The 72089-nt window shown below is 43.7% G+C and overlaps 1 pseudogene; it reads left to right on the top strand.

Moving 5' to 3' along the window:
* Positions 1-26787: 26787 nt before the first annotated feature.
* Positions 26788-58848, top strand: LOC148055431 (uncharacterized; annotated as a pseudogene).
* The last annotated feature ends 13241 nt before the right edge of the window (positions 58849-72089 follow it).

Below are 72089 nucleotides of genomic sequence, written 5' to 3'. Positions count from 1 at the left end.
GGGACAACCGGGTATACTGGACTGTGTGGATTCGATGGCCTGGCACATCAGACCCACAGGAGTATAAGGCTCTAGTGGACACCGGTGCACAGTGCACCCTAATTCCATCAAACTATAAAGGGGCAGAACCCATCTGTATTTCTGGAGCGACAGGGGGATCCCAACAGCTGACTGTATTGGAGGCTGAAGTGAGCTTAACAGGGAACGAGTGGCAGAAGCACCCCATTGTGACTGGCCCAGAGGCTACATGCATCCTTGGCATAGACTACCTCAGGAGAGGGTATTTCAAGGACCCAAAAGGGTACCGGTGGGCTTTTGGTATAGCTGCCTTGGAGACGGAGGAAATTAAACAGCTGTCCACCTTGCCTGGTCTCTCAAAGGACCCTTCTATTGTGGGGTTGCTGAGGGTCAAAGAACAACAGGTGCCAATCGCTACCACAGCAGTGCACTGGCGGCAATATTGCACCAACAGAGACTCCCTGATTCCCATCCATAAGCTGATTCGTCGACTGGAGAGCCAAGGAGTGATCAGCAAGACTCGCTCACCTTTTAGCATTCCCCTATGGCCAGTGCAAAAGTCTAATGGAGAGTGGAGACTAACAGTAGACTATCAGGGCCTGAATGAAGTCATGCCACCACTGAGCGCTGCCGTGCCAGACATGCTAGAACTTCAATACGTATTGGAGTCAAAGGCAGCCACGTGGTATGCCACAACTGATATCGCTAATGCATTTTTCTCAATCCCTTTGGCGGCAGAGTGCAGGCTGCAGTTTGCTTTCACTTGGAGGGGGGTCCAGTACACCCGAAATCGACTGCCCCAGGGGTGGAAACACAGCCCCACCATTTGCCATGGACTGATCCAGACTGCACTGGAACAGGGTGGGGCTCTGGAACACCTGCAATACATTGATGACATCATTGTGTGGGGCAACACAGCAGCAGAAGTTTTTGAGAAAGGGAAGAAAATAGTCCAAATCCTTCTGGAAGCTGGCTTTGCCATAAAGCAAAGTAAGGTCAAGGGACCTACACAGGAGATCCAGTTCTTAGGAACAAAATGGCAAGATGGACATTGTCAGATCCCAATGGATGTGATCAACAAAATAACAGCCATGTCTCCACCAGCCAGCAAAAAGGAAGCACAAGCTTTCTTGGGCGTTGTGGGTTTTTGGAGAATGCATATTCCAAATTACAGTCTGATTGTAAGCCCTCTCTATCAAGTGACCCAGAAGAAGAACGATTTCAAATGGGGCCCTGAGCAACAACAAGCTTTAGAACAAATTAAACAGGCCAGGGAGGTGGCGACTGCTGCTCAGGAACTGGCTGGGCATCAGTCAGCGGATGGTGAGAAATTGTATTGTGCATCACTTGTTTTGTATATTCTTTTATCATTATTATTATTATTTTCCCTTCCTTTTCTGTCTTGTTAAACTGCCTTTATCTCAACCTGCGAGTTTTACTTTTTTTTCCTGATTCTCTCCCCCATCCCACTGGGGGAGGTGGAGTGAGCGAACGGCTGTGTGGTGTTTAGGTGCCTGCCGGGTTAAACCACAACAGCCACTCTCCATCATATTTGAAAAGTCGTGGCAGACTGGTGAAGTTCCTAGTGACTGGAAAAGGGGAAACATAACCCCCATTTTTAAAAAGGGAAAAATGAAAGACCTGGGGAACTACAAGTCTCACTTCTGTGCCCGGCAAGATCATGGAGCAGATTCTCCTGGAAACTATGCTAAGGCTCATGGAGAACAGAGAGGTGATTGGTGACAGCCAACATGGCTTCACTAAGGGCAAATTGCGCCTGACAAATTTGGTGGCCTTCTACAATGGGGTTACAGCATTGGTGGACAAGGGAAAAGTGACTGACGTCATCTACCTGGACTTGTGCAAAGTGTTTGATACTGTCCCGCACAACATCCTTGTCTTTAAAATGGAGAGACATGGATTTGACGGGTGGACCACTCGGTGGATAAGGAATTGGCTGGATGGTTGCACTCAAAGAGTTGTGGTCAACAGCTCGATGTCCAGGTGGAGACCAGTGACGAGTGGTGTCCCTCAGGGGTCTGTATTGGGACCAGTATTATTTAACATCTTTGTCGGGGACATGGACAGTGGGATTGAGTGCACCTTCAGCAAGTTTGCAGATGACACCAAGCTGAGTGGTGTAGTTGATACCCTAGAGGGAAGGGATGCCATCCAGAGGGACCTTGACAGGCTAGAGAGGTGGGCCTGTGTGAACCCCATGAAGTTCAAAAAGGCCAAGTGCAAGGTCCTGCACCTGGGTTGGGGCAATCCCAAACATGGATAAAGGCTGGGCGATGAGTGAATTGAGAGCAGCCCTGCAGAGAAGGACTTGGGGGTATTGGTGGATGAAAAATTGGACATGAGCCAGCAATGTGCACTTGCAGCCCAGAAAGCCAATCACATCCTGGGCCGCATCAAAAGAAGCATGACCAGCAGGTCGAGGGAGGTGATTCTGCCCCTCTACTCTGCTCTCCTGAGACCCCACCTGCAGTACTGCGTTCAGCTCTGGGGCCCCCAACATAAGAAAGGCATGGACCTTCTCGAGCAGGTCCAGAGGAGGGCCACAAAGATGATCAGGGGGCTGGAACACCTCTCCTATGAGGACAGGCTGAGAGAATTGGGGTTGTTCAGCCTGGAGAAGAGAAGGCTCTGGGGAGACCTTAAAGCAGCCTTCCAATACTTAAAGGGGGCATACAGGAAAGATGGGGAGGAACTCTTTATCAGGGAGTGTAGTGATAGGATGAGGGGTAATGGTTTTAAACTGAAAGAGGGTCGATTTAGATTAGATATTAGGAAGAAATTCTTTACTGTGAGGCACTGGAACAGGTTGCCCAGAGAAGTTGTGGATGCCCCCTCCCTGGAAGTGTTCAAGGCCAGGCTGGATGGGGCTTTGAGCCACCTGGTCCAGTGGAAGATGTCCCTGCCCATGGCAGGGGCGTTGGAACTAGATTACCTTTAAGGTCCCTTCCAATCCAAACCATTCCATGATTCTATATGATTCTATATCTGACATTTCAATAGAGCAGATATATGTTTTTGAAAACCATGGGTTTGATCACTGTTGAATGAAGCTGGCATTGAACTTAGCCTGCACAAGTGCCTTGACCATTGTACTGCTACATAAAGGTTATTTAGATTATTCCTTTTGCAGTACTAATCGATTTCAACTCTGTGATGTAGGTGCACTCGGCTCTCTGATAATAGCTTATCTATAAGCAGCTGTCCCCTAAACATATATGGTCAACCTGTGTCACTTTAGCCAAGTGTCCCAGTGAAGTTGTACCAGAGAAAGAGCTGTTAGGTAGTCCAAATCTCCAGCTATCAAATGAAGTAAAAGTAGCAAAACTGCTCAGGCCAACATTTTTACGTGACTTACGTGCAATGCAGTGATAGAGCTGTTATCATGTCCTGCTACTCCTGGAGCTCTCCACCTCCTTCGCTCTCTTTTTCCATGTTAAAAGTCATGATGCTCTCAGCCAGAAGAAAAAGATTCTGGTATGTGGCTCTGAAGGTCAGTCAGGAAAACTGGCCATCCCCTCTTTTTAAAAAAGTTATTTCAACCCAACCGAAAGCTGGGTCATTAACTTCCTACATCATAATGCTTCTAATGTTTGTTTTAAAAAACAGTATACACTCACTCTTTGAAGTTTGCTTAGATAATGATTCTAACATTTAAACTAATTAGAATCAGGAGATTTCAGACTCATTCAGTATGACAATGACAGGCCTCCTGTTTCCTTTCTACCCACATCCTCCCATATTGCTCCTGGTCAGTCAAATTTGCATGGTGAGTGGCTAAAGGTTATCTCATTATTACACTTAAACACTAGTCACCTGTTAGGACATGAAATCTTCTAAATTCAGCTCAGATGCTGCTTGTGCTTATGTCTGAAGGCTTCTGATGCTGACTGATGAGGGTGCATGTATTTTCTCCTTTCTAGTTAACCACTATAATTTTTTTATTGTTTTTACCTTGGAACAGTAGGTACCCTGACAGCAAGGTAAACTTGCCAAGGTCAGCACTATAAGCCTAGCAGGCTTTCAACCCATTGAGCTTCTTAAAATGCCAATTTCCCAGTGTTCATAGTGTTTTTATCTCTAGTTAGATCATACTCATGACTTTCCCTTAGGCCAAAAGTGCATTTTTTTTTAGCAGAAAAGCAAGGCTTTGAGTGGGTAACAAGTGATGTGTATAGGACAGCTTATGAGTAACTGCCATACAAAGGCTAAGTAGGCAAGAGCTCTTCATAGCAAAAAAGATGACTGAGTTGTCATGGTGTAGCTGTCAAACTGCAAATGTCGCTGACTGTGAAAAGCAATTTCCCACTATGAAATTATGAGGTAGTGGATTTAAAACAAAAGGAGATTTTGGAAGAATTTTCAAGTAGCGCGTAATTAAATTGTGGAATTCATTGCCATGAGATGTCACTGATGATTAAGGAGCAGACAAATTCTAGATTAGAGGAATATGTGAATTGACTTCAGGAGTTAATGAGTATATAAACATAGCAAAACAGATGCAACCTCCCGGAAGTTTTAAAATACTGATTGCTGGAGCCTGAGAGAATCACAAGAGGAAGAATAATTTACAACTTGTCCAGTTTCTTAAAGTTTTCCCTAACCATCTGCTACTGACCACTTCAAGAGCGAGGATACTAGGCTAAGTAGACCACCATTCTGTTCTGGTATTGCACTATCAGTTAAAAAAAAATTACTGATTAGTTTCCCTATATTTCACATATGCATAATAATACCAACTAGTCATAAAAGGAAAAGGTACCTATTCACAAAACTGTGTTCATTCCTACATCCAGTGAAACTATAGCCATCAGAAATATTTGATTACTTGTGTGTTGCATTGAGCAAAACCAACAACTTAATATTGGCTACCTACAGTCCATTTTACAAGAGCTCTGGCAGTTGTCTCTGAGGGCAAAGAGCAGGTGTGAATTTTTGCAGGAGGATGCTGAACTTTGCTATGCTCAAAACATTATAAGGGTCTGATACTGGCCCCAGATGTTTTTCAGACATCAGTTATCAGAGTCCTGCAGAGGCAAACCAAATCCTGTCACAGGGCACAAGATCCAGAGACTCTCATATGCATCAGTGGTGGTGGTGGAAGAAAGGTGACCATGCTAGAGAATAGCTCCGTACAACACAGCAGAAAGAGAAGGGACTGCAGTCTCTCATGTTCGCAGATGCTTGCTAAGCAGGGTCCGCTGCTAGCAGACCACCCTTCAACGTGACTAGGGTGCCCATGGTACAGCTTTCTGCTTCCTGCATAAACTCTGTATAAACAAACCTCATTATTTGCAGCTTGAATTTGTTGAAGACCTCTTGTTAAAACCTGGGTAGGATGGGTACCCAGGCTGTTGCACCATGACTTCCCCAACTCCCTTGCCACATATTCCCAACCATATCTGTGAAACATGGTCCCCAAGGACAGCATCTCTCTTTCCTGAAATCTGTGCTTAATGAGGCCCAGGGGTCAAAGTGACTAAATTCCCCCTACAAGCCTGCATCTCGTGTTTCTTATTTGTTAGTGCTGCTGAAGATAGAAATTAAGTTCTCTCACTTGGGGGACCTCACACTTCACAGCTGGCACAGCTGGCTGGAGCTGCTGAGGATGTTAGCTGAACTTCAGCATTGCCCCACTGTCTCAGTGCTAGCTTCACATGTTAAATCAGAAACAGTGCTACTAATTACCTTTGGGCAACTTATGTGCCAGACACCTTATCATGGACTGTCAAATCTCTCATCTTCACATAAAGAGAGTGAGAAGGAGGAAAGGACCACAAATCATGGGCTAGAAGACTTCCAACTACTGATTAAAAAATTAAGTTTAAACTTGTATCTTTTTTTCCTGTAGCTAGAGTCCTGCAAATTGCACTTCTGTCAGAGGAGTTAACAAGATGGAGTCATGGCTCAGACCAGGATCAATAGGTTTAAAGCATCACACAAATGTCTAAGCTTTGGCATAGAGCTTATAGGGAAGCACTAGACAGAATTCCCATTGACTTCATTTGAAACAGGGCTAGCTTTAGGCATGGGCAGAGTAGGTGATTGCCTATAAGAGCACACTAAAGTTGGCTGTAGGAACAGTCCTGGAATCAGCAGCTAACCTCTGCTGCCTGTGTATCCAACACTGCTTTGTGTTTGCATCCACCTTATGCACTCATCCTTTTTATCCAACTTTGGAAAGCTTAGCTCTGTCTCAGCTCTATCTGCTATCTGTGGAACCATGGTGAAACTTGTCATCCAGAGGGGAGGGACAGCTTGTAATCCAGACCTGGAACTGGAAAGCAGTTGTGCTTAATTCTAGTAGGGAAATAAGGTTCTGCTTGTAGTGTTGGGGAAGTCAAATTGCCCACAAAGAGAATTTCCCTTCATGTTAGGTGCAGCAAATTAAATTCCAAAGAGCCACAAGCCAGCTGGCCCGTGTGTGAATACACCAGGGAAGAACAAATTCAATTTAGCCAAGTTGTCTTTGCAGAGCTTATAATTAGTGTTCTGGTTTTGTTATTGCTTGCTTTTTCTTTTTTCGTTATTTTAAAATGAGCACATTTGATAAAGAGCTTTGTCTTCCTTGGAGTCACACACTTTTTTGTGGAATTACTCTTTGTCACTGAAATGAACTATTAACATAGATGAATAAAACAGGGCTGAGGGAAAACTTTGTAATGCATTTTTTAAGTGTATGCAAGTCTACAGTCCTGTTCCAAAGAACTAAGTGTTAGCCTATAATGTAATAAAAGGACTATGGTGCATAATACAGAATAATACTTACAAACAGCGATGGATAATTTCAGATGGAGTGCTGTGGTGGTGCATTCCCCCCCTCCCCTTTTCTTCTTGTGCACCTGGCAGAGCATGGGAAGCGAAGCTGCTTTACAGTCTCAGTAACTCCCATCAAAACTTGGCCTTTGTGTAACGAGTTTGATGGTTAAGCATCCCTTGACCGTATCAGAAACTCTTACATGGCTAAGGTGGGAGCAGCACTGTCTGTGCCAGGGAGGCAGCCCTGACAACCTTGGAACATATTTTTCGTCTGTATCAATCGCCTCCTGATAGCCTTGGGGCCTATCTTATATCTGGGCTGTAACTCGGGAGGATCTGTACCAGCATCACTGGAATTTCTGAGAACTTTAGTAATTTCCAACACAGGCTGTGAAAGTAGAAGGGAAATTTACTGATGCCTAAAGTCAGTCATCTCATGACCCTATAAACAGCTGTACCAAGGGAGACCCTTTGACCTCTCCTGGACCGCAGCAGGCTGCACCAGAATCTCCCTCTGAGTGGGATGCCTCTCAGAGCTGCAAACTTTAAGTTTGCATACAGAGGTCTGACAACAGGACCTGGGCTGATCTCCGGTGCTTTTAACTCCTTGAGCCTCGACCTTCGCCCGTTGAGACAATCATTTGACGTGAGTATTTCACTGAACTCAAGGGGAATTTTTACTAGGTACCTTTATATATGCATATTGTGAGTATTTCACTAAAGTCGTGACAAATTACTAGGCCTATTGTGTGTGTGTGTGAATCGATACAAATATTGTAGTAAACCTCATTTAATCACTTTGTAGATGCTAGATTAATTAATGATTAGTTATTGCTAAATTCTTGTGATTTTCTCCTTGCTGCAAACAAACCTTAAACTGCTGCTAGCTATTTTCTTTTTTTTTTCTTTTTCTTTTCTCCTTTATATATATATATATTCCATTAATTTAATAAGTAATAGAGTGAACCTTGCCATTGAACTCTGTTGAATCACACTTTTATAGATTTCTATTAAAATCACTATTTGCAAATATCTTTGGCAGTGATTCTTTGAGCAGCCTAACCACTCATCCGTGACAAGTGCTCCATCCAGTTTTGGGCACCATCTATTAAACAAGCCAAAGAGAATGCAAAGATCAGCAACAACTAAGAGGCTTGAAATACAGGACATGAAAAGAGGGATTCAGGTTTCCCTAGTTTAGAAAAGACTGAGGTGGAACATAACAATAGAGTTCAAACATGAAGGAAAGTGAAATAATGAAGAAGAGTTCAATTTTCCCCCATGCCAACTAAAGATCAGGCAAGGAGCAACCACTTTAATTTCAAATAAGAGAGATCTGGATAATACATTAGGAAAAATATTCATCCAGAAATATAGTTAAGTACTGGGACTGGTCAATGAGTAATACAGTAGTATCTTCACTGACTGCTTTCAGGGCTTTATAAGACAAACAATCACTGGAGACAGTCTAGGTATACTTAATCTTATCTGGAGCCAAAACACGCTTCAGTCTGGAGTGAACAGGGATGACCTCAAGAACATATATGCCAGATCTTTATATTTCAAGGCCAGACAGGACCATTACAGTCATCTCCTGAATGCCTGCATAAGGAAGGCTGGGAAATTCCAGATGATAACTGCATTAAACAATCAAATCTAGTAGAATCAGGAGGCAAAAAAAGGGACAAAAATAATTCTTATATTTTAGCAAGAAAAAAAGAATTTTAGATTCAGTGATCTGTAACTGAGTTCCCAGGAAAAAATACAGGAAAAGATCATGCAACAAAGTATTTATATTATTTTCTAGGTCCTTACAAAATGGCAGTAACAGCTAAGCAACTCATGTTAACCCACTCTAATATTTTTTTTTGTAGTGTGGAAATAGATCTTGTGATAGATCTTGTGACTTTAGCCAGGACTGTGTAGGAGCACAGTATAAATGAAATTAATGTAAGCTTTTGGTAAACCTAGCTAAAAAGTGTCCTCAGAGATGAGCTACAAATAATTTGTTGTGAAAGTTTATGTTCTGTTGTGGGATTTCTTGGACCTTGATAAATATTTTCATCAAAGACACTGATGATGACTCAGAGAATATCTTTATTAAACTGTCAGATGATAACAAGCAGGGAAAGATTTCAAATGGTTTGGAGACTAGAATTTTAAGAATTTTAAAAGATCCTGACAAACTGTAGAAATAGGCAGGAAAAAAAGGATGCAATTTGGTACGTCAAATGCCAGATACGGCAATTCAGCAGAAGTAACCATCACTAACAGAAGACTGAAAGTGAATGAAGAGACAGCAGTTCTGGGGAAAAAAAGGTTGGAATAGATCAAAGCTAAACGTGAATTAGTGTTGTCATCCTTTTGCAAAAAAAAGCATACTGAATGTATAAACAGGAGTGTTATATGCAGGATGGATAAAGTAACCCTTCCAACAGTGATAAGGCATGAGTTTAGTGTCCAGCTCTAGGCCACATATTTCAAGAAAGATACAGAGAAAATTCTGATGTTGTCAAGAAAACAAGACATATAAGAAAATACTAGAAGAATTGTTTTCAGTGTAGGGATAAGGCGTTTGAAAGAAGACATTGCAAAAATGCAGATGTGTTGGTCTCCAAGTTTACTAAGGACAGGTTTCAAAGACGACTGAGTCAGGTATTACACAAACTTTCTAATATAAACATGAAATATAATGCCAAGAAAAGGTGTGGAATTTCCATCACTGGAAGGTTTCGGAAACATCTTCTAAAAGCCTTGAAGAACTGGGATAGGAATGCTTAAGAACACCAGAGCATTCTGGGCTTTTCCAAATCTTTTCATATACATCTGAATGAATGTTGGTTTTCAGGACATTTTACATTTTACTCATACATATTTGCCCACATTTCTTATAGTCTTGCCAACCTTCTGATAAATAGAGAGGTCAATTCCAATATAGTTCTGCTAGGAATGATTACTAAAAATCATACCAAAGGTCAGCAGGATACCTTTAAAAAATTATATGGTTCTACTCCAAATGGACTGAAAAAATGTTGAGAAACCGTTTCCTTAAAAAAAGAAAATGAAGAGGTTTGTTAAGTCATCTACCAGACAACGAGGGCATTTTTTTAATTACAGAGTTTAATTGAAAACACAATGGTAGATTGAATATAGCATAATATAATCTGGGGAACTACAGGCCTGTCAGCCTGACCTCAGTGCTGGGGAAGGTCATGGAACAGATCATCTTGAGTGCCATCACGTGGCACGTGCGGGACAATCGGGGGATCAGGCTCAGCCAGCATGGGTTTATGAAAGGGAGGACCTGCTTCACTAACATGATCTAGTGAATAGTGTGGCCAGCAGGACCAGGGAGGTGATAGTGCCCCTGTACTCGGCACTGGTGAGGCTGCACCTCGAGTACTGTGTTCAGTTTTGGGCCCCTCACTACAAGAAGGACATTGAGGTACTAGAGCGTGTCCAAAGAAGGGCAACGAAGCTGGTGAAGGGTCTAGAGCACAAGTCTTATGAGGAGTGGCTGAGGGAGCTGGGGTTGTTTAGCCTGGAGAAGAGGAGGCTGAGGGGAGACCTTATTGCTCTCTACAACTACCTGGAAGGAGGTTGTAGGGAGGTGGGGGTTGATCTCTTCTCCCAAGTAACAAGCGATAGGATGAGAGGAAATGGCCTCAAGGTGCGCCAGGGGATGTTTAGGTTGGATATTAGGAAAAACTTCTTCACCGAAAGGGTAGTCAGGCATTGGAACAGGCTGCCCAGGGAAGTGGTTGAGTCCCCATCCCTGGAGGTATTTAAAAGACGGGTAGATGTGGTGCTTAGGGACATGGTTTAGTGGTGGACTTGGCAGTGCTAGGTTAACGGTTGGACTCGATGATCTTAAGGGTCTTTTCCAACCTTAATGATTCTATGATTCTATGATTTTAATTGTCTCCATGAGGTGGTACCCGAAGTACAGTAATGGCATCACTACAGAACCCAAATACCAGATAACGCTCAAGGACAGTGTTTTTTGCACTCAAGGCAAAACATCACTAATCACTGCAGAGCACAGCAAACTGCAAAAACCAACACCAATCTTTAACAAACCAAGGAGCTCTCATTAGTCAAGTCAAATCACCAATATTTTGGTTTATATTAAACCTAGCTGTTTAGAAACACACTTTCTGGAGATGTTTTTGATATAAGTCAGGGCTCCTCTGAGCTGCAACTGACTATACTGGCTCTCAAGAAACAGTAGCAGCTACTATGATTTCCTGAACATATGTAGTTTCTGATGACTTATCTTTGCCACCACTACTCCATTCTTTTTTGGGATGCAAAGGGCATAGCTAGGAAGCTGGTTATGTTGGTTTTCCAGGTATAACAGTCCCATAAAGAGCCACAGAACACAGCTGAGAGTTGATATGTATGGACACATCTGAATTTTGAAGTACCTAATTCACTATAATATGTTATAAAGATTGTTCTTTCTCAAAACTTTTAAATTATTTTTGCCTTAACTTTATGATAGCAAAGCCGAGGCTTTATACAAAATCCACAATTCTTGAAGTCTTACCAGCATTTCCATGTGTGGCCAGCATCCATCTACCAGCATGTGTGTTTAGCTCCTTGTATGTCCTGCACAGGCTTCTTCAGTGCATGGCTTTCATCTTTGCAACTAACAGTCAGCTCTTGAGCTTGTAAATGGAAACATGATGGCTGCTTTGTCAGGGATATGCAGCAATATACATTATAGCAGATAACTGCATTGCCACCTCAAAAAATCATAAGCAACCAAGGATTATCCTATCATAAATCAAGTGCCCTCCCACTTAGACTAGATACAGATACCTAAATGCAAGCAAAAAATCATAGAAAGGGCAGAACTGGAGGGAATGTCAAACTGATCACTTAACCCACCTTCCTTCAAGAAGGAAGGAACAAGCATGCTGAAATCTCTCTCTAACATATTTGTCCATCTGAATGCTCACAAGCAACAGGAAGAACAGAACAAATACCTTCACATCTTACACATGACAGTCCTGTTAATATATCCCTCCTGACAAAAAAAACCCCACCTTTTTTTATATTTGCCCTCATTCTTCCACATGCAGGGAAAATTCAGTAGAGAAAGTACACGTCTACCCTTCCCTCCATAACACCATTGCAATGCAGAATAAGCGGAGTAGAGGAAAGCACCTGAACTTGATATCATCATCTCCCTTGTTTCTTGGCAGCAAAGAGAAGTTTCTTGCTATTCCATCTGCCTGGACAGGAAAAAAACCCCAACATAATAAATTAACAGTCAGATGAAGTTTATAGTAGGAGAAGTAGTGCTGCCTTTTTCAGTGTCACATAAGGATGGCCAGATGGAATCTGTAGGATTTACTTTAAGACAACTGACCAGAGCAGAAAAGACAAGTATTATCATTCCTTGTCAACTATTTTATGTAATACCCTAGGCCTGAAATCTCCCAGCATTGCAAGTTATCCTTTCACAAGAACATGAAAAGATAAAGCCATACGCCATCTGTACTCAATGTATTCTTTCATATACTTATCAAATTCTGCAATGTTCCCTATAGCTGTTGCCCTCAAGCAAGATGCAGCAGAATCTGAAACTTGTAATCCTGATATAACATTCCTGGAATTTCAAAAGGGGATGGGAACAGCTGAGCTCTTGGTTCACTCCCTCACCTCTGCTGTGAGGCCATGCCAAGCTCTTCCACCTTCCCTGTGGCCTCTGAATCTCTCTCTCAGCTTATCTGGGTCCACCTTTGACAGGCTCTGAGCTGTACTCAAAGTGGCAGTGATTTTTGTATCCATAAAACACTGAGAATGCCAAGCCCTTTCAGTTCATGGTGCAAATGGTTCTGCTGCCTGGACAAGGCTGTGCAAAAAAGTTAGGGAAAACAGTCACAGAGATGGCATGGAAGGTCTGGGAGGAGATGTCTCTCTGCCTCAGTTGAAAAAAAATCCCACATCCCTTCCAGTTCTTCTCATCCTTCATAGATCACACATCACCCACAGCTTCTTAAGAAATATCTGTACTGTAAGAAATAATACTGACAGCACCTAGTTCTGCCATGACAATGTTATTAGTAACTGTACACATTGTTTGTCACAGTTCCTACTAGTCAGATAAAAAAAAATCCTGACAAGCTGATGACTGCAGGCATCTCTGGATAAAAATCTCACCAGACATTAGCATCTATCATCACTCTGAAAGGAATGCAGACCTTCCTCTTGCTCCCTCCCACAGGCTTCTTCATAAATTTCCAGTACCAAAGTATCCTGAGAAATTGCAGCATTTCAATTTAATCACATCAAAGACATACTGGAGCCCTCCATACTATATTTGTCATCTGTCATTGTGACAATTTTAAATTGCAATATGAAACCTTAAACTAATTTCTGACATCTGATTTCTAAACATGTATGCATTTTTTTACTTAAGAATTCCCATTTCATTACTTAGAAGGTTCAGACTATTTATGTTCTTTTCTCCATTTCAAACTAAGATTAAAACATTATTGTTCTTCTTCACTCTAAACTGAAAAAAACCTGCAACTAAATAAATAGCAACCCAATTATAAAGTGTAGATGTGCTGGTTTTGGCTGGGATAGAGTTAATTTTCTTCATAGTAGCTAGTATGGGGCTATGTTTTGGATTTGTGCTGAAAACAGTGTTGATAACAAGGATGTTTCAGTTATTGCTGAGCAGCGCTTACACAGAGTCAAGGCCTTTTCTGCTTCTCACACTACCCCACCAGCGAGTAGGCTGGGAGTACACAAGACATCGGGAGGGGACACAGCCGAGACAGCTGACCCCAACTGACCAAAGGGATATTCCATACCATATGACATCATGCTCAGCATATAAAGCTGGGTGAAGAAGAAGGAAGGGGGGACGTTTGGAGTTATGGCAGAAAATTCTACTTGGACTGACAAGGCAAAAGACTAAACAGTTCATTTGCAGCACTTCTATTTTATCTGCTGATTTAACTGGTTTTTTCCATTTTATTATAGGAAGAAAGATAATACTTTACAATAAAAGGAGTATGCATGCTGCATAAATTACAGAGTAGCAGCCAAGCATTTCCATTGTACTTTTTTCCTCATACAGGCAGTACCTTCTGAGAATACAAACTTCCTAACAAAAGAGCTTTTTTGAGTAGGAATATTTCCCTCATTACAAGCCTAAATAGACACATTTATGTCAGTATAAACACATTTTTGCAGTTAACACTTTCCTATAAGGACTAATCGCAAGTCATCCTCAAAGGAAAACAGTGAAGAGATAGCAGGCAAATGGAGTTCTCTGCAGGTAAACCTGGTCCAGCAGTATTTCAGTCATCTCTTCATCTGAGAGAGATGAGAGTGGAATTAGGTAATCAATCAGAGCCATTCCTCAGGACATACCCCACAGTTCAGAAAATGGACGCAGCCATCTACCAGAGTATCTCGCTCCCAGAGAGGACTTTCTAGCTGTCACAGTTGTGCTGAGAGTAGCATTAAACCTCATAGCTCTGTACCATGATACCCAGTCCCAGGGCTGGGTTAAGAAGTACCTTCAACTTAAGGGAACTGAAATTAAATCCTCACAGATCTTTGTCCTTAGGTCTAACGTAGGCTCCTATTTTCTACTTCACTGCATATAAGCTTTTACCAAGATTCACAGCTGATGTAGACCCAGTCACTTTAAGTGATGGGACCCCACCCAGGCTTGCTGCAGTTGCTGTAGACAACAAATGCCAGAAGAGGGGCATGGCTCTCTTGTCAGCCTTCACCTGCAAAGCACAGGTCTTCCTTGGACTACCACTTCTACTCCATCACTACTCCATTGTATATAATTCCTGCCATCCTTTCCCAAGCGAAGAAAGAGAAATCCCAAAGAGCAACGCACTGTGTGCCTCCTACCCCAGTTGTACAAGAGTCTGAACTTCCCTATGTCCTCAGCATCCAGCAGCCCTGCAGCAAGGGGAGTTCCACTTGTGGACATGTGGGTGTTTTTTGGGTTTTTTTACAAGCTTGAGCTGAATGTTGCTCATGAGCAGAAAAGCACATACTGCTCCTGAGCCTAAGGCTTTGGTGCATCTGTCAGAGCAGAGCTAAAATAAGGTTCAATATTTTTGCTTCACTATACCGTACAAGATTTTTTGGCATTGCATTTTCTGAGTTTGTAAGGGCAGGCCTTCAATGTTCCTTAGTTATTATTTGGACTTAAGAGGTCACTTTAAGGTCTTCTGAGTTTAATTTTGGAACATTGTTTTGCTACCCATCCACATCCTTCCAGATAAAATGAAAGAAGCACAACAAATATTCACTGAGAATCACGGTTCTATTTGTTCATGCCATAGGGAGATGAAAATCTCCTTTCAGCTTGAGTATTCATCATGGAGATGCCTGTAAGTTTAAGATACATTTTCCAGGCATTTAAAACTTGCAAATTATAAAACTTTTCTCCGAATCTTCCATACAACTATGACACTATTAAAACTGCTTCAAAAACAGGCTTTTTGAACTACAGAGGTAGGAATTCCCACATATCATGTACCTTTATTTGAAACATCCGAGATGCCTGAAGTGCTGCCTTCTTGGACAGATTGTGTAGTGAGTGACCACCTGAGGAACCTGAACGTACATAAGTCTATGGGATCTGATGAGATGCATCCCAGAGCCCTGAAGGAGCTGGCTGCTGTAGTTGCCAAGCCACTCACCATGATATTTGAAAAGTCATGGCAATCAGGTGAAGTCCCTGGGGACTGGAAAAAGGGAAATGTTGCAGCCATTTTTAAAAAGGGTAGAAATGAGGACCCTGGGAACTACCGACCTGTCAGCCTCACCTCTGTGCCTGGGAAGATCATGGAACAGATCCTCCTAGAAGCTATGCTAAGGCACATGGAGGACAGGGAGGTGATTCGAGACAACCAGCACGGTTTCACCAAGGGCAAGTCCTGCCTGACCAACCTAGTGGCCTTCTATGTTGGAGTGACTGCATCAGTGGACAAGGGAAGAGCTACGGATGTCATCTATCTGGACTTCTGTAAGGCCTTTGACACAGTCCCCCACAACATCCTTCTCTCTAAATTGGAGAGATATGGATTTGATGGGTGGACTGTTCAGTGGATAAGGAATTGGCTGGATAGTCACATCCAGAGGGTAGTGGTCAATGGCTCAATGTCTGGATGGAGAACAGCGATGAGTGGTGTCCCTCAGGGGTCTGTACTGGGGCCAGTGCTGTTTCATATCTTCATCAATGACATAGCGGGATCGAGTGCACCCTCAGCAAGTTTGCAGATGACACCAAGCTGAGTGGTGCAGTTGACACACCTGAGGGACGGGATGCCATCCAGAGGGACGGGATGCCATCCAGAGGGACCTGGACAAGCTTGAGAAGTGGGACCATGTGAACCTCATGAGGTTCAACAAGGCCAAGTGCAAGGTCCTGCACCTGGGTTGGGGCAATCCCTGGTATCAATACAGGCTGGGGGATGAAGGCATTGAGAGCAGCCCTGAGGAGAAGGACTTGGGGGTACTGGTGGATGAAAAACTGGATGTGAGCCAGCAATGTGTGCTCACAGCCCAGAAAGCCAACTGTATCCTGGGCTGCATAAAAAGAAGCGTGGCCAGCAGGTCGAGGGAGGTGATTCTGCCCCTCTACTCTGCTCTCCTGAGACCCCACCTGGAGTACTGCATCCAGCTCTGGGGTCCTCAGTACAAGAAAGACATGGACCTGTTGGAGCAGGTCCAGAGGAGGGCCACAAAAATGGTCAGAGGGATGGAACACCTCTTCTATGAGGACAGGCTGAGAGAGCTGGGGTTGTTCAGCCTGGAGAAGGCTGCGGGGAGGCCTTATTGCAGCCTTTCAATACTTAAAGGGGGCTTAGAAGAAAGATGGGGACAGACTTTTTAGTAGGGCCTGTAGTGATAGGACAAGGGGTAATGGTTTTAAACTAAAAGAGGGTAGATTCAGACTCGATATAAGGAAGAAATTTTTCACGATGAGGGTGGTGAAACACTGGAACAGGTTGCCCAGAGAGGTGGTAGATGCCCCATCCCTGGAAACATTCAAGGTCAGGTTGGACGGGGCTCTGAGTAACCTGATCTAGTGGAAGATGTCCCTGCTCATTGCAGGGGGGTTGGACTAGATGACCTTTAAAGGTCCCTTCCAACCCAAACTATTCTATGATTCTATGATTATTTACACATACATAATAAAATAATAATTTAATTTGCTGTTTTAAAACCAGCCATGTTGGTGTTGTAGTGCAGATCCTGATCTCCTTCAGAGGGCAAATAAATGCCTACAAGGGTAGGTATTGACTTTAAAGGTGGCAGAACATGACCTCACGTCTCATTCAGGTGTTATCAAACTGTACGGTGAGCCACTAAGCAATTTACTTTTTTGTTCACCAGGATAAAAGCACTAATGACAGAAATATCCTACTGAAATTCTTTTCTGTTAAGAAGCTGCTGGAAGTGAGTATGTTTATGAGCCTACTGAGCTCTTCACTTTAAATAACGTTTTGGCTTTTTATTCCACACCAATTTCCACCATTTCAAGAAGATTATATGGCAAAAATTAAGATTTCTTGTTCACAGCGGGGGAGGAACTTACACCTTTTTTTCAGGCACATTTGGGACAGATCTGGTTACTGGTTTCAAGGAAAAAAAGTCTTGAACACATCACATTAAGTAAATAAAACAGCAGAACACCTATAGAACATTATTTGTTAAATTTGCTGAATATTTCTTTATTCCATTTTAGTCTGGTTTACACAGCATTACATCTTTTAACTATCTATGTAGATGTCAAAATATAAATGAGGATATAATTGTTGTTATGTGATCACTGAGTTCTACAGTATTTTGAGTAACTCTACAGGAATTTTGAATATAAGACATACAAAAACCACATGAGCCTATTATGCCAAATTTCAAAGGCAGATTTGTGAGGCTGTTGACTTTTACAGTATCTTGGCACAAACCTAGGAATTATTCTAACTACAATCCCATTGCAAAACATTTCCGGGGGAACATCAATGCCATTTTGGATGAGAAATGACTTTTCTTAAAATGCCTCTCATAGAACCAATGACATATTAAATCTTAACTCTAAGAATCTGTTTCTGCCCAGATGTCCTGTACCTTTTTTAACACTGCTGTTTTGCCTACAGGAATGGGACTATCGTTGAAATGAACTGGCATATTAGTTAGCTGAATCTCCATCTTACTGAAACAACAGTGCCTTAAAAGGTCCTAAGGAACTTTCTGACACTGGAAAAAGCACTGGCATTTGGCAGGTAGCACTCTCCTCTGGTTACCTGCTCTCTGTGCTCCAGATTATGTGAAGAGATGCTATTTTTAATCCATTTTCATGCCTTAATCCAAAAAGGAGCATTTACTTTTTTAAGTATGGATTAGTTACAATAGTTTTTAGCAAAGAGATTAAGCTACATAGAAAGCAATTTATTGCCAAGTAAACTCAGTGTTTGGCACCAGATATCCTAACTGAAAAATTTCATGTTGATCTGTTAAATAATCTCTTGTCCTACTTCTCCATATGTGAGCCTAGAAATACCTATCTGAGATATCCTTTTCAGGTGTAACCTTCAATGACCCAAAATAATGACAGAGAAACATCGTCTTTCTGATTCCTGAGGCCTTTATTCTTCCCTGTCTAAAAATAACATCTTGAGTTCACATGTAACTGCTTTCCAGCTGCCTATATAATCAAAATAATCATGGGATCTTCCTAAGCTAGGGAAAAAAAGGCTTCACACTGTAGAAGTAGCACAAAAATTCAACACTGCACTGTCATTTAAATTCTCTGTGCTATTCTTAGTCTTGAAGTGATATTCTGAACAGCTCTACAGCCTCCAAATGAAATGCTTCATTATTTCTTTAATGGTCGCCAACTGTCTACTACTGTCTTTACTGCCCTTGAGGTAACTACAGGAAAAAAAGAAAAAAAAAAAGAGAGAGACACAACATGACAGCCTCGATCATAGCAGAATGAACACTTTGTGTGTCTTCCAACTCTACAATGAACAGAGTACTCAGAAGCACTGAAAATATGTAATTACCTTTATGCTCTTCCTAAAAGCATCTCTCCTCTAATATACACATTATACAGGGTTTTAGCAGTATGCTAAAATACAGCTAGAAATAAATGCAGTAATAGTCATATACTGAATGCATTTATTTCTTAGTTCTATTAAGTTTCAATTCCTATGCAAACCATAACACAGCACATCTGACAGTCCTTATATTTTTCTATCCTACCCTAGTCTATAGGAGTTCTTATACTGAGTTCATAACCACGGTTGCTCAGTGCTTCACTACATACTGTTATCATGCACATGCTTTGTGCTGGTTCACCAAATAGAATTTCATCCCTAGAGTATGATCCTCCTCTATTTGAACTATACAGAACAAATTCTGTTGACTTAGAGTATGATGGTCCTCAATGACCTGAACTAAGACTTCCCACACCAAGATAATGGAAGTCTCTTCCTTAATGGCAGTGGACCCTAAATCAGATCTTCAGTTTCTAACTGAAAATAAACCACATGATAGTGAGTGTTTTAAGTGAAAGGTAAGGAAATATTGCAAATTGCTCTGAATGGGAACTGGGAAGCTGCAAGAATTCAGCCTCCCATCAGCACCCCATCACAACTAGCATACAATTCTGCAATTTCTTACTGCAGCTGCAGCCAGCCCTGAAAAAAATATTCTCACATTTAACAAGTTTGCAAAATGATGATTCTCAAACAATTGCTCTGTTTGACTGCTCAAATAGGCCATCTGGTTTTGCAGATGAAGTCAAAATCAAATGGTTAAAGCTGATAAGGTTTTCAAAGTATATTTCCAGCAATCATAAAAAATACTTAATATCATAAACTTCATAGTCTCTTTCTGGAATTCATTTCTGAAATGAACTCTTCCCTTGTTACTGAATATATTTTCAGCAGCAAGAAACATTTACTAATCTGTGGTAGAGTTGTCAAAACCTATGAGATCATGTAATTTTGGAATTGAAAATAGAAAAATTGCTTGTGTCCACATAGTTAATTGGGGAAGAAAACACTGAGTAGGGTCCCACTTTTCGCTGTGCTTCCTGTTCAAACATCAAATGCAGATTTAATTTCAATTTAAAGCTCTTCCAATTAATATTATTTTGCATAGTTTTAATCACTGATATCTTCCAAAAGGTTTCCCCTATTTATCTCAAGATGCCTTCTTTTATTCTTAGAAAAGATAAGCTACCATGCAAACAGAAACACTGGTTTCTATTTAGCTTTCAGAGGTCTGTAATACTGTAAGTTAATAGGAAAATCTTCAGCAAAGATTCACAAATCATGATAAACAAATCAGAGTCTTCCTATACCAAAAGCAGGTCACAGCCTGTGCACAAGTACTTCCCTGAGCCATAGTGTGAGATTCTCCATAAGACAGTAATAGTTCAGCAGCAATTGTCTGCATTTAATGGTTATTGTCAACTGACACTTCCTGCTAATGGGCTGACTGAAAATAACTTGCAACTGTGTGCAGCATCCCACCTATCCTATGGCATTTAGGCACCTGGTCCTGGTCAGTGGAAAGAGTCAAGTGCTTCCAAGGAGAATTTGTGCCCTTGAATGTGATCTTCTTCATAGCTCTGACTAGATTCCTTCTGTAGGTATCACACTGCATGCTTAAAGTTAACTAGAACTAATGCAGGTCTTTGTCTTTAAGAAAAGTTAGACTGATCTCAAACCGTGCCTTTTCATGGGTACTTCAATCACATGGATGGTTTGCAACAGACCTGGAAACTATATAAAGCACATCATAGACAACAAAAGCCTCACAGCTATAATCTTCAAAGACTCATAAAACTAGAGCAAATTATTCATAGTTCCTATTGCTGCGTCCTAATCAAGCAAAACTCACAGTTCTACATGGTTTGGGTGCAAAGTGAAACTTCGAAGTTATGAAAAAGTTATGCTTAAAGAATTTGAATGTATTCAAGCCCCAAACTTATATCTTAGAGATTATAGTTTTGCAATGCAAACCCACACTCCCTCACAAACATAATGGAAGAATTTGCATGAGAGCCCCAAAGAAAAATTGATCTGTTTACTGTTTGATATACACTGTGCAGCTTGTGCTTTCTGTTCTGCACAGCAAAAAGTAGGAGGCAGAAATAGAAACCATGGAGGCTAACATTTGGCTCTGAACATCACAGAGTTCATTGCTTGCCAGACCATGTTAGCTGGGGAATCAGAATACCTGAGACTTCTCTGGCAACTTGCCAACCAATGTCCTTTTATTAGACAAGGGGGAAAAAAACCACTTTAGTTCTGTTGAAAAAGGAAACAAAAAGAGATAATCTTACCCTCATTTTCCCTTTCTTCCTTTCACTCTTTTAGTGGAGATGAAGTATATTAGCCCATCTGAAATTAAGAAGCTACTTGGCATGAAGCCAAATATTTAATAGCCTGAAATGAAGTCAAATGGTTTCCTTCTCTCTTTGCATCTCTCTTCTATCTGCTTTTATATCATCTTGGTTGGATCAAAGCCAAGAGACTAATATTAAAATATTTCCAGCCAGTCAGGATGTCTATTGGAAAACACCTTCCATGACTGATAGAACAACCTGCAATGTGGGAATCCTGTCCTGAACTTCTTGGAGGAAAAATAAAAGCATCTTTTTAAATCAACAAATTATTTTTTATCTAAGAGTCCTACCGAAGAGTCTTATTTTCAAAGACTAGGAGATGATCATAAACTATGGATAAACATAATCAAAAATCATAATTTTGTTTATCTCTCTGTTCCTTTGGCTGTGAACTATTAGTCAGACCATCTGTCTTCCCCAGGATTGCTGAATGAATGGAGTAACATCAGCCCTGGCCAAACATAAATTAATATATGGCATTATTCAAAATAACACTGATACAATATCCAAGGAAAACTGCCAGCTACTGATTTTCTGTAGATATTAATATTTATAGTCAAAGGCAAACTGAACTCTCCTTGCATACAAACCCAGGGAGTATTTATTCCATCAGTGTCAAAACCACTTTCTTCTGAAATTACCTTAGTAATGTCAAAGTAAACTCAGACCCATCATAGCGTCACTTCTGTTTCAGACCAGAAGAAAGGATTACATGACTGAAAGATGACTTTGACTTCTTCTTCCCCCCAACTCTATCATTTTCATGTGATAAAAGATACTACGTATCCCCACAAACATTATCCAGGCCATAGATATAACCTCTAATGAAGAATGTACAGGTGTGTTAGAAAAGCTGCTAAATGAGGACCAGTCAGAAACACGTTTTTCAAGGCATAATGTCACCGTCAGAAGTTCCAGTGCTTTCAACCACCCAGAATTACAGCATGATGCTGCATATTCATCTCAGCTTCTAAATGGTGGTTTCCTGCCTTTGATTTGAAAAATAAAACAAAGAAAAGAAATTATGTCATTGACTAAAATTGTTTTGAAATAGGTTTGGCAGCTTGCTTATAAGCTACAACTTATAAGTTACAACTCTCACTGTCAGAAATAATCTACTTCCTTTAAAATACTGCCTGTAACTGAGTGATAAAATGCCTGCGGAATTTATTTAGGTCAAGATTATTTGATGATATGACTAAATAGGCATACTAGTGTCATATAGCTGTCATTCTAAGAACAGCTTCTTTTTGAAGTTGACTGGAAGCACATATTCAGCTCCCTGATAAGGTATAACTCCCAGTAAATTAAGTATTTTCTCGTCATTTAAACATTGTCAGCACCAATGACTTCTCAATCATTTTGTATACTGAAATCTTTAAGCAATACATTTCTCAATTAAATACTAACCCTAGATGTAGGACCAGAAAGTAAATTTTAATACAGTATATCACAGTCATTTCATCTTAATAAAGAGCTCTCCTAACTCCAACTCATAAATGTTCTTTCTTAAAATAAATTAGCAGAGGTGGGTCACGGCATGTTCTCATCTCAGAGTTAATAGAAAACCTACAGGCATCCATGCCTCCTTCCCATGTTGCTGTGGGTATAGTACTTTTGTTCATAGGAAAGTCTCAAAATTGCCAATATCACTGCATAAAACTTGTAGTGTCTGCCAAAATTTATCTATTCAAGCTTCTTATATCATTCAGTCACAGAAGCTAACCAATCTTCTACCTTACTAAGTCAACCTACTTATACTCTTCTAGTATATCCTCACAGATATCATTCGTCTCCATTTACCTTTGCACATCCAACTATTTATCTGCATGACTTTCCTATATTACTTGAAATCTACATATCACTAAATATTGATATTCATGGAATCTCTGAAGTCACTGAAGGAGAAAATAACAACAATCATTTCATCCTGTAGCACTTTTGAGTCAGTGGATCTGAGCACCCTTTACAAATGAGATGTATTACCTCTATTGGAATGGGGAATGTGGGGAATATGGGGAATTTGTGACAGTAAGCTGAGCAACAGACATACAGCTGGTCCATGGCAAGGCTGACAGCAACAGGCAAATCTACTGAATCGCAGGTAATTCTGATACTTTCCAATGAAAACTACAAATAACATTGCTTGGAGATCACTGGGCTACCACAATAAATTTAGGAATGTGGGAGAAATGTATACATGCAGGTTAATGATGTGAGAGGTGCCTGGTTGCAACTCAGGAGGATGGTATGAAAGTCAGTTCATGGTGGGAGTTTAAATGGAAAAATACTGTGTATGAGTATTATTGTGTGGAAGACAATGTAGTACCATTTTGTAGCAGCAAAGGAGCTGATCTAACATTTATATTAGATCAATAGAAATCTCTTTTATTGAAAGGATTCAAAGAGTTTGCAAGCAGCAGCTAATCTTGAAAAAGCAATGCATTCACACCCAATGTTTTCTCATGGTTACCTTTGAGAATATGAGGATGGATGACCACATATGGTGATCAGCAGCAGCTAAAGGAAGAAAACAGCAACACAAAGATTCCTCACCACTACATATGCCTTATTAGAGCAAGGTAGACCTATGTGTATTGCAGGCACTAACACCAGCCAACGGGCTATTTAAAGTCCCATTTCTGAGGACAATTGGTTTGGAATGGAACACAGTGTTCTTCAGGTCTTGGAGTAAACTTAGAATAATTTGATTTGTCCAAAATAATCCCCATTTTATCTTTTCTTTGCTCAAATGCTATTCCAGAGCAGGAAGAGATATAACAGAAAATAGTCTCATTTCCCCGGAGCAATAAGGCACTCTTCACAGCTCTCACATATTCATCACAAACTTCAAGAAATGAAATCTATTACTTCCCTAGGCCCTGGTGTATTACAGTTCTACAGAAGATACAATTCTTTGTAATCGTTTGTGAGGGGCATGTGGCATATATGAATGACAAGTCATATCCAAGCAACTGCACGACATGCCCTTTATCCAAAGAAAATAATCAGCCCTGAGAGAATGCAGCTGGTGTAGCTTCATTTAGAGTATTTCACAGTGGCTGAGACAATCTAATCGCTTTTTGTATCAAAATTGTTATAGAACATAGGAGCAAATCATGGACACATAATAATTTCAAATTTTTCTTCCCAAAGTGCTTCAAACCACAGACCTTAAATTGTATCAAATGAGGCACTTATACATTTTCTTTTCAAAACCGCCCACCTACCCTCATCCTACTCCTATCAGAGAGAATTAAAATCTGAAAGATTGCACATGATTCATAGCCCAGTAATAGGAAATCAAACATCATTTTCAACACTGACATTCTGAGGATGCTGCTGTTCTTTCCTTTGTAGATGATCGTACCTCTGTGGTGGGTTGATGCTGGCTGGATGCCAAGTGCCCACCAAAGCTGCTCTGTCATTCCCCCTCCTCAGCTGGACAGGGCAGAGAAAATATAACAAAAGGCTTGTGGGTCAAGATAAGGACAGGGAGAGATCACTCACCAATTACCGTCATGGGCAAAACAGACTCATCTTGGGGACATTAGTTTAATTTATTATCAATCAAAATCAGAGTAGGATAATGAGAAAATAAAAACTAAATCTTAAAACACCTTCCCCACACCCTTCCTTCCAGGCTTAACTTTAATCCCAAATTCTCTATCTCCTCCCCCCCAGCAGTGCAGGGGGATGGGGAATGGGGGTTGCAGTCAGTTCATCACACATTGTCGCTGCTGCTCCTTCCTCCTCAGGGGGAGGACTCCTCACACTCTTCCTCTGCTCCAGTGTGTGGTCCCTCCCACGGGAGACAGTTCTCCACGAACTGCTCCAGCATGGGTCCTTCCATGGGGTGCAGTCCTTCAGGAACAGACTGCTCCAGCGTGGGTCCCCCACGGGGTCACAAGTCCTGCCAGCAAACCTGCTCCAGCATGGGCTCCTCTCTCTCCACAGGTCCACAGGTCCTGCCAGGAGCCTGCTCCAGCGCCGGCTTCCCACGGGGTCACAGCCTCCTTTGGGTGCATCCACCTGCTTAGGTGTGGGGTCCTCCATGGGCTCCAAGTGGATATCTGCTCCACTGTTTTTTTCCCCCCTTCTTAAATATGTTATCACAGAGGTGCTACCACCGTCAATGATTGGCTCGGCCTTGGCCAGCAGCAGGTCCGTCTTGGAGCCGGCTCGCATTGGCTCTATATAGGGGAAGCTTCTAGCAGCTTCTCAGAGAAGCCACCCCTGTAGCCCCCTGCTACCAAAACCTTGGCACGCAAACCCAATACAACCTCAGTACACAAGTTTCATGGATTCCTGAATGTGACTGTAAAGAAATTTGTGCAAAACTAACTGCAGCGTAAAGACCATTTAAAAAAAAAGAAAAAAAAAAAGAAAGTAGAAGCTAATGGAGAAAATTACTCTGAAATACATTAAACTTTTGGCAGTGACTGCAGACAGCTAGGGAACATATTTATATTCACACTGAAGTATGTAAAATTTGCTATATAATTCAGAGAAAAAAATCTCAGGCCGGGACAGAAGTATAATACACGCTCAGATATTTACAGGAACTCACTCAGTTGCAGCCACTCAGGCAACAATATCTCTTATGAGAGCTGGTTTCCTTTTACAGTCATGGAGTCCTCTTATGCAATGTACCAAGAGATACATTAAACATACATGTAGAACTTATAAAACAGAATTATGTAACTGTATACTGACTAAACTCTCAGGTTTTGATCATTTCAAACCTGTGTATGAGAAACGCTATTGAAGTCAATGGCCAATTTTTCTGAATAAGAATATTAGGGTTTGACTCTGTCATACTGTCCTGGTTTCAGCTGGGATAGAGTTAATTTTCTTCTTGGTAGCCGATATGGGGCTGTGTTTTGGGTTTAGGGTGAGAACAATGTCGACGATACACTGATGTTTTGTTCTTGCTAAGTAGTTGGTAAGTGGCGCTCACAGTGGTCAAGGACTTTTCAGCTGCCCATGCTCTGCCGGGTGCACAAGAAGCTGGGAGGGGGCACAGCCAGGACAGCTGACCCAGGCTGGCCAAGGGGCTATTCCATACCATGTGACGTCATGCTCAGTATATAAACTGGGGGAGTTAGCCGGGGGAGGGGCAACGATCACTGCTTGGGGGACGGGCTGGGCATCGGTCGGCGGGTGGTGAGCCATTGTAAAGTATATCGCTTGCTTTGTATTACTATTGTACTATTATTACTTGTTGTTATTATTATTATTATTATTATTATTATTATTATTACTACTACTGTTCTATTTTTATTTTACTTTAGTTATTAAACTGTTCTTATCTCAACCCACGAGCTTTCCCCTTTTGCTCTTCCGATTCTCTCCCCCGTCCCACCGGTGGGGGAGTGAGCGAGCGGCTGCGTGGTGCTTAGTTGCTGGCTGGGGTTAAACCACGACAGTCCTTTTTGGCGCCCAACGTGGGGCTCAAAGGGTTCGAGGTAATTAACAGATTAACTAGAGTGTATTAAGGAATTTCATTCTGTTGACAGTTATCGGTTGTAATATTGATTCGTCCGTTCTCGGTACTAGTCTACCTGATCTGCACCATGCTCTTGTTTTTGCTGTGCTTTGCCATAATGAGTGATGTGTTGCCTGGAAGATTGGTTATTAAAACACTGGCCTTGAGCGCTATCTGGTATTTGGGTTCTGTAGTGAAGCCATTACTGTACTTCGGGTACCACTTCATGGAGACAATTAGCAATTATACCTCTTCCTCTGAGAGTTTTTTTATGGAGGAAATACAGGGTGGCACCTTTGTTACTTTCTTCTATGACGTTTTCTCCTTCATTGCAACAACTTTTCATTATCTTGAGCATCCTTGGGTAGTTAAGATATATCCATTGGTAGTTCTTGGGAATTTTGTTTCAGTTTTATCTAAGGTTAATAAGCAGCTTAAGAATATCATCCAGAGATCTGCCCCAAGGCTGGATAGTTATGAGTGGCAGGGCGTGTGGGAGAGTATGGGCAAGTACCTAGGACAATGGGCACCTCCAATGTTTTGGAACTTCACCCCCGAACAAGTGCAGAATCCTGAAAAACTAGTAAAGTATTTGGAAAAAGTATGTTGTCACCCTGGCAACTCCAGAGAGACACAAATCACTGCAACGTGCTGGGGCCTGGCCCATGCCTACCGAGCCCTATTCAACACTATTCAGAACCCTCAAGGGAAAGAGAAGGTCTCTTGGATCGGACGACAAAATGACGGCCCCCGTGGCTGCGCCGGCCCCTGCCACAGGCACTGTGGCTGCGTCAGCCCCTGCACTGGCCCCCATGGCTGCGCCAGCCCCCCCAATAGGCGCTGCGGCTGGACCAGAGAACCAATCCGTGCCAGTATCACTTGCCCCTATACAGAAGAAAAAAATACACAAGGAAATCAGCTCGTTTAGTAAGGGATGAAGATGAACCAGGGCCATCACGAGAACAGGAGAAGGAAGAGGCGGAACCCATAAATGAGATGGTAACCACCTGATCCCTCTCGCTAAGTGAGCTGCGAGGTATGCGAAAAGATTTCGGTCGTTGTCCAGGTGAGCACATCATCACCTGGCTGCTCCGATGCTGGGATAATGGGGCCAGTAGACTGGAATTAGAGGGTAGGGAAGCCAAGCAGCTGGGATCCCTTTCTAGGGAAGGGGGCATTGACAAAGCGATTGGAAAAGAGGCACAAGCCCTCAGCATCTGGAGGCGACTCCTGTCAGGTGTGAAGGAAAGGTATCCTTTCAAGGAAGATGTGATATGTCACCCAGGCAAGTGGACCACCATGGAGAGAGGTATCCAGTACCTGAGGGAATTAGCCATGCTGGAGGTGATTTATAACGACCTGAACAATGAGCAGTTATCCGAAGATCCAGACGAAGTCCAATGCCCACGACCCATGTGGCGGAAGTTTGTACGGAGCGCACCATCATCACATGCAAACTCATTGGCAATAATGACCTGGAAAGATGAAGAGGGACCAACAGTGGACGAAATGGCTGGCCAGCTCCAACAATACGAAGAAAGTCTCTCTTTCTCCCTACAGGCCTGCGTATCGGCTGTGGAGAAACTGTCCCAGAAGGTCCAGCAACTCGAAGAGGACATGTCCTACTCCTCACCTGTATAGACCAGTATCTCAGCCATTAGGAGTAAGCGCCCCTCTGTTCAAGAGAGAAGATATAGTGGATACACACCACGGGGCACCCTGTGGTTTTATCTGCGTGACCATGGAGAGGACATGAGGAAGTGGGATGGAAAATCTACCTCGACCCTAGAGGCACGGGTATGTGAGCTGCAAGGAAAAACAACTACAAAAGGTGGCTCTCCCAGGAGAGTTGCGGCTCCAGTTTCCAGTGAGCAGTTCCCCAGACAGGGTAGAAGGGCTGATTTTGTTTCCGATCCTAATAAAGGGATTTTTGACTCGCATTTACAAGAACTGAGTAACAAGTGCTATGACCGGGACTAGAGGGGCCCTGCCTCCAGCCAGGTGGAGGAAAGGGACAGCCGGGTTTACTGGACTGTGTGGATTCGATGGCCTGGCACATCAGACCCACAGGAGTATAAGGCTCTAGTGGACACCGGTGCACAGTGTACCCTAATGCCATCAAGCTGTAAAGGGGCAGAACCCATCTGTATTTCTGGAGCGACAGGGGGATCCCAACAGCTGACTGTATTGGAGGCCGAAGTGAGCCTAACCGGGAATGAGTGGCAGAAGCACCCCATTGTGACTGGCCCAGAGGCCCCGTGCATCCTTGGCATAGATTACCTCAGGAGAGTGTATTTCAACGACCCAAAAGGGTACTGGTGGGCTTTTGGTATAGCCGCATTGGAGACGGAGGAAATTAAACAGCTGTCTACCCTGCCTGGTCTCTCAAAGGACCCTTCTATTGTGGGGTTGCTGAGGGTCAAAGAACAACAGGTGCCAATCGCTACCACAGCAGTGCACTGGCGGCAATATTGCACCAACTGAGACTCCCTGATTCCCATCCATAAGCTGATTCGTCGACTGGAGAGCCAAGGAGTGATCAGCAAGACTCGCTCACCTTTTAGCATTCCCCTATGGCCAGTGCAAAAGTCTAATGGAGAGTGGAGACTAACAGTAGACTATCAGGGCCTGAATGAAGTCATGCCACCACTGAGCGCTGCCGTGCCAGACATGCTAGAACTTCAATACGTATTGGAGTCAAAGGCAGCCACGTGGTATGCCACAACTGATATCGCTAATGCATTTTTCTCAATCCCTTTGGCGGCAGAGTGCAGGCTGCAGTTTGCTTTCACTTGGAGGGGGGTCCAGTACACCCGAAATCGACTGCCCCAGGGGTGGAAACACAGCCCCACCATTTGCCATGGACTGATTCAGACTGCACTGGAACAGGGTGGGGCTCTGGAACACCTGCAATACATTGATGACATCATTGTGTGGGGCAACACAGCAGCAGAAGTTTTTGAGAAAGGGAAGAAAATAGTCCAAATCCTTCTGGAAGCTGGCTTTGCCATAAAGCAAAGTAAGGTCAAGGGACCTACACAGGAGATCCAGTTCTTAGGAACAAAATGGCAAGATGGACATTGTCAGATCCCAATGGATGTGATCAACAAAATAACAGCCATGTCTCCACCAGCCAGCAAAAAGGAAGCACAAGCTTTCTTGGGCGTTGTGGGTTTTTGGAGAATGCATATTCCAAATTACAGTCTGATTGTAAGCCCTCTCTATCAAGTGACCCAGAAGAAGAACGATTTCAAATGGGGCCCTGAGCAACAACAAGCTTTAGAACAAATTAAACAGGCCAGGGAGGTGGCGACTGCTGCTCAGGAACTGGCTGGGCATCAGTCAGCGGATGGTGAGAAATTGTATTGTGCATCACTTGTTTTGTATATTCTTTTATCATTATTATTATTATTTTCCCTTCCTTTTCTGTCTTGTTAAACTGCCTTTATCTCAACCTGCGAGTTTTACTTTTTTTTCCTGATTCTCTCCCCCATCCCACTGGGGGAGGTGGAGTGAGCGAACGGCTGTGTGGTGTTTAGGTGCCTGCCGGGTTAAACCACAACAGCCACTCTCCATCATATTTGAAAAGTCGTGGCAGACTGGTGAAGTTCCTAGTGACTGGAAAAGGGGAAACATAACCCCCATTTTTAAAAAGGGAAAAATGAAAGACCTGGGGAACTACAAGTCTCACTTCTGTGCCCGGCAAGATCATGGAGCAGATTCTCCTGGAAACTATGCTAAGGCTCATGGAGAACAGAGAGGTGATTGGTGACAGCCAACATGGCTTCACTAAGGGCAAATTGCGCCTGACAAATTTGGTGGCCTTCTACAATGGGGTTACAGCATTGGTGGACAAGGGAAGAGTGACTGACGTCATCTACCTGGACTTGTGCAAAGCATTTGATACTGTCCCGCACAACATCCTTGTCTTTAAAATGGAGAGACGTGGATTTGACGGGTGGACCACTCGGTGGATAAGGAATTGGCTGGATGGTTGCACTCAAAGAGTTGTGGTCAACAGCTCGATGTCCAGGTGGAGACCAGTGACGAGTGGTGTCCCTCAGGGGTCTGTATTGGGACCAGTATTATTTAACATCTTTGTCGGGGACATGGACAGTGGGATTGAGTGCACCTTCAGCAAGTTTGCAGATGACACCAAGCTGAGTGGTGTAGTTGATACCCTAGAGGGAAGGGATGCCATCCAGAGGGACCTTGACAGGCTAGAGAGGTGGGCCTGTGTGAACCCCATGAAGTTCAAAAAGGCCAAGTGCAAGGTCCTGCACCTGGGTTGGGGCAATCCCAAACATGGATAAAGGCTGGGCGATGAGTGAATTGAGAGCAGCCCTGCAGAGAAGGACTTGGGGGTATTGGTGGATGAAAAATTGGACATGAGCCAGCAATGTGCACTTGCAGCCCAGAAAGCCAATCACATCCTGGGCCGCATCAAAAGAAGCATGACCAGCAGGTCGAGGGAGGTGATTCTGCCCCTCTACTCTGCTCTCCTGAGACCCCACCTGCAGTACTGCGTTCAGCTCTGGGGCCCCCAACATAAGAAAGGCATGGACCTTCTCGAGCAGGTCCAGAGGAGGGCCACAAAGATGATCAGGGGGCTGGAACACCTCTCCTATGAGGACAGGCTGAGAGAATTGGGGTTGTTCAGCCTGGAGAAGAGAAGGCTCTGGGGAGACCTTAAAGCAGCCTTCCAATACTTAAAGGGGGCATACAGGAAAGATGGGGAGGAACTCTTTATCAGGGAGTGTAGTGATAGGATGAGGGGTAATGGTTTTAAACTGAAAGAGGGTCGATTTAGATTAGATATTAGGAAGAAATTCTTTACTGTGAGGCACTGGAACAGGTTGCCCAGAGAATGCATATTCCAAATTACAGTCTGATTGTAAGCCCTCTCTACCAAGTGACCCAGAAGAAGAACAATTTCAAATGGGACCCTCAGGAACGACAAGCCTTTGAACGAATTAAACAGGAGATAGTTCATGCAGTAGCCTTTGGGCCAGTCTGGGCAGGACAAGATGTAAAAAATGTGCACCACAGCCCTCCCTGGAGCCTCTGGCAGAAAGCACCAGGAGAGACTTGAGGTCGACCCTTGGGATTTTGGAGTCAGGGATACAGAGGGTCTGAGGCTGCTATACTCCAACTGAAAAAGAGATACTGGCAGCATATGAAGGGGTTCGAGCCGTTTACGGAAGTGGTTGGTACTGAAGCACAGCTCCTCAAAGAATCATAGAATCGTAGAATTGTCAAGGTTGGAAAAGACCCTTAAGATCACCAAGTCCAACCATTAACCTAGCACTGCCAAGTCCACCACTAAACCATGTCCCTAAGCACCACGTCTACCCTTCTTTTAAATACCTCCAGGGATAGTGACTTAACCACTTCCCTGGGCAGCCTCTTCCAATGCCTGACTACCCTTTCGGTGAAGAAGTTTTTCCTAATATCCAACCTAAACTTCCCCTGGCACAGCTTGAGGCCGTTTCCTCTCATCCTATCGCTTGTTACTTGGGAGAAGAGACTGACCCCCACCTCACAACAACCTCCTTTCAGGTAGTTGTAGAGAGCAATAAGGTCTCCCCTCAGCCTCCTCTTCTCCAGACTAAACAACCCCAGCTCCCTCAGCCACTCCTCATAAGACTTGGTCTCTAGACCCTTCACCAGCTTCGTTGCCCTTCTTTGGACACGCTCTAGTACCTCAATGTCCTTCTTGTAGTGAGGGGCCCAAAACTGAACACAGTACTGGAGGTGAGGCCTCACCAGGGCCGAGTACAGGGGCACTATCACCTCCCTGGTCCTGCTGGCCACACTATTCCTGATACAAGCCAGGATGCCATTGGCCCTCTTGGCCACCTGAGCACACTGCTGGCTCGTGTTCAGGCGGCTGTCAACCAACACCCCCAGGTCCTTTTCCGCCAGGCAGCTCTCCAGCCACTCCTCCCCAAGCCTGTAGCATTGCATGGGGTTGTTGTGACCCAAGTGCAGGACTCGGCACTTAGCCTTGTTGAATCTCATGCAGTTGGCCCCGGCCCATCGGTCCAGCCTGTCCAGGTCCCTCTGTAGGGCCTTCCTACCCTCCAGCAGATCAACACTCCCTGCTAACTTGGTGTCATCTGCAAACTTCCTGAGGGTGCACTCAATCCCCTCATCCAGATCATTGATAAAGATATTGAACAGGATCAGCCCCAGTACTGAGCCCTGGGGAACACCACTTGTGACCGGCCGCCAACTGCATTTGACTCCATTCACCACCACTCTCTGGGCTCGGCCGTCCAGCCAGTTTTTAACCCAGCGCAGAGTGTACCCATCCAAGCCGTGAGCAGCCAGCTTCTCCAGGAGAATGCTGTGGGAGACAGTGTCAAAGGCCTTACTAAAGTCCAAGTAGACAACATCCACAGCCTTCCCCTCATCCACCAAGTGGGTCACCTTGTCATAGAAGGAGACCAGGTTAGTGAAACAGGTCCTCCCTTTCATGAACCCATGCTTGCTGAGCCTGATCCCTCGGTTGTCCCGCACGTGCTGCATAATGGCACTCAAGATGATCTGCTCCATGACCTTCCCCAGCACCGAGGTGTAGGCTGACAGGCCTGTAGTTCCCCGGATCCTCCTTCTGACCCTTCTTGTAGAGGGGCGTCACGTTTGCTAGCTTTCAGTCATCTGGGACCTCCCCGGTTGACCAGGACTGCTGATAAATGATGGAGAGTGACTTGGCCAGCTCCTCTGCCAGCTCCCTCAGTATCCTCAGGTGCATCCCATCTGGCCCCATGGACTTGTGGGCATTCAAGTGCAGGAGCAGGTCGGTGACTTCCACCTCTTCGATAACTGGGGCTTCATTCTGCTTCCTATCTCCATCTCCCAGCTCAGGGGTGAAAACCCCGAGGATGACCAGTCTAAATAATTGCATCTTGTTCTGAACAGCAGAGGACCCTTCATTGCTTAGATTCTCAAGTGCTAACCACCAAAAGTACTTAGACTGTCTTCCCTAACTGTGCTAAACTTTTGGTATATATCAAGGTCTGCTGATATTTCTCCTTGGTGATTACGTTTAGAGGATGACTGTAAGATAAATACGTGACCTGGCTAATGACTCACAACTGACTCACAGTAAAATGATTGCTAAGGCTGTATTTCTGAAAAGAAAAATAAGTTCATGTAGTTACAGATTTTCTTGTTTTTCTTTCTACACATCCTTTAAGTGCTGATTTACTGACTTCTGGCATGGCTTCCTTTTAGCATCATAGAAGCATGCAGACTGGAAGGGACCTCCAGAAGCCACCATTCCAACCTCCTACTCAAAGCAGGGCCAGTTAGGTCAGGTTGCTCAGCACTGTGTCCAACCAAGGTTTGAATACCTCCAAGGATGTAGATTCCAGTGCTCCTGTGGGCCCCTGTTCCAGTGTTTGACTGTCCTCATGGTAAAAACGGGGTTTTTTTGTATCAAGTCAGAATTTCCCAAGTTCCATCTTGTGCCTTTTGCCTCTCAGCCTTTTACTGTGCTCCTCAAAAAAAAGTCTGGCTCTGTCTTCTCTAAGCCCTCCCATTAGGTAGCTGAAGACAATAATCCGATCTTGTCTGAGCCTTCCCTTCTGAACAAGTCCTCATCCTCAGCCTCTCCTCACAGGGCAAGTGCTCTAGTCACTGAATGTCTTGGTGGTCGTCCACTAAATTCACTTTATTTTTCAAATTTCCTTCTTTTACTGGGGAGTCCAAAACTGGACACAGTACTCCAGATTCAGTCTCACAAGTGCCGAACAAAGGGGGAAGAATCACTTCTCTCAGCCTGCTGGCTTCCCTCCTGTTCGTATAGCCTAGGGTGCTGGAGGCCTTCTACTGATGGCTAGGGCACACTGTGGCTCATGCTGAATTTATTGTCGACCAAGACCCTCAGGTTATTTTCTGCAAAGCTGCTCTCCAGCTAGTCAACACCCCACCTGTACAGATGAGTGGGGTTATTCTGTCCCAGGTCTTTGTATTTGTCTTTGTTCAGCTTCAGGAAGTTCCTGACAGCCCATATCTCCAACCCCTCTAGATTGCAATAGCCTCAGTACAGTCATAACCATAAAATTGTATGGACAACAAAATGGCCTATACTATATATCACATATGATACCAAAGCCACTTGGGAACCTAGTATTGGGCTAGCTAAAGGTGAAGACAAAGGAAGAGGGAGTCAGTGTATGCTGAAAATTTTTAGGAATTCTACTTCATTGTTACATTTTCAAGCTGCATCAAAAACATTATAAGAACTTACCAGTACTGTGGTTGGAGAGCATCTCACCGATACCTCTCACATTAGCCAACTAACACTTAGGCTACAACTGTACTAGTAAAACAACTGGCACAGAACAGCATACCTCCATACTATGAACCTGTCTTTGCTCCCAAACCAGGGGGGCCTGTACACACAGCTTGTTGGGAATGTCCCCTGCCCATGCTCAACAACCATCTGGGAGGGTCCAGCTGGCCCAGATTATGGGCTTGTCCAGCAGGTTAGTAATTCATATATTTGAGCTCCAGCAATAAAAACAAGCCCTGGCACTGGTTAATTTTCTGTTATAGATATTACTTTGGTTTCTCTTCACACCCCTATCTTTTATCTTTCATTGTCCAAACTTCTCTTTAAGCCACATTTCTAGCAGTTCTTTCAATGGCTTAACAGACTAGACTTTATTGACTTTGAATGAGAGAGAAGCACCAAAGTCACTTTAGGTATGACTCATCTTACCTAAGTTTAACTGTTGCAAAGTTAGGCATCTAGACTATACTAATTACCACACCAGAGAGAAAAAAGCACCTTAAGGGTGATTTGTTCCATTCTTTCTTAACACTTTTTTTATGAGGGATAAATTACTCCCTGGAGCTACGTCCCTACTGAAACAGAATCCAGCATGTCATTCTGATGGAAGTAACTCATTAACTTAAGTTAGAGAGAAAAGTCTAAGCTGTTATCACAATATTTACAAAGTGTTTTATGATACAGCATTATTTGCAGACTACTGAATCACTCCTTTATGACAACTTATGTTTTTGAGTACAACGACAAATGGAGCAATTACATTTTAAAAATTCAGAAGCCAGTGTGTTTGGTGAAAAGCTGATGCTGCATAAAGTATTAAAGCTTTCAAAAAGAGAATTAAATAAAATGTCGCTGAACTATTGCCAATATGCTTTGAGACATAATGTGGACTGTGCAAAGAGCAATACCACTAGATGTCACCATCTTTCCACCGAAAATTCATCAGCAACCAGCTAGCTTTTCCTGAGTATGATTTACAAGTACCACTGGTTCCCCCAACAACACACCTAGCTGAAGCCTTAGGTCATGGTTTGCCAGCTCTGTTGGTTTGTAATCCGATCAAAAGCTACGCGGTATTATTTCTTTCTGGTGGCATTGTGTTTAAATAGTTTTAAAAGGCTAATTCTCAGATGAGAACTGAATTTGGGGTTCACGAATCTAAAAGGAAACATTGTCGGTTAAGTTCATCTGATCCTGCTGCTGTAGCACAGTCCAGATGACAGTGGATTGGTGGAGAGTATGAAGTCAAGATCCTATTTCCATCTCTGTTACTGATCTACTATATGACTTCGGAAAGCCATTTCACCTTAGCTTTTCTGTTTTCTGTTTACTATGCCCAATTATGTGTTTGTTAGATTATCCTACTTCAGTGACAAGTATTGCACAAAGGGTCAGAAAAAATAGCTATATGGGTCCAGCTGAGAAAAATGCTGGAGGGAGATATCCACCCCCTGTTCTAGCCTTACTCATTACCCCCTTACTCATTACTCACTGAAACTTCCTTAGAGCCAGGGCTGCGATTAGAGGACTTAGTGGAACCACTTAGTACTGAATCATAGAATCATAGACTCATTAAGGTTGGAAAAGACCCTTAAGATCATTGAGTCCAACCGTTAACCTAGCACTGCCAAGTCCACCACTAAACCATGTCCCTAAGCACCACGTCTACCCTTCTTTTAAATACCTCCAGGGATGGAGACTCAACCACTTCCCTGGGCAGCCTGTTCCAATGCCTGACTACCCTTTCGGTGAAGAAGTTTTTCCTAATATCCAACCTAAGCTTCCCCTGGCGCAGCTTGAGGCCGTTTCCTCTCCTCCTATCGCGAAGTAATCAGTTCCTGCTCCCTCTCATTTTATTCCACTGAGTGGCCTCACCTTGCATTCAGGTTTAAGTTTGTAATATCCTATCTGATACTGTCGTGGTTTAACCCCAACTAGCAACTAAGCACCACGCAGCCCCTCGCTCACTCCCCCACCGGTGGGATGGAGGAGAGAATCAGAAGGGCAAAAGGGGAAAACTCGTGGGTTGAGATAAGAACAGTTTAATAACTAAAGTAAAATAAAAATAGAACAGTAGTAATAGTAATAATAACAATAATAATAAAAACAAGTAATAATAGTACAATAATAATACAAAGCAGGTGATAAACTATACAATTGCTCACCACCCGCCGACCGATGCCCAGCCCGTCCCCCAAGCAGCGATCGTTGCCCCTCCCCCGGCCAACTCCCCCCGCTCATATACTGAGCATGACGTCATGTGGTATGGAATAGCCCCTTGGCCAGCCTGGGTCAGCTGTCCTGGCTGTGCCCCCTCCCAGCTTCTTGTGCACTAGGCAGAGCATGGGAAGCTGAAAAAGTCCTTGACCAGTGTGAGTGCCACTTAGCAACTACTTAGCACTACTTAGCAAGAACCAAAACATCAGTGTGTTATCAACATTATTCTCATCCTAAACCCAAAACACAGCCCCATACCGGCTACCAAGAAGAAAATTAACTCTATCCCAGCTGAAACCAGGACAGATACAAATAGGAGCTGAATTCAATTCATCTCCTGGATAGGCCAGTCATCTTTATCTGCTCTGATCCAGGATGGGGTTTCCTACTTGTTTTTTTCATCACTGTCTTTCATAGAAATATGATTAAGTGGAACATTATAAAAAACCATCTCATTGGTCTCATCGAGTCCAACCGTAAACCTAACACTACCAAGTCCACCACAAAACCATGTCCTTAAGCACCACATCTACATGTCTTTTTTAAATACCTCCAGGGATGGGGACTCAACCACTTCCCTGGGCAGCCTGTTCCAATGCTTGACAAAAATTTTAGTGAAAAATTTTTTCCTAATATCCAATCTAAACCTCCCCTGCCACAACTTAAGGCCATTTCCTCTCGTCCTATCACTTGTTACTTGCAAGAAGAGACTGAAACCCACCTCGCTACAACGTCCTCATAAGACTTGTTCTCTAGACCCTTCACCAGCTGCGTTGCCCTTCTCTGGACACGCTCCAGCACCTCAATGTCCTTCTTGTAGTGAGGGGCCCAAAACTGAACACAGTACTTGAGGTGCAGCCTCACCAGTGCCGAGTGGGGGGAGTGAGCGAGCAGCTGTGTTGTGCTTAGTTGCTGGCTGGGGTTAAACCACGACACATAATGTTTCTGCTCTGGGACAATAACATTTGGTTAGCCTGTCAGCCAAGACCCAATTTTCATATTATCTCCCTGAACATTGCTCCAGACTGTTCCAGGAGATGTCAGAGAAGCTTTGTTTGTAAAACAGGCTGTGAGAGACAGAGTAAAAATACATTTATAGGGTGGTAAGACAGTTTTTCAAGCAGTTAGGGAAATGTCTGACTCTGGATGTACATATTGCATTAAAAGTACTGTGTGGAAAAAATGTTTGGGCTTTAAACAAATATGTATGAACTACTTAAATACAATGTGGAAGAGCTGAAAGATAAGGAATTCTGTACATTGATGGAGTTAGAAGAACAGATTATCCTATATCAATGCAGTAATAAAGGAAGAGCAAACTGAAGTGGGTGGAACAGAGAAGGGGAAAAGATTTTGTTAAAGTTTTGTGAATCGCCCTTGAGAAGGCATGAAAGGAATCAAAAATGCACACACACACACCCAAAAAAACCCTAAAACTATTAAAAGTGTCAAGTCCATCCCAAAAAAAACAGTGCTGCTACTCCAACCAAGGCAGTTTAGGATCTTTTGTCACTGGAATCTGCCTACTGGGTCATGTAACTACTGGAGCGGGGAGTCTCTGGGAGCAACTGTGCAGTCACTGAGGAGCACTTTTGAGAGCACAGGATAAGATGGGCAGAAAAGCATCAGGCAGAACAGGCAGGGACTGTGCAGGGGAGCTGGGGCCACAGGCACCAGGGTCTTGCTAGAGGCAGAAGGGAGACTCTCTGCTGGGGCTTCAAAAGGGGCTATTGCTACTCTGCTGTACAGCCGCTGGACTGGCAATAAGACTGGGGGAAGGGTTCTGCTTACCAACACAAACACAAAATTTGATTGTCGCTTTTATGTTCTGTCTCTTTATTAGTGTTTTAAAACATCATTATTCTAGTTTCAGCTCTAATAAAACCTGGCTCTATAGTTGTCATGGGCACACCAGTTTTATTTTCTTGTCCACATCCTGAAAAGATGGGTCTGGGATGCAGAGCCTTCGTCTGGCCAAAGTGTATGTGGAAATGGTAGGGAAAAAAATGGGAAACTCCACCTTCCTTCAGAGCAATTAAGGATGCTCAGTCTGGAAACTTTGCAGAGGACAGTATAAGACAGACATAAGAAGGGGAAAATAAAAATGTAGGAAGAAGGAAGACTGTAGTATAGCAAAGAGTGGGAGACTGCTAACGAGCACCAGAAGCAGACACTGACCTTCAGGTCTGAGGGAAAGATGGGATAATGTAGAGTTTTCTGTGGATCGGGAAGCCAAAAAAACCCCAGATAATTTATGCGAGAAAAAGCCTGAAGGAAACAACCCACCCTACAAGTCCAAAATGGGTAGAAGGGAGAAAATTATTTGGTCTTTTTTACTTCACTCGAAATCTTCTGTTTGTAACATCTGCTCAGATAAAATCTGCCTTTTGATTGTAAAAGCTTTTTTTTTTTTTTGTCCTTTTGAGCTGCTCATATTATTTGGGAAAGGCCTAGAACATCCATACATCCATCTTCAACCAAGAGCCAATTTAAGGTTTTAGCAGTCTTTGGTAATCTTGGTATGCTTTAAAAAAAAAGATGCAGGCAGATCTGCCTCAAAGCTCCAGCCTGGACTTCTGTCATTACTGTTATGCCAAGGAAAGTTAGTGAAAATCAATAAATGACCCTCAAAGACAGGAGGGGGGAGAAAATATTCTATTCTTGCTTTCATGATATCTCTGAACCTTTTCTGTCACTATGAGGAACAGTACAAGAGCCACCTCAAGACTTTCTAATCCAACTTCTTGAGACAGAGTATATTGTCTGTTTCATAATAAACTTCTTCTGACCTGAAATGTGGCCTTGCATTTGTACAAAATGTCTTTTTCTCTTCGAAATTGGCAAGATTTCAGGACAACAGTACAGGCACTGAGAATCTGGTCCTGTACATGACCTTATTTGAGAAGACTGATTAACCTCTACTTCCACAGTTACAGTGCCAATAAAGAGGAGCAAGTGGAGTCCTCCTAAAACCAAAAGAATAAAATTCCAATAACTGCACAGAACACAGATCAGAGCATGAAGCTCTCTTTCCCACTGCCAAAAATATAATCTTCGATATGTGGTGATGACTTGCATACATTTGAAGCTTGCTTTATAGCTGGCAGAGGAAGACATGTGACGACCGAGGTTCATGTTCAATTTTCTGAAAATACGCAATTGCTCCTAAGGTGATCACTTAGAGAAGTAAAAGAGACGGATCCCAGACTGCGGTGTTATCAAGATTAGAAATAGTGCTTGTTGAATAATAAGCATTAATTAAACAGTACTTTTTTTAATGTGGATATAACTGAATTGAAGGTTACATAAACTACAGCAATAGCAACACACCTGTGCAAGTACAGAGCAAAAAGGAAAGCATACAGCTGTCCCTAACAGAGATGACTCTTGTATTCAGCTTGTAAAGGCAAAAATATAGATCAGCTATCAGATAGAGAGCCAACAGATAAAAGCTTCAGAAATTGCATTGTTTTTAGATGACAATAGGATAATGATAAGAAATCCAGGATTGGGTCCATGTCATGATTTAACTCCAGCCAGCAACTAAGCACCACACAGCCGCTCACTCACTCCCCCCCAAAGGGATGGGGGAGAGAATCGGAAGAGTAAAAGTGAGAAAACTCGTGGGTTGAGATAAAGACGGTTTAATAGGTAAAGCAAAAGCCGCGTGCACAAGCAAAGCAAGGAATTCATTCGCCACTTCCCATCGGCAGGCAGGTGTTCAGCCATCCCAAGGAAAGCAGGGCTCCATCACGCGTAACGGTTACTTGGGAAGACAAATACCATAACTCCGAATGTCCCCCCTTCCTTCTTCTTCCCCCAGTTTATATACTGAGCATGATGTCATATGGTATGGAATAGCCCTTTGGCCAGTCTGGGTCAGCTGTCCTGGCTGTGCCCCCCTCCCAGCTTCTTGTGCACCTGGCAGAGCATGGGAAGCTGAAAAGTCCTTGACTAGTGTAAGCATTACTCAGCAAGAACCAAAACAGCAGTGTGTTATCAACATTATTCTCATCCTAAATCCAAACCACAGCACTATACCAGCTACTAAGAAGAAAATCAACTCTATCCCAGCTGAAACCAGGACAGTCCGCAGAAAGGAAAATGGCTTCTGTGGGAAGGCGGTGATGAGATCAGTTTGAACTGATTGGTGGGTTGCAAAGGAAAATGACCCAGGAGGGCACTGCGGAAAGAATTCAGATTTACTGGGAATATGAGGGAGCTATGGAACAGATGTATATGCTGTTGCTATGATCAAATTGAAAGATTTTTAGATGTTTTCTCTCTCAAACCCTCTTGGGGTTATTAGTTTATAAAAAAATTAACAATCTAAAAAGAAAGAGATCAAAATAAAAGCTATTTACTCATCATTGGAAGCAGTGGAAGTACAAGACTGTTCTCTGTTGAGAACTGGGGAGAGGAAGAGGAAAGCTATTCTGAAGTCCGTACTTTGAGTCCAAAATGTTAAGAAGTAATATTGATCCTTTTTCTTGAATTCAAGAACAAAAATACCATCAGGACACTGAGTCTGAATAAAACTGTTGTCTCACAGACATGGACCTCTTAAGGTTGACCAACTGTTCTAGCTATCTTTCTGCATTGTATGTAAAAATGAAGTTTGTATGGTATAACCAGATATGAAGAACTTCTAGTTAGGGCAGAAACGTTTATGAATGTATTTCATGCATGTAGAAATACTCAAAAGAGGGTTTGATTGTAAAACTGTGTGTATTCACACAGTGTAAGTGTAATTCACAGTGTAATTCACATTGTGTAAGTGCAATCACTTAAGCCTACCTTATTACAAAAACACAGAGTTGAAATAAACAAGATTTTCTAAATTTTGGATTACCTTTAAGAAAAAAAAGAAAGAAAAGGGAGGGGAAAAACCCCTCATGCTACACTGTAGAGTTTGAAAATAAGATGTGAAGGTTCTCCCCAATCAATTTCAAAGTAGTATCAAAAGGGAGAGACGATGACTTTTTGGAAATAAACGTTCTGAGGTTGTATAGATGGGATGTTGATGAGTCAAATGCATGGGTTGAATATTATGTTTTGCCAGTGCGTTGCCTTTTAGTGGCATTCATAGGTGGTCCTCATGGTATACATTTACCACAGGCTTATTAAGAACAGAAGCTCTGCAGAAGTGGTCAGGGAGAGCAGGAGAGGGTCATGTGAGAATGGTGGTGTGTTCTGCAGGAAAAGGTCAGCAGAAATCAGGTTTGTGGCCTGTAGTTGTTATGCACATTTTTATAAAATCTCAAATTTGAAACAGCTGTTGGGCATGAATACATCAGTGCAAGCTTTCTTCTCACTGATCTGGTCTATTGGTATGTGTCAAAAGCCAGCAGGGTGAAGCTGACTAAATAGTTTTCTTGCCTGATTTGGTTTGTCTGTCCCAGTTGACCGTAGGAAAGATAAAAAAACCAGTTCTTTGTCTAAAATTACCTGGGTTTAGGATAGAGAAATCCTTATAAAAAATTCTAGAACAGTTGAGCTTATGGGAATAGAAAATAAGCTGAGGTTTGTGTTCTGTTAATGTTGCAATTAAACATATACTGCCTGGAGCTATTAAACTTGGGATCTAATGCCTGGTCTTCAACAGCAATAAACGAGTAACTTTGGTCAGTGTGGACCATTGGCTATAGAATGCATGTAGGTGTGGTATACGCTTACTTACCTGTTGCCTCACCAACTCTCCCTGTTTTTTAAACTCATTTTTTCCTAAAACAAAAAATACCTAATGTGTTGCTAATCCTGAAAAACAATATCTTAATTTCTGGCAAATGACAAAATCAACAAAACATTTTTGAAAGCTATTCTGAGTAAATATATGATAATAAATGAATAGTACACACTACATTTTTAGCATTAATTATGATAATTATTATATTTGCTATGGAAATTTATAAATGTTTTTCTTGTAATGTCAAGCATCACATATGTCAAACTTAATAAACAGCCTATTTATCTGGATATGTATATAAGTAAACTTTTTCTAGAATTTTAATCTGTTTACTTGCAACAGCATATGTTCACTGTGAACATTTTACACGTAACCATTAAAAAGCTGTGAAATATTAAAAGTAATATTCACAGAATTGATAGAACCAGGAAAACAAACAATATTTTCTTCTCAGTTTTTCTATCATGGTATGTATATAATCAGGAAAAAATATATTCTATAGAATAGGCAAATAGTGAGCATTAATTGCTTGCTATTTATAGAGAGTTGATGCATGAAAAGCTTGGTTATATGAAGACTATCATCATGCATCATAAAAGGACAACATAACATATTCCCCAAACCTATGTAATTGTATTGGGTTTGTGAGACAAGGTTTTGGTAGCAGGGGGGCTACAGGGGTGGCTTCTGTGAGAAGCTGCTAGAAGCTTCCCCCCATGTCCAATAGAGTCAATACCAGCCAGTTCCAAGACAGACCGGCTGCTGGCCAAGGCTGAGCCAATCAGCAACAGTGGTAGTGCCTCTGTGATAACATATTTAAGGGGAAAAAAACTGCTACGGAACAGCAGCCGGAAGAGAGGAGTGAGAATATGTGAGAGAAACAACTCTGCAGACACCAAGGTCAGTGAAGAAGGAGGGGGAGGAGGTGCTCCAGGCGCCAGAGCAGAGATTCCCCTGCAGCCCGTGGAGAAGACCATGGTGAGGCAGGCTGTCCCCCTGCAGCCCATGGAGGTCCACAGTGGAGCAGATATCCACCTGCAGCCCGTGGAGGACCCCACAACAGAGCAGATGGATGCCCAAAGGAGGCTGTGACCCCATGGGAAGCCTGCCCTGGAGCAGGCTCCTGGCAGGACTTGTGACCCCACGGGGGACCCATGCTGGAGCAGTCTGTTCCTGAAGGACTGCACCCTGTGGAAAGGACCCATGCTGGAGTGGTTTGTGAAGAACTGCAGCCCGTGGGAAGGACTCATGTTGGAGAAGTTTGTGGAGGACTGTCTCCCATGGGAGGGACCCTACGCTAGAGCAGGGGAAGAGTGTGAGGAGGAAGGAGTGCCAGAGACAACGTGTGATGAACTGACCGCAATCCCCATTCCCCGTCCCCCTGCACCACTCAGGGGTGTCACAGATGAGTGGCTAGGTCGCTTAAAGAATCACCATCAAAGATATTTGCAAATAGTGATTTTAATAGAAATCTATGAAAGTGTGATTCAACAGAGTTCAATGGCAAGGTTCACTCTATTACTTATTAAATGAATGGAATATATATATATATAAAGAGAAGGAAAGAGGAAATTGAGTTAGAAGAAAATACAAGGAGCAAAAGGGTCACGAGGTTCAGAATGGACCCCTTTGCTTTCTGAACTCCTTCTCAGAGAGGAGCCTAGGTGCGGCTGGATCCAATCCTAGTCTCAGACTTGGTCAACGGTTTATGTCTAAGGATTATATATGTCTAGCAGCAGTTTAAGGTTTGTTCACAGTTAAGAGAGAATCACAGGAATTTAGCAATAACTAATCATTGGTTAATTTAGCATCTACAAGGTGATTAAATAGGGTTTACTACAATAGTTGTATCGATACACACACACACACAATAGGCCTAGTAATTTGTCACGACTTTAGTGAAATACTCACAATAAGCATATATAAAGGTACCTAGTAAAAATTCCCTTTGAATTCAGTGAAAAACTCACATCAAATAATTAACTCAACGGGTGAAGGTTGAGTCTCAAGGAGTGAAAGGCACCAGAGATCAGCCCAGGTCCTGTCATCAGGCCTCTATATATGCAAAGGTACCCAGTAAAAATTCCCCTCTAGTTCAGTGAAATACTCGCATCAAATGATTGTCTCAACGGGCGAAGGTTGAGTCTCGAGGAGTGAAAGGCGCTGGAGATCAGCCCAGGTCCTGTTGTCAGGCCTCTGTATGCAAACTTAAGAGTTCGCAGCTGTGAGAGGCGTCCCGCTCAGAGGGAGATGCTGGCGCAGCCCACTGTGGTCCAGGAGAGCTCAAAGGGTCTCACTTGGCATCACTGTTTATAGGGTCGTGAGATGACTGACTTTAGGCATCAGTAAATTTCCATCCTATTGTCACAATCTGGGTTGGAAATTACTAAAGTTCTCAGAAATTCCAGTGATGCTGGTACAGATCCTTCTGAGTTACAACCCAGATGAGATATGCCCCAAGGCTGTCGGGGGTGGCTGATTATTCCTGATACAGACGTAAAATATGTTCCAAGGTTGTCAGGGGGCAACTGGCTCCCTGGTAGAGACAGTGCTGCTCCCACCTTAGCCATGTAAGAGTTTCTGATATGGTCAAGGGACGCTTAACCGCCAAACTCGTTACACAAAGGCCAAGTCTTGATGGGAGTTACTGAGACTTCAAAAAAGTTCGGGGGAGGGGGGTATGCACCACCACAGGGGGGAAGAGGTAGAGAAAAAAATCATGAGTGAAGTTGAGCACGGGAGGGGTTGGGGGTAAGGTGTTTCAAGATTTGGTTTTATTTCTCATTATCCTACTCTGATTTGATTGGCAACAAATTAAATTAATTTCCCCGAGTCAAGTCTGTTTTGCCTGTGACGGTAATTGGTGAGTGATCTCTCCCTGTCCTTATCTTGACCCACAAGCCTTTTGTTATATTTTCTCTCCCCTGTCCAACTGAGGTGGGGGAGTGATAGAGCAGCTTTGGTGGGCACCTAGCATCCAGCCAAGGTCAACCCACCACAGTAATACAAATGTAATATGACATAAATGGGACCTTCATTCTGTCTTTTCTCCCAACAATTTAAAGTGCTTCATTAACATAAAGATCTTGCACAGAAGATGATTTGCTGACATATAAGAGAAGGTATGGTTACCTGGTACTCTTCTATGGGTTGGGTCTGGTTTGGGAGTGTGAAGAAATACATATGCTACTTGGAAAAGTTGGTCTTGCTTTCTCCTTGTGGTTTGAGACACACACATAGCCTATGAGTTCAAAAACTTATTACTACCTTCAATCTGTGAACTTCTGTTAGCATTCATCCATGCAGCTGGTGTTTGTGTGTTGGAGGAATCCAGTGTGGGATTCTGGCTGAAGTCAGTCAGATGCTTGATGGCATCTCTCCTATCACATGGTAATATACACAGGCTCCCTCTGAATGTATAAAGGATTTTTATACTCCTTGTCACCTGAACATTTTTCTTTATAACTCTTCTTCATTGTGTGTGTATGTGTAGTAAAGATAAGGGCTGGCGACCGGAAGATCACGTGCTGTACGGAAAGAATTAAGGGTCGTCCCTCCCTTGTCTCCGCCCCTTATAACATGACACGCCTACTGCTGGGGGTATAAAGCCCGGGTCGGCTGGAAATCTGGTGGGATAACCTTGATGTGTAGTGTTTGCTGCACAGTGGTGAACCCGACGTGATCAGGCAACAGCGATGGAGCTCGCGGAACTCATAAAGGTACTAAAGTCGGTAACGACAAGGGTGCTCAAGAGGGGGTTTGCGGCAAGGCGGCGCCGGCCTGCCGCACGTGGCGCGCTGATGGGGCATGAATCTCCTGGGAACGAAAAGCCAACAAGTTTAGTTTTGGAGGGGACACAGGCTGGCTGGGAAGGAGTGGCCTGTGGGACACAGATGGAACCGTTGTTACTGGGGGCTGAGCCAACGGAGGAAGGGGAGGCGCAGGGAGACTATGGCGCAGTGGGAACAAAGGAGTCAGGAAAGGTGTTCCTGATACAAGTGGGGAGTTTAGAGCGGCCGCCCACGGAACCTTCGGCACCTCCTGCACCGGCGGATCTGCCACTTCCTCAATACCCCTGGGGCAAGTTGCAACAATGTGTGGAAAGGGAGCTGACTGATAGGTTGCTGGATTGGGTCCCGGGGGCCGATGTGGGATCCCAGCGGTATCGCGAATTACGTGAAGGAAGATGGCGGGAAGGAGAAAAGGAGGGCAAGGCACCATCACCTTCTGAGGACGCCCCGTTGTATCCCAGTGATCGATGAGTGCTGGACACACAGAGAGCGGAGTGCAGGACATCGGGGGGGGGGTGGTAGGGCTCCCCCGGCACTGCCAGTGATACCTGAGCCACCAGAGGGACCCCCTATCCCTGGGGCAATGGAAAAGCAAACTGGTATTCCCTCACAGTGGAGGGAGCCTGTACACGATTACCCCATGAGCTCTGATAGCAGTGAGGGCGAAGGGGGTGACGAGGGATCCTCGATTGTTGCTCATCCGCTCCCGCTTCCGAGACGGACTAACGAGGTTTCAAGGGAACTCGAGGCATTGATCAGCCGATTGAGAGGGGTGGTGGCAAATGCAGAAAGTCTAATGCCGGGGGAAAAGCCGAAAGAGAGGGCAAACGGGACGGATTGGCGGATGATTGCAAAAAATTGTGTCTTGGAAGGAGTGCGATTCCAGGCCCCTCCGATTCAAGCATTTCCTATCCGAGCAGCCCCAGGTGGGGGATATGAGTGGCAACCGTTAGATGCGAAGTTGGTGAAAGAATTGGTCACAACGGTGAAAAGTCATGGATTAAATTCCCCAGAAACCCAAGTCCTACTAGACTGTGTTTTTGCAACGCCGCTTGCACCTTTTGATATCATTCAGTTGATGCGGGCCGTATTGACCCCCTCGATGATGGTATTGTTTAGGGAGGAGTGGAGGAATCGGTGCACCCAAGTTGTTATCGAGGCGCAACAGGCCAACCATCCCATGGCAGGAGTGACTTTAGAGCAGTTGATGGGTGAAGGGCAGTTCGCAACTCCTCAGGCACAGGCTCAGCGAATGCGGGGGCGCGATTTTGCTGCATCTTCGAAAGCTGCCCAGGAAGCGATACGCATCATCGCGGCTCTTGATAGAAGGGAGCCTCCATGGGTCCAAATATGGCAATCATTAAGTGAGCCCTTCACAAAGATTTTGGACCGGCTGCAAGCGGCGCTCCAGGTTGCTCGACTTCCTGAGCAGGCTAAGGAGGCGATATTGCTTGACTGTGCACGTACACAAGCAAACCCACAAACTGCAGTGTTGCTAAGACAGTTACCCATAGGGACCACGCTTTCACAAATGATTCGTTACGTGCTGGAACAGGAACAGGTGCAAAGTATGCAACCGGTAGTGGCTGCGGTCCATGCGGCCTGTCGAGATGCACGACTTATGTGCCATAAGTGTGGGGGGCAAGGACACATGGCGCGACAATGCCCTTCAAAAACAAACACCCCCGGAACAGGGGAAGGAGAGAGAGACCTACGATGCTGGCGCTGCGGGCGACTAGGCCACAGAGCTCGACAGTGCAAAGTGGGGAGTCAGCAAAGGAGACCGGGCTGGGGAAACGAGAAGAGGGGATGGCAGGGGGCCGTGCCATCCCCACCTGCCCCAGCGATCAGCTCAACAGGCCCGACGACAGCAGCGCAATGTATGGCACAGGGAGTCTTTCCTTCCCCGGGACCAGCACAGTCACCTGCGGTTCCAATGACGCAATATCCAACTCAGCTGCCTTGGGGAGATGGGAGCGCGCAATAGAGGAGGCTGGGGATAGAGCCTCGCCGTATGTGGCACTCACCCTAAACATGACCACACGACCAGAAGTAGATATTATAGTTACCCCATGGCTCCCAGAGTTGGGGGGAACACCACGCCTCGTGTTAAGAGCCCTTTTGGATACAGGAGCGGACGTTACAGTAATCCCATCACATCTATGGCCAGATGATTGGCCACTCGAACCGAGAGGTTCGCTGCAAGGCGTGGGAGGCATGCAGACCTCACATCAAAGCAGGAACCCAATGCAAATTATGTTGAAGGATCCGGAATCCGGACAAGCTAGGGTAGCATGGTGTAACCCCGCCATTGCTGAGTTACCCGTTGTCATCTTGGGACGATGTTGCTTGCAGAAGATGAATATAGTGCTGCGTACAAATTTATCATAATGGCCACTGCCTGTGTCCGCCCATTAAAACTCACCTGGTTGACAGATAAACCAGTGTGGGTAGAGCAGTGGCCATTGACAGAGGAAAAGAGGGCGGCCGTTCAACAATTGGTACAACGAGAACTTGACGCAGGACACATCGAACCCTCTACAAGTCCCTGGAACACCCCCATTTTCGTGATAAAGAAAAAATCGGGAGCGTGGCGACTGCTACATGATCTACGCGCAGTTAATGCATGTATACAAGACATGGGCCCGCTACAAGCGGGCCTCCCTTCTCCGGCCATGATTCCACCTGACTATCAAATAGTGGTTATAGATATTAGAGATTGCTTTTTTAGTGTTCCCTTGCATGAAGAAGATAGAGTACGCTTTGCCTTTACTGTTCCTGAGCCTAACAATCAACACCCGTGCGCCAGATATCAATGGAAGGTGTTACCCCAGGGCATGAAAAACTCACCAGTCTTGTGTCAAATTGCTGTAGCCGCTGCGATACGCCCCATTCGAGAAAATTTCCCTACGGTCATCATTTTCCATTACATGGATGACGTGTTATTGGCGTCCAACCAAGAGGAGTTACTGGAAAAGGCACGCGTGCAGCTGATAGTCAGTTTGGAGCGGCATGGGTTACACATTGAGCCTTGGAAAACGCAGGTAGGGCGTGCAGTAAAGTATTTAGGTACTCAACTGAGGCCACGAAGCGTGACAGCACAATCATTTGAAATTCGGACTACAGTGACAACACTCCATGAGGCGCAAAAATTAATTGGACAACTATTGTGGCTTAGAAACTTTATTCCAATATCTGAGGCAGAAATGACTACCTTATATCAACTCCTGAAAGGAGGAGATTCCCCCCTAGCTCCAAGGACTCTTTCAAGAAACCATCAGGAGATTCTTAGGACAATTATGGGGCGGGCCCAGCATTGGGGTCTCGCTCGATTTACACCTGAACAACCGGTCACTGCCCTGATTTACATGACCCATACCGCTGGCCATGGTTTACTAATTCAAAATAATGGTGAAAAAGGCTGGCCTTTTGCTTGGTTGTATCAAGGCAAACCAAAGACGGCTTTAATTTCTTGGCCAACATTATTATCCCAGCTTATTCTCCGCTGTCGGAGGCAAACTCAACACTTAACAGGGAAGGACCCGGAGGTCATTGCATTGCCCTGTTCTTTGGCACAGTGGGAGCTCGTACTTCCACAAGTGGGGCTCCTGCAAGCGGCGATAGCTGAATTTACGGGTCGTATTGAAGGTCTAAGACCACACCCCTGTGGGGAGATAATCCAGGTACTCCATTTTTTGCCAGCTAGTGCCATAGTTGAACAACCCACCGGAGGCCGCACAGTTTTTACCGACGCATCATCGATTACTGGGAAAGCTGTCGTTACATGGCAGGAGGATGGTCAGTGGACCCACATTAGTTATCAAGATCAAGGACAATCCGTGCAGTATCTTGAGGCCAAGGCGGTATGGATGGCTCTCACTCAATGGCCCGAAGAGGCCTTGGATCTAATCACAGACTCTTGCTATGTATATAAGTTACTGAAGAAGTGCCGATGGGCACTTGGGGCAACGTCGGAGATTGCCGGAATGTTGCTCGCCGCACTGCAAATGAGAACCGCTCCTGTCTGTCCCATCCATGTTAATAGTCATAGTTCCATACCGAGTTTTCTTTCTGCCGGGAACGAAGTAGCAGACAGCTTAGCAAAGAGCGTACTGGCGGTTGAAGAAACTTCTAACCTAAGACGAGCTTTCCGCCTGCATGAGCTACTCCACTGTGGAGCTCGCGGTTTAGCTAAGCTCGCTGGCATTACGTTGCAAGATGCTCGCTCTGTGATTGCTGCTTGTCCTGTGTGTTCCAAAGGTCCCCTCTGGGAGGCAGGGGTAAACCCTCGAGGGTTGCAGCCCAACCAAATATGGCAGTCTGATGTTACGATTTATGAACCCTTTAATCCACGTAAGTATCTGCATGTCACAGTTGATACCTGCAGTGGAGTTATTTTACCGACTATGCATGCTAAACAAAATGCTCTCGCAGTTATTTTACATCGGCAGGACTGTATGGCGCAACTTGGCATCCCACAAAAAATTAAAACAGATAATGGAGCGGCATATGTCAGCAAGAAGACAAAGGACTTTTGCGCGCGCTGGGATATTCAGTTGAGTCATGGCATTCCCTATAACAGTACGGGCCAAAGCATCGTAGAACGCGCGCACCGCACATTAAAAGGGTTACTCGACCGACTTAGGGAGGGGGAAAAGATAAGCCCAGGAACAGGGGTTCCCCCTCCCCTTGACCCTCCCTTATTTCGGGCACAGCGTCTGTTGACGACGGCACTAATTACCTTAAATCATACCATTCGAGGGAACACCTGTAAAACCCAGACTGCAACCCAGGCACATTTCCGGCTCGATGAGAACGAAGGGCCTTAGCCTTTGGTTCAAGTACGGGACCTGCAAACCCGTGAATGGGGGGCCCTTATTCCCTCCGTTGCCTGGGGCGTGGGTATGCGTGTGTGCAAACCGAGAAAGGGACGCTAGAATGGGTACCCAGTCGAAATATTCGACCGTATAGACATTAATCAATCTATTGAGTCTTATCTTGACAGGTTACCATTTCCCTATGCATCCTGATGGTGTGGGGGAGTAATGAGGGAGCCGCGACGATCTACTGGCTGGACTGGGCAAAATCCATGAATGTAACGGATGTGTGTCTGTATAAGTCTTACCATATATCGATTATTTTACGTGCAGCTTCCCCAGCGAGATCCAGAGCTACTGGAGCTAAGGGAGGGGGAAATGTAGTAAAGATAAGGGCTGGCGACCGGAAGATCACGTGCTGTACGGAAAGAGTTAAGGGTCGTCCCTCCCTTGTCTCCGCCCCTTATAACATGACAGGCCTACTGCTGGGGGTATAAAGCCCGGGTCGGCTGGAGATCTGGTGGGATAACCTTGATGTGTAGTGTTCGCTGCATGTATGGTGTACGTACTGTGAAATATTTTATTACATTTCTGCCAGGTATTATTCATGAAGCAACCCTATGTCATGGTACTACAAAAAGCAGTCGTACTCACTGAATGAGGCAACCGGTCTATAATGTATCATTGTCTGATATGTCCCATGTGGCAGAAGTTTGTATGGAATAAGGGGTGGATACTGTCCTGGTTTCAGCTGGGAGAGAGTTCATTTTTCTTCCTAGTAGCTGGTATAGTGCTGTGTTTTGGATTTAGGATGAGAATAATGTTGATAACACACTGATGTTGTAGTTGTTGCTAAGTAGTGCTTACCCTAGTCAAGGACTTTTTAGCTTCCCATGCTCTGCCAGGTGCACAAGAAGCTGGGAGGGGGCACAGCCAGGACAGCTATTCCATACCATATGACATCATGCTCAGTATATAAACTGGGAGGATTTGGCTAGGGGGGCAGCGATTGCTGCTCGCGGACGTTCTGGGCATTGGTCGGTGGGTGGTGAGCAATTGTATCGTGTATCACTTGCTTTGTATATTATTATTGTATTATTATGTTATTATTATTATTATTACTATTACTACTATTCGATTTCATTTTACTTCAATTATTAAACTGTTCTTCTCTCAAGCCACAAATTTTCTGACTTTCACCCTTCCAGTTCTCTCCCTCATCCCAGTGGGGTGGGGGGAATGAGCAAGTGGCTGTGTGGTGCTGGCTGGGGTTAAACCACGACAGCTCGTACTAAAATCCTTTTCATTACTTAAAGAACACCCAGAAGAGCAACATTTTGCTGTAAAACTAAATTAAATACTTTTTAATTAATATACTGAAGTCTAAAATCACTAAAAATAAATCTGACAAGCTACGGTAACTAAGAATTGGTGCTTTCAGTCCTTTTCTGGTTACATTGTTCTAGTGCCTAGTGAATTGAAATTTCGTAAAGTAGTCCTACTATTTTCTGTATCTTTCTATTGCAATGAAAAGATTAAATTATTTAGGATGACTAAAGAAGTAAATTGTGGAACACCAGACAGCTCAAAACAAATGTGACTTTTACAAATGCAACTTTTATTACTATAGTATCCTGGGTATTTTAATCTTAGGATATAGAGAACTTGATCTTAAGATTTGATTTTATCCAGAATTTAAAAAATACATTAAACTAAGATTTTCAGTTATTCCACAATCTGTTTACATGGTGTTTCAACATAAGGAGGTAATAAAAAAGAGATAAACTGTATCAGGTGGGCTTTTCCTTAATGGAAAAAACATTAGAATTTGGACTAGATAGGTTCTGTTCACCTGAGGTCAGGAAGTAAATTTGCAAATTAAGGGTCAATGGTCAATATGTCAAAACTTCTGTCTATAAATATAAATATGCACCTGGAAGGATTTTCAAAATTAGATACTCTGTCTCCCTTAAACCAATGCAAGCTCACCTGATTTTTTTTTTAAAGCGTTCTTCCTCTGCCAGTCTTTAAATAACTTTTAATAGCAATTCACTACATTCTTGCTTAATTATATGAATCAAAAGAAATGCAAGTAAGAGAAAAAATTAGTTTGCATTTTGGAGGAAAAATAAAAAATAACTGTTCAAGTCAGTAGGTCAAATGTGAACTAAAAACTTTGAAAGAGAAGCTGTTTGTAATTATGAGAAGTTACCTATAAAAATAAAATATTAAAAACACTTACTTCACTCCCTGACTGACCAGGCTCTTGTGTTCAAGCCTACCTTTTGCTTAATCTTCTGATTGCACTCACACCAATATTTGCAATATCCTTTGCTATGCAGGAAAATATTATCATATCTTGCAGAGGAAACACAGAACCTCTGCATACAAATTTTGGCAGAGTAAAATATTTCTCAATTCATCTTTTGGTTTTGATTATGGCTCTTAAGATTTGCCTCCAGCTTTCTGGGTACCATTTTTGTTTCCATAATCAACTTAAGACTCAAAAGCAAGGAAAAGCTGGTTTTGCACTTTTAGCACTTTGGCTCCAGTCCTGCAAACATCTCTGTGCAGGTAGACCCACCCTGTTGAATCACCAGCTCAATGTTATTTTAATCCTTCCACTCTAATTTTCTTCCATTTCTACCTTCATATGGTCTTTTTTCCCAGAGAGATGGCTGTCACTGAGGAAAATGGTGACAGAGATGGAGCTGAACCTATGCCAGGAGGTGCAGAAAAGTTTATGGGTAAAATCTGCCAGATGATTACCCAAAAGTGAGATTTTCAGAGGTGTTAATCACCAGCTCCTGTGTACACACCTCACTCCCACTGAAATCTATTGACTAATGAGTGTAGCTGTCCTGAACTGTTTCAGGAACTGGAGGGCACTAAAACAAAGGCCAGCTGGGATTTGAGGTAGTACCACCTCCACCACCACCCTCTCTGCTACATTACTGTACTGCAGATTACTCCCTCTGCAGCAGTCAGAAGAAGTGAGTGTCTACCTATGTCCCACTGCCACAATTCACAGACTCATGTAGCTGTAAAAAACCCACCTGTCAAGCTAAGTGAACATGAATTGTATAAATCTACCATTTCCCCCTATCTACCAAGAGGAGACGAGTTTGAGCAGAGGAGCATGGCTGATGAGGATAAAGCTATATCCTTGTGCACCTGGTAGAGATTGTCGGCAGGCGCAAGGCATGCTGAAAGCCAGGAAGACTTGGGCTACAGCAGGCATGGATTTTAGTTAGAATTAGTAGCCGAAGACTACTATTAGCTTCTCAATACTTCTGGGCCCCAACTAGAACTACCTTCGGAAATCCAGTCCTTGGCGGCTCAAACCCTTCTGAGACTCTGTTTTAGACTCCTAAATTATTTACACATATTTTTAACTTTAGTAAACCTTCAGTCAAGCACCACTTCAGATATTTATGGTCTCTAAGCTTTTATTTTGCACCAGCCAGGAAAAGAGTTTGTATTTGTGAACACTGTGACTAAACAAGACTAAAAATTCAAAACATATTGCTGCTCTGATTTAATTTAAGAAGATTTAAAGCTACTTTATGAATGATATCTTGCTGGTTTATCTGTTTATCTGCTGGTTCTTATCTGTTTGCATTATCATAGAATCACAGAATCATAGAACATCCTGAGTTGGAAGGGACCCCCAAGGATCATCGAGTCCAACTCCTGTCCCTGCATAGGACAACCCCAAAAATCATACCATATGTCTGAGGGCGTTGTCCAATTGCTTCTTGAATGTCATCAGGCTTGATGCCGTGACTACCTCCCTGGGGAGCCTGTTCCAGTGCTCCACCACCCTCTGGGTGAAGAACCTTTTCCTAATGTGCAACCTAAACCTCCCCTGGCATATCTTCCTGCTATTCCCTTGGGTCCTATCATTGGTTGCCAGGGAGAAGAGATCAGTGCCTGCCCCTCCTCCTTCCCTTGTGAGGAAGCTCTAGATTGCGATGAGGTCTCCCCTCAGTCTCCTCTTCTCCAGGCTGAACAGACCAAGTGATTTCAGCCGCTCCTCGTACGGCTTTCCCTCTAAACCCTTCACCATCTTTGTGGCTGTCCTCTGGACACTCTCTAGTAGCTTCACATCCTTTTTGTACTGTGGTGCCCAAAACTGCACACAGTACTCAAGAGGAGGCTGCACCAGTGCGGAGTAGAGCGGGACAATCACCTCCCTCGACCGGCTAGCAATACAGTGCTTGATGCACCCCAGGACATGGTTGGCCCTCCTGGCTGCCAGGGCACACTGGTGGCTCATGTTCAGCTTGCCCTCGACCAGAACCCCCAGATCCCTCTCTGTGGGGCTGCTCTCCAGCCTCTTGTTCCCCAGTCTGTATGTACATCCAGGGTTGCCATGTCCCAGGTGCAAAATCCAGCACTTGCCCTTGTTAAACTTCATACGGTTGGTGATTGCCCAGCTCTCTAATTTGTTCAGATCTCTCTGCAGGGCCTCTCTGCCCTCAAGAGTGTCAACGGCTCCTCCCAGTTTTGTGTCATCGGCAAACTTAGATAGCAAATCTTCAAGTCCTGCATCCAAGTCACTTATAAAGATATTGAAGAGCACTGGCCCCAAGATGGATCCCTGCGGAACCTCACTAGTGACTAGTTGCCAGCCCGATGTAACCCCATTTACTATAACCCTTTGAGCCCGACCCATCAGCCAATTGCACGCCCATTGCATTCTGTGTTCATCCAGCTGTATGCTGGACATTTTGTCCAGGAGGATACTGTGAGAGACAGTATCGAAGGCTTTACTTAAGTCCAAAAAGATTACATCGACTGGCTTCCCTTGGTCAACTAGGTGGGTAACCTTGTCATAGAAAGAAATTAAGTTTGTTAAGCAGGACTTTCCCCTCGTGAATCTGTGCTGGCTGGGACCAATGACTGCATTGTCTTTCAGGTGTTTTTCAATAACTCCCAGAATAATCTTCTCCATGATTTTGCCAGGCACAGACTGACAGGCCTGTAGTTACCGGGGTCATCCCTGTTGCCCTTCTTGAAGATCGGGACAACGTTTGCCAGCTTCCAGTCAGCTGGGACCTCCCCAGATTCCCAAGAGCATTGAAAAATCATTGAGAGAGGTCTTGCTATGACAGCCAGCTCTTTCAGTACCCTGGGATGAATCCCATTGGGCCCCATTGACTTATAGGGATCCAGCTGGAGCAGCAAATCCCGCACAAGTTTGGGGTTGGTTGAGAGTTTGTTGTTCTCGCAGTCATGGTTCTCTAGCCCAGGGCTCTGGGGGTCCCAGAGCCCATTGTTAGTGTTGAAGACTGAGGCAAAGAAAGCATTAAACATATCTACTTTGTCTATGTCCCTGTTTGTGAGGTGACCATGGCCAATGTTATTTCTGGCCTGCCTTTTGCTATTAACATATTTTAAGAAGCCCTTTTTATTGTCCTTCACAGTACTGGCCAGCTTCAGCTCTAATTGAGCTTTTATCTCCTGCTACTAGAGATAATGCAAATCAGACAGCACCTGGGAAAAAAGTGCACGCACACTGAAATCATCCCTCTGTGTGTGTTAATCTCTAATCCCTGATAGTTCAGGCAGTCTTAAAAGCAATGTCTTCTTACAGTGGGATGAGCTGAAGAAAAACAAATATTTTGTGCAGGGATTAAAGCAGTTTGACACTTCGTGGGTTCAGGTCTTCAATGACTTCTGTCCTTTGGGCACTCAATTAGAAAGTGGGCACTGTGAGCCAGCAATGTGCCCTTGTGGCAAAGGTAGCCAGTGGTATCCTGGGCTGCATTAGGAGAAGTATGGCCAGCAGGTCAAGGGAGGTGATCCTTCCCCTCTACTCAGCACTGGTGAGGCCACCTCTGGAGTGCTGGCCCCAGTGCTGGGCTCCCCAGTACGAGAGAGACATGGAGCTACTGGAAATCAAGTCCAGCAAAGGGCCACTAAGATGATGAAGGGACTGAAGCATCTCACATATGAAGAAAGGCTGAAAGAGCCTGGAGAAGAGAAGGCTCAGGGGGGATCTCATCAAGGCGTACAAACATCTGAAAGGAGGATGCAAAGATGACAGAGCCAGGCTCTTTCCAGTGGTCTCCACTGGCAGGGCAAGAGGCAATGGGCACACAGTGAAACACAGGAGGTTCCATCTGAACATCAGGAAACACTTTTTTTACTGTGAGGGTGACTGAGCACTGGAACAGGTTGCCCAGAGAGGTTGTGGAGTCTCCTTCCTTGGAGATATTCAAAAGCCATCTGGACATGGTCCTGGGCAACCAGCTCTAGGTGACCCTGCTTGAGCAGGGTGGTGGACCAGAAGACCTCCAGAGGTCCCTTCCAACCTCAACCATTCTGTCATCTCTGGGGCTTTCCCACTGGTGACACAGGGTGAGTCCTCCCCTGACAGCCCTCGGAGGAGCTGAGTCAGGGCACTCTGTTTGCTCTGAGGAGGTCACCAGAGTTCCCCCCCTGCATTGCTGGGCTGCCCATTGCCAGGCCCTTGTGCTCCGGGGCATCAGCCTCTCATCACAGGACCTGACAAGCCTGAGGTTAAAGCCTCCATTGCAAGACCACATGAAGATGGACAATGTCCTGTGAAGCAGGGGCTTTCCCCCTTTGAGGTGTTTTCCATCCTTGCTGGGCGGCGGTCAAGGGGCAGCCTCAGAGACCCCTGTGATGTCACCATGGAGCATCTGTGACTGCACGTGACCTCACTGGTCTTTAGCAGCCCCAGGCTCTGTCCCAGCACATTTTGCCCAGGGCTCCTGTGGGCGTACACGCACAGCATGCACGCTTGAGCAGGACCATGGGCTTGGGCTTGAGTCTCAGCTTTGAGAGCAGCAGCTCTGGGCACTGAGCTAAGGCCACCTCTTCCAGCGCTCCTCTCCCCACTGCCTGGCTGCAGGGTGCTGGGGGTCCTGGCACTGAAGACTCCTGACGACTTCCTCTATCTTCCCTGACCACCTCCTCCTTCAGGTACCCTCTGCTAGCTCAAGTCATGCTGGTTGTCTGGGAGCTAGGGCGGGGGTCTGGGACTGGTGGGCAGCATGCCTGAGGGGAGCTGAGGGGGCAGGTGTGGAGGGCAGCCCATGGGGCTGGCTGCCCCACAGGGCTTCTGCTGCTGCTTTTCAGCCCTCAGGGAAACTCTCTGGGAGGCCCTTACCTCCCCTCTACCACCTCTTTCTTGGTTTTTCTTTGCTTTTCTCATCCTAGCACGAGGAAAGGACAGACACTTTGCATGTCTTTGCAGGACTTGGCGTCGGGTGCCGAGGAAGGTCTGGAGGAGAGTGGCTCTGCTGTGAAGGCCAGCAGGAGCCAGCTGCAGCGGGCTGGGCAGTCAGAGGCATCAGAAGACTAGCCATGCCCCATCTGCCTGGGAGATGTCAACAACATGGCCTACGTGGATGTCTGCTTCCATAGATTCTGCTATGGCTTCATCCGGCAGTGGGCCGCAATGAGAGCTGCGTGCCTACTCTGCAGGCAGGCTTTCAACCATGTCCTGCACATGGTGAGAGCAGACAATGACTATGAGGAATTCATAGTTGAATCTTCTACTTACCGGAGGAATGTGGACAGGGAGAGGTCCTGGCGTGGATCCCCATGGTGGTGCTCTGACTGGCACAGAGGGTCCATGAACCATGAGCCCCCAGCTGAGAGGAGGCCTGTGGGAAGCAACCAAGCATCAAGAGATGAAGGATCTCCAAGGGCCCCAAACTCCACCTCCCAGAAGGATCCTGAACCCAGCTGATGGATGACACTCATCAATGGTGTTCAGCATAACAGTGCTCCTACTTGACTTCCTTCTGACTTCCACATTCCCGCTGACTGGAAGCTAGTCAATGTTATTCCAATTTACAAGAAGGGCATGAGGGAAGACCCAGGAAACTACAGACCTGTTAGTCTAACCTCAGTTCCTTGAAAAATTATGGAGACCATAGAAACATAGAATCATAGAATCGTTAAGGTTGGAAAGGACCTCTGAGATCATCGAGTCCAACATGTTAACATAACTGCCTGGTCCACCTCTAAACCATGTCCCTAAGCACCACATCCACATGTTTTTTGAATACTTGCAGGGACTGTGATTGCACCACTTCCCTGGGCAGCCTGTTCCAATGCCTAACCACTCTCTCCGTGAAGAAATTTTTCCTAATATCTAATCTAAACCTCCCCTGGCACAACTTGAGCCCATTTCCTCTTGTCCTGTCGCTTGTTACTTGGGAGAAGAGACTGACCCCCACCTCGCTACAACCTCCTTGCAGGTAGTTATAGAGAGCAATAAGGTCTCCCCTCAGCCTCCTCTTCTCCAGACTAAACAACCCCAGCTCCCTCAGCCACTCCTCAGACTTGTGCTCCAGACCCTTCACCAGCTTTCTTGCCCTCCTCTGGACACACTCCAGCACCTCAATGTCCTTCTTGTAGTGAGGGGCCCAAAAGTGAACACAGTACTCGAGGTGCGTCCTCACCAGTGCCGAGTACAGAGGCACTATCACCTCCCTGGTCCTGCTGGCCACACTATTCCTGATACAGGCCAGGATGCCGTTGGCCCTCTTGGCCACCTGGGCACACTGCTGGCTCATGTTCAGCCAGCTGTCAACCAGCACCCCCAGGTCCTTTTCCAGCAAGCAGCTCTCCAGCCACTCTTCCCCAAGCCTGTAGCATTGCCTGGGGTTGTTGTGACCCAAGTGCAGGACCCAGCACTTAGCCTTGTTGAATCTCATGCAGTTGGCCTCGGCCCATCGATCCAGCCTGTCCAGGTCCCTCTGTAGGGCCTTCCTACCCTCCAGCAGATCAACACTCCCTGCTAACTTGGTGTCATCTGCAAACTTCCTGAGGGTGCACTCAATCCCCTCATCCAGATCATCGATAAAGATATTGAACAGGACCGGCCCCAACACTGAGCCCTGGGGAACACCACTCGTGACCGGCCGCCAACTGGATTTGACTCCGTTAACCACCACTCTCTGGGCTCAGCCATTCAGCCCGTTTTTTACCCACGAAGAGTATACTCGTCCAAACCATGAGCATCCAGCTTCTCCAGGAGAATGCTGTGGGAAACAGTGTCCAAGGCCTTACTAAAGTCCAGGTAGGCAACATCCACAGCCTTTCCCTCATCCACTAAGCGGGTCACCTTGTCATAGAAGGACACCAGGTTAGTGAAACAAGATCTCCCTTTCAGAAACCCATGCTGGCTGGGCCTGATCCCCTGGTTGTGCCGCATGATGGCACTCAAGATAATCTGCTCCATGACCTGCTCCATGACCTGCTCCATGACTTTCCCCAGCACCGACATGATCATACTGGGTGCTATTGAAAGGCATTTAAAGAACAATGCTATCATCAGGCACAGTCAACATGGGTTCACGAAGGGAAATTCCTGTTTAACTAATTTGATATCCTTCTATGATAAGGTCACCTGCCTAGTGGAAGAAGGGAAGGCAGTGGATGTAGTTTTTCTGGATTTTAGGCTTTTGATACTGTCCCTCACAGCATCCTTCTGGACAACTTGTTCAACTGTGAGATGAGCAGATACACGCGCTGGGTGAAGAACTGGCTGAATGGCTCAAAGGGTTGTAGTGAATGGGGCTACATCTGGCTGGTGACCAGTCACCGGTGGTGTTCCTCAGGGCTCAATTCTAGGGCCAGTTCTGTTCAATATTTTTATCAATGTTTTGGATGCAAGAGTTGAATGCACCATTAGCAAGTTTTCTGATGGTACTAAACTGGGAGGTGCTGTTGACTCTCTCGAGGGACAAGAGGCCTTGCAGAGGAATCTGGATAGATTGGAGCATTGGGAAATCATGAATGGCATGAAATTTAACAAGACCAAATGCTGGATTCTGCACTTGGGACTGAGTAATGTTGGACACAAGTATAGATTGGGAGTGGAGTGGCTGGAGAGCAGCCCTGAAGAAAGGGATCTGGGGGTGCTGGTTGACAGCAGGCTCAATATGAGCCAGCAGCGTGCCCTGGCAGCCAAGAGGGAAAACTGCATCCTGGGGTGCATTAAACACAGTATAACCAGCTGGTCAAAAGAGGTGATTATCCTGCTGTATTTAGTGCTGGTGCGCCCTCACCTTGAGTACTGTGTGCAGTTCTGGGCCCCACAATTTAAGAAGGATGTTAAGGTCCTTGAATACATCCAAGGGAGGGCAACAAAGCTGGTGAAAGGGCTGGAAGGCATGTCCTATGAGGAGGAGCTGAGGACTCTGGGGTTGTCTAGTTTGGAGAGAAGGAGGCTGAGGGGTGACCTCATTGCTCTCTTGCCCCAAGCCCGTCAGTGTTTAAGAGGCATTTGGACAATGCCCTTAATAACATGCTTTAACTTTTGGTCAGCCATGAAGTGGTCAGGCAGTTGGACTAGATAATCCTTGTAGGTCCCTTCCAACTGAAATGGTCTATTCTATTCTATTCTATTCTATTCTATTCTATTCTATTCTATTCTATTCTATTCTGTTCTATTCTATTCTATTCAATAAATAATAAGGAAGAGAGCAGTCTGTGGAGATGTGCATATAACACCTGTGTCATATACATGGGATGGGCAAAGGTGGAGGTCCCAGCCCCAGCACACAGGAGGAGACAGAAATGGATTGGAAGGGCAGCACGGACAGAGGTGAAAGAGCTCCTGATGAGAGCAACCATCTCTGGCAACACAAGATTCCCAGATCCGGGATCCCGAGAAGGGATTTATAGACTGACTAAGCAGATGTGTTCAGAATGCCCATCAGAATACTCAGCCCTTTGTTTTTCAATCATTAAAAATATATGGTTTGGGAATTGCATCCAGAAATTAAATGTGAGTTTATTATCTATTTTTTATTCAATTTACATATATATCGAGAGAGATAGAGGAATATGTACAGGCAGTTAATTTATTTGAATGGAAAAGCATATGTCTCTAGGGGGAATAAAGTACACTATATGTTTTTTACCACTAAAGATACTAACTCTCATCTAGCAATAGGTTTGTGCTCCAATTTATTCTGATTTGTGGAACTGAATCAGCAGAAGACATTCTGGGTGCTTTAAAACCAGAGGTTGCTTCTTCCATGAATTCATTATCATCAGGCAGAAATAAAAATGCCCAACATCTATTCTGAAGGTCATAACAGCTTTTTTTTGAACCATTTCTTAACCATTCCATATATTTTTCAGTTTGCCAGGGGTACCAAACAGGGATAACTGAACAAGCTGGGAAAAAAAGAAGTATGGAAGGAAAAGTTAAATAATTTGCATTTCAGATCAGGAAGTGAAGCAATTGTCTGATCATTCATTTTCTGATTGCTAAAGCAATAAGAAATAAATTTTGATTAATCCATTTTGTGTTGTGCTGCTATAAGGATAAGTAACTGTAGTAAAGAAACCTTGAATGATCCCATTAATGTTTGCCCAAGAGAAAAAAACCCTCATTATTTCTCCTAAAATAATCTTTTTATAAAAAGACAATTATTTTAATGGCTTTGTATTTCCATTTGTTTTGGGGGCTTAGAAGCAAAAAAATGGTTTAAATACAGATTTGAAAGTGATGCACAGAAGAAAAGTATCCTTTCATCTTCTTGTTTCTGTCAAATAAAGAAATGCATATGCTTTTACAGTGGTATATCCATAAGAGTTCATATTTTCAGCCCAAATGCCCTCAGCTCTTGAATGCAAGTCAAATTGCAGACATTGTTTAGTCACAATCCTAAGTCTATTTTTGATAGTAGGAAGTTTTTATGATGAGAAAGCATTTCAATTAAGTATAACCAATTTTTCTTTGAAGTATGGAAACTTCTAATTAAATTCTAATGCATTAGCAAAAAACATATTTAGGCACAATAAAAGCATCAATGTTTATTAGCTTAAGTGCTAACACTAGATGTTGGAAGAGCACAGTCTGTGTGAGGTTATTACCAAGACAGTGTCATGGTTTAACCCCAGCCTGTAACCAAGCACCACACAGCCGCTCGCTCACTCCCCCCCAGTGGGATGGGGAGAGAATCAGAAGAGTAAAAGTGAGAAAACTCATGGGTTGAGATAAAGACAGTTTAATAAGCAAAGTAAAAGCCGCACACGCAAGCAAAGCAAAGCAAGGAATTCATTCACTACTTCCCATTGGCAGGCAGGTGTTCAGCCATTTCCAGGAAAGCAGGGCTCCATCACACATTACAATTTCTTGGGAAGACAAAATGCCATAACTCCGAATGTCCCCCCTTTCCTTCTTCTTCCCCCAGCTTTGTAAGCTGAGAATGATGTCATATGGTATGGAACAGCCCTTTGGTCAGTTGGGGTCAGCTGTCCCAGCTGTGTCCCCTCCCAACTTCTTGTGCACCCCCAGCCTACTCGCTGGTGGAGTGGTGTGAGAGGCAGAAAAGGCCTTGACTCTGTAAGCACTGCTCAGCAATAACAAAAACATCCCTGTATTATCAACGCTGTTTCCAGCACAAATCCAAAACATAGCCCCATACTAGCTACTATGAAGAAAATTAACTCTATCCCAGCCAAAACCAGCACACACAGGCTTAAAATGTCTTTGGATCAGGGTGCCATCTTTGTTACTTCTGTTTGGATCGAGACATAACTCCTGGGATAACTCCATTTATTTCGCTGATAATACCATTACAGAAAGCTTCAATAGGTCTCTTCCCATTAATAATCATATGACTCGGTACTTTACAACATTTTGGAGATAAAGCTCAGCTGATTACAGATTGCTTTCTAAGTGAAGAGATGCAATTACAACACCTAGTTGACCTTGTCTCCTCAGGAATCCTTTTAAGTACACAGTTTCAGAGGGGTGGAAGAATTAAAGGACTTGCACAAAGCAATCGTGTGGATCATGATGAATGCACTAGTGGAATTACTTTGAAAGTGTAAACTCTTGAACTGAGCCTAGAAATTCTTTTAACTGTGGTTTACATAAACATTTCATATCTTGCTCCATAGCAAACCTGTGCTCCTACTATGCTAAGATAAGAATAACTTATAGTGCTTGGAAGTATGCAGAAATTGTTTAACATCTAACCTTATAGAATGTTTTTACTCCTTTTTAGCAGAACATTTACATTTTATCTGAAGAAAAAGTAATATCCTGTTGCAACAACATTAAAGGCTTGTTGGAAACTTTAATAAAGCAAATATAATACTGGCAAAGTTTTATACTAAAATATGGCATTTAATTGGCTCAGCCTCATGACAGCAGCAGCAAAGCTATTGTTATGTTCTCGACCACCATTTATATGTGCTGTTATATTAACCGCTGCCCTCCAGCTTGCTGCCTTTCCACTGAAGCAAGAAAATCATCTACTTAAAGAGGAAGAGGGGATAGGAGGCAGGGGTGGGAGGGGCAGAATTTAATGGTTTTCTGGTTAAGACCTGAGACTGAAAGGCAGGTGATCTGGGCCAAGAATTTTAAATGTAGATTCCAGATCCAGACATCTTAAATCCATCCAAGCCTTTCTCCCTAGTATTTCCTGTTGACTGGCTCTAGGCTGCAGGAGGTGCCAATAGAAAACGCCAGGCACAAAGAATTGGGTGGAATTTAGGATGTGTGAATCGGAGACAATGCCTATATACAGTCATAGAAACGCAGTCTTGTTGCCATTTTAAAAACATTTTGGAAGACCCCACACAGTCATAGGCACCTAATTTTAAGTAAGTTAGCTTCTTTTTTTTTTTTCTTCCCAGATCTTTTGGTTTGCTGCAATGAGAACTGCACCACATGCAATTATTCTGAAAATTCACAGCTTTTCAAAAAAAGTACAATAGCAAAAAAAAAAAAATCTAGCATACTGCTAGGTTTGCTCTGGAGTAAGCTCAAAGGAAAAGTTGTTCTTAACAGACAAATTATGTTTGTCAGTTTAAATCTTTCACTGATTTTTGTCCTATGGAGATATGTGTTATACCAAGAGAGCCAAATGGTCCTCTTCTCTCCAAGCAAAGAGGTTGTCTACGGAGCCTTGACTTTTATAAATTAAGGGAAGTCATGTTTCCTGGAAAATGCAAAAGTATGTGGGAGATGAAGTAAGGAATTGAACATATTTATAGCAACTTACGCCTACTTTCAACAGCAATTAAAAAAAAAAAAAAAAGCCAGAGGTATTTTACCCTTTTAGAACATCAGAAAGCTCTGTGCCTTTCAAGATTAGGTTGTCAGACATCTCCATATATATTCAGCTTATATCATTTATTTGAGGAAAACTATCTTCTTGCTATCTGTATAATCTCTTGTCTTATTTCCATTCTGTACAAAACACTAGCTCTGATGCCTCATTGCTTGATCCTTCCAGGAGCATGTTCATGTCTTTTGGTACCATTAGGAACCACCACAGCACATTTCTCTCTCATTAAGGGTCTGATCTAAACTGCACCGATAACTTGTGAATCAGCCGCTTGGCTTCCAGAAGCCTTGTGTCAGACTTCAGTTCCCATCTGTCACGTCCCACCTGGGGAGGAGGGGGGAGGAGTGACAAAGATTCGCAAATCCTCTCGGTGTGGATTAAGGTGGGCCAACACTCAAGGTCCGTACACAAACACCAGCTTTAATAGAAAGCTTCTATAGAGACAAATATTGAGTACAAATATTCGATACCCACCAACCCTCTCACGGTTATATCCACCCCAGCTATGCGGTTTTACAGAAAATCAAGGTAGGCCATGCAGTACTTGACTTCAATTTAACAACTTTAACAACTTAATCACCTTAGGAAAAGTGAAACAAAGAGAGAGAGAGAGAGAGAGAGAGAGAGAATCACCAGTGCTGGATCCAGCGTTGGTCCTGCCAACAAGGGTATTCGGTGAGGGAAGAAGAAGATTCTTATAGAGATGTTAATTCTGCGCAGGGTGCTCGGTGAGAATAATTCCACAAATCATGCACGCACGAGCATGAGCACGAATGTAAACACGAGTACCGGTACACACACGAGCACACACCACACACACAAACTACAGCACATTTATCAGGCTACATGATTAGTATAAACCCACCTAAATTTACACTTATTGGTTAGTGATTAACATTTCGTACACTATTGGTTTACTGTATTTAAATTAGCCTCACTTGCTATGTAAATTAGCACGCATGCTCCTTTCAGGTGTGGGGGGGCAAGTCTTTTTGGTTCTGAATTGAGTCGGTGGTCGTGATCTCCCCTCGCCACATTTACCTTTCACCTCCTTTCTGCAGTTTTATCTTCTCTGGCCACCGTCCAGTCTTTGGTGCCAAGATGTTCACTTTTGTCGGCTTGTTAGCTCTTCTTCAAGGTTAGAGCCGTTAGTTTTCCACAGTTTGTTATCTTTTAGCTCCCTCCCAAATTCCTTTCCCAAGGCACAAGTGGTTAGTAGTTTTGCTAATTGGAAAATTACATCAGCGACCAGTCAAACCAAGAGGAGTGATACCAGGACTGTCCCCCAGGCAGTAGGTGTGGGGGGGGGGGGAATAAGACGCTTCACAGACCACGGGGAATGGGGCCGAGGCAAGGCCGCCCTGTCTCCACAGGACTCCCTCCCTCACCCTCACTCCAGGGTACTGTCCGGTCCTGGGTCCTAGCGACCGTCGCTCTGCATTGTGGTTTTAGCACCAGGCTGTTTGAGACATCTTGTTGTTTTACATTAGCAGTTCTCTACACCATCAAAAAGCTTACCATATTTGCCAACCCACCTGGAAATATGTGAACAGATCACATTCAGAAGGACCTTATTTCTCTCAACTTTTAAACAAACTATCAAAAAAACCCATTGTTATCGTAATCCCTAAAGGAACACAGAGCTTTAAATGAAGTAAGTGCATGCATAAATGGCACTGTGAACCATGATATATTATTAGAAGAACATCTCAAGGACACTGTGATTCAAATGTGGGTTTCAACTAGCAAAGGGAAGAGGCAGAAATAGAACCACATGCATTTAGTTCTCTGTCTGCAACCCTGAATGGAGGATGACTGCAGCAGCATTAACTCAGCTTGTACATCCTGTCTTGGTTCTAATTTAAGCACAACTATTTCTGATGCCAACTGCATGCAGGATTCGAAGTAGACAATGTACTAAACTGGAAATTTGGAAATCCTGGAGGAGTAATGTGCCTTCAGTTGCATCCTATCCCAATCTTCTGTGCCTTGCTCCCACCTAGGGGGTGATGGACTTTTGTGTTCATTTACATTGCCAGTCTGAAAACACCATGACTACCCAGAACAGAGAAATTCCACTCAGCAGGCCACCCAAATGGTGATTTTTGGCCACCCAGGCTCTTGCAGGTTAGTGAGATCCTAGAACTCCTCCATAGATGTAGAACATAGGAAGAATTATAGCTCTGCTACATATGCCCTCCACAGTGATGGCTTTGGGAATCCAAATAATGGGATAGTGTCACCATAATTTATATATATCATTAACCCCTGTGTCACGAGAACCTAAGTTTTCTTGCCAATTACAATCACCCTAATTAAGAAGCATATATCAGCCTAATTATTACCCTGCTTTAGTGTCTGAGATCATCCTGCCTTTGGTCTCATGCCCAAAAGTCAAAAGAAACTGACTGCAAGTTAAAAAAAAAAACCTCCAAAAACCTCAATATGCCAGTTGTAGCTGGGCCAAGCAATGACTAATGGGGACTGCTCATGAGTGTAGGCAGTTGGTCTGTGCAGTTGTATTTGAGCTTGGAGTCACTAAACCCCACACTTTAACCCTTCTTTCATGGAGGAGCTGGTCCTCCTGGTAACTGTAAGTTAATGAAGTCTCAACCTTTAAGGTTTCAGTTGGTAAGGTTAGAGAAGATATATTTTCCCAAGTGTTTTTCATAAGTGCCATGATCTGTAAAGTTTTTTCATCTTCTTCAACACTTAGTTGGCAACTAGTCTAAGGTAATGCAAAGAATTCTTTTCCTAGGACACCTGGCCAACATCTTTTGCTCATATATTCAAGCTTAGATTTCCAGAAGTGCAACTGGGAAGGGGCTCATTGCCAGGTCAGATTGTCAAGGACACTGGAGACTTTTTGCCTTCCTCTACACGAAATAATTTAGTCTCCTGGACACTGAGGGTCTTCAATGTAGCCAAAGTTATTGGGTGCAATAGAGAAGTAAGTGGCTGAAATCGAATGATTGACAACATTTAGTCTTAAATTATATAAAATCGAGAAAACAATGGAATCACTTGAGACTTCATTAATTAGACTTCCAGTGGGGAACTGCAAAAGACTGAACAATAGCCACAGGGAAGGAAAATGAAAGTAAAGACTCCATAGGTCTGAGTCTCCTCCAAAGTCAACAACAGCAGAATTAATTTTAGGAACAAATCCCTGAAACAGTATTGTTTCAAGTATAACAAAGTAGCGTCAACCCTTTAAGGAAGAAATTCTTGCACTTAATCACATCTCGTAATATAGGATAGTAGGTCCCAATGCTATCGGTGAATAGGCAAAAGAGGGTGATCTGCTGACTCCTGGAGTCATATTGCTGTTCTGCTTCCCAAGGCTTTCACTGTTTAACAGCAAAAGAATGAATGTTTCCATGTAACGATCAGTTCATTACATCATCTAGAGATCTAGTTTTCCTTCAATATTATTGGGTCAGCTCCACTGATATTAGGACAAATTACTATGTTCAGATTCAGAAAAGTCAGAAGTAGTTCCTATAATCTCCCTTCATCCATACTTCCATACATCCATTCAAAATACAGTGCATTGTTTGCACACATAGAACTTCTTCAAATATAGACCAACATAGCAAATCATGAGGTGTCTTCAATAAAACATCACTAAAACTTTGTTTGGAGCATAGGTGGAAATGTGTGTTTGTATGAATATACCTATGTGTGCATGTATATGCTTTGTATACATACACATTTAACTACACTATTTGGGTTTTAGAGCCAATTCATCAAACATTGCTCTTCTGATTTGGGGTGCTTCTATGTAAAAAAATATTATAATCTCCTGTACCAACAGAAAGTAACAACTTACTTTTTTTTTTCTTTTTCCCCTTTTTTTTTCTTCTAGAGGCAGATATAATTCATAATGGTAAACAGAAATAAGCTCCATGACTAGGCTCCATGACTAATACAGAAAGCTCTATGCAAATGACTACCTGAACCAAAATGGTGGTTAAAAATATGAGATAGTTGTTTAAGTAACTATTATTCAGCATCTCTCCTTTCTTTGCATCAGATTTACTTCACATTGCACAGGGAACTGCATAATTCTGCTGCTCAGCAATGTCTTGCAGATGACTCTGCTAGGTGCGTTTGTTTCCATCAAACTTTGAATTTCAGATCCCAAAGGACTGATGTAGATCAGAGTGCCATCAATAGATGTTTCTGATTCAGATATCAGGGGACTGCAGCCTTTCCATGTCTTATGCTAATCCTTCTCTTTCTTCTGGTTTGATACTGTACACAGAACTTACAAAAAAAGGTGAAAAGAACACGTGACATCATCACTAAGCCTCAGGCACTTATACATTAAGAAAAGTATGAAAGCTATAAACAGCTGAATCACATTTTATTTAAAGCCTTGTAAAATATGTGCCAAATTAAAGCTTGGAAGGAAGGAGGAATTTACAGAGGAAAAGAAAACTGAATCCCAGTTCCAATGGCTGAAGAGCTCAACATGATGAACATGCTCAATATGTGAACTGTGAGTTCACAACTTAGCATTTCTTTGACAATATTTCTTTGTGCCAGCAACCTAAGGTTTTGTTTTCTAAAAACAATATACCAGAGAACAGAGGCAGAAATAACTTGTTCGAAGTAGAGCTGGATAAAACAGCTCATTGAGAATACTGATTTCTCTTCCAAAAGCAATTTTTTTTCTAAAAAATATACTCAGGTTTTTGAAACTTTCATGAGAAATTTTCACAGACCCAAGACAGAATTTCAGCCCTGGAGTGATAGAGATCTGGTCTATTATTCTCTGCTGTAAATGACTGCTCTGAACCATTTAATGAGACAACTTAGGTTTTTTTGGCAACACTAAATTTCCCTCCTCATTATTTCTTTTCCTACCAGCTTTGTCTCATCCACTTACTTGATGAACAAGTTACTGCCTAAGACACTGAGAAACAATATTAAATGACAGTGTTCACAGAAATAGCTACCTATGTTAATTCTCTTAACTGACCATTGTATTTCAAGGAGTTTCAGTAAAGGATTCTGAAAAACAGGGTTTGAAGGAGTCATTGAGATTATGCCCTGCCACCATCTATGAGCAGATATCCTTATGCCATCTCTGAGATCATTGTTCACAGACCTCCAGTGAGTATAAGTTCCCATTTTCTCTGGCAAACAGTAACACATCTTCACTATTCTTATCATTAAAGAGTTTTTCTCAAAGACTAAATTAACTCTCCCATTTACTTCTTGTCATATCTCCAGTGGACATAGAGGACAGTTTATTCTACAACTCTTTGCAGCAGCCTTTTATGTATTTGAAGACTGCTATCGCATCTCCCTTCAGCCCTCTCTTCTCTAAACAATCCACTTTAAATCTCAAGACTGGGGGGATCCTGGCACATGAATGCAGATTTCTCTATTTTCCACGTCACATGCCCAGAGCAGAGTTCCTGGCAGCATCTAATCAGTACATTACAGTTTTGCTCAATGAGTTTTGCCTGGCATGTGGCTCCCTGATTGTAAGGCAGTGGAAAGGGACAGTGAGGGAGGGTGAACAATAGCATGGTTCTCACATTCCTAGAGAAGGGTATGAATGTGTGCCCTATTATGTTCATCTGATACAACTATTTTAATCAAAATGTCATGTGAAATACAGTCATTTGACTTGGAGAAATTTAGGAATAGAATATCAAAACAGTATCCTTTATCAGACAGACTTGTGATCTTGTTTAAAAACAAAAACAAAACCACACAGCAGGATTTCCAATAGGACCTATTTTCCATGAATCACGATGACTAGAAATGATTATATTTTTAGCCTCTCAACTTTCTTGTGTGGCCATGTGAAGCTACTTGAGCTTAGTAACTCATGCAATAATTCAGCATGCTCAGTTTCTCTCACCTCATTCATGCAGGTGTGTTGTCATAAATTACTGGTATACAAGATCTCAGGCTTGATATTGTAATGCCAAATATTTAACCATACCCTTTAAGCAACCCTTTAGGCCAAGGAAAATCTTTAATCGTCACTGCTTGCATAAGCTCAACTTGTATAACTCGTATAAGCTAGGTGTCTGCAGCCTGAAAGAATGCAGCCTGGCAGAGGACTACAGTAATAATGGGCCAGATAGATAGAAAAAGTGTCATTATTAGCAGAAAAATCATGGCATTTTGATTCTGATTTTTTCCAAAGACATCTAAACCATACAGTGCAATGGATCATTCCAGGCACATTTTGGAGTAAACAAGAAAAATATTATTTCTTAAAATAGACACCATCTGGACAATCTTGTTCATTCCAGGTCCTTCTCTCTGCTCTCTGGAAAATTTCAGTATTCTCTCCATTTTTCTATCTCTCTTGTAATTTTTTTTCCCCTGAATTCCCTGTATTTTTTTTTATATCTGTTCTTCTGAGTAACTAAGGTGTGTAGTCAGAAGCCATAGTTGGTTATACTTCTCTTATTATCCTTGAGAAGTAGGAATAGCCAAGAGCTGGCTGATCCTTTATTACTATGCT

This window comes from Nipponia nippon, unplaced genomic scaffold, assembly GCF_047370975.1.
Source record: "Nipponia nippon isolate SJK-2023a ecotype South Korea unplaced genomic scaffold, ASM4737097v1 scaffold_22, whole genome shotgun sequence".
In the NCBI taxonomy this organism is placed as follows: Eukaryota; Metazoa; Chordata; class Aves; order Pelecaniformes; family Threskiornithidae; genus Nipponia; species Nipponia nippon.
This window is presented reverse-complemented; position numbering and strand designations above follow the sequence as displayed.